Genomic DNA, 72,089 nt, shown 5'->3' on the forward strand with positions numbered 1-72,089 from the left:
TAGGTTTAGAAAGTAATTTTACATATGGAAATGGATTAATTAACCATTAAAATTTAATAAGTAAATGAAGAGATTCATAAATAACTTAAACATCAATATTGAAACTAAACGTAAGTAGAAAGAGGAAAAGAATAACATTAATTGATACAACCTTTAGACGCTAAAGTTGAAGTCCAATTTTAAATTGAATTTTGTCGATTTATATGTTAGGTTAATGAATTTACTTCTTTTTAATTTCTTATATCAAACGTAATAGTTATGCTATATAAATATTAAGGGAAATGTGATTGTGATTATAATTTCTACTAATATAACTCCCTTAAATTCTCCTATTGTTCTTTCGGCAGGCCGATCAATCTGGAACAATAGTTGAAATACTTACGGAAGATGGCAAACCAGTCAGCGTGGACACGGTATCTCTTACTTCTCCTCGCTACTCACTTGCATATGCCCAAGGCTTGCTATTGACTAAAATTGTGTGGGTGTCTTTGTTGCAGCCTCTGTTTGTGATTGAGCCGTAAAAGTTTATGCAAAATCAGCTGCATGCAAGAGTTCTATAGTTACATAAAGCACACAAGTATTTGCATCCATACATATTCTGGTTACTTTATTATTTAATTCAGCAATGAGCCTGCGAGTAACTCACTGATCATGAAGAAATTTGCAGTGTATCCAGAGATTTTGCCTCAGAATAAAAGTGTCAAAAAGGGTATAACTTTAGCTATGCATGTTTTTCTTTTAACTATTTGTAGTATATATAATGTTTGCTTTTTAAACTAGTAAAATCAAATTCTTAACCATGCTAAACTTATTCCAAGTTCATATAACAGTTGCTCCACCGCCTGCAGTGTGGAGAAAACATGTAGTTGCTATTGAACCCAATGTTGGGTAATTGTTAGCTTAAACTTAAATTATTGTAACCAATATCTTAAAATAGAGGTGTCCAATACGTATTGTTGCCTGTAGAATTTTAGGCCTGAATATGATTCAAAGTTGATTTAGTTTGGTGAGCATATGACTTACAATTATTATTGCACTATAATTATTCGATCACAATCATAAATTGTATAGGGTTCATCATATAGCCCACAATTATATATTTTTTTTGAAAAGCAGCCCACACTTATACATGATGGACTCCCCACATAATTTTTTGTTATAATAAAATAATTATAGTATTTGTAGTAAAAAGAATAATTGAAAATGAAATGCTGGCTTTCATTTGACCTAAAAAGTACCAAGTTAACATTCAATTTGATATGAGAGGAGTATAATATTAGCAAATAAATGTTTTGAAATTCTAAATTAGATTTAAAAATATTAATAATATAAAATATTTTTTCAATTTTAGTAAGGAATACCATGAAATGAGTGGGCCAGCACAAGTCGGAGCTTGACTTCTGAAAAGTAGATCCGGTTGCATTCTAATCGAATTTGGTACAGATTGATCCATGAGCATTCCTATTCTAGAAAAAGAGGGAAAGAATAACATGTGATGTGAGTAGTATATATCAAAGATGGGTTACATTTAAATTCTTTCAAAAATCTTACATAGAGAAGACACCAATTTTTTTTTCTACATGAAAGAGACCTAAATTAATTATAAAAAAAAACAAATTCATTTGAAATGTAGAAATAAAATCTACTTGGTTAAAGGCAATTTAGGTTGATAACATACCAACATGATCATGCTAACTTATTTTTCATTTTTTTAATAATGAATGTACTTTTATACTCATCAATAAAGTGGGATTTTTTTTATCATTTATCTACAATATTTGCATTAAAATAAATAATTAAAATATTCTTGTATACTTACACTATGCAATCCTTCTCCCTATTTTGTGTGAGGATTCTAATAATTCAAAAATAAAAACATTTATATATAGATTGTCTCCTTGTTATATGTAGAGAAGAAAATGGAGAAAAAGTTTAATTTGAATCATCATGTGTAGTTTCTCTTCTTTTGTTTTCCCCCTATATCTTCACTTAACCAAAAAATTCAAAAAAAAAAAAAAGTTGCAGTTGGAAATATGTATGAAATGTTTTGATAATTTAAAGAAGGGTGGGCTTATATTTGGAATTTTCTTTTTAAGAAAATGTGTGTAGTTGTCATTGTGGATTTTCTAAGGGAAAAAAAGTATTTGATTTTTATTCCTTTATAGCTTTTATTTTCATGTGAATCATATTGTTTCAATGAAAATGTGTACAATTTACTCTAGTAAAATAAGAATTATATTAATCATGAACCCTAAGACTAATTTCCATTTGTAGTTTTCTAACTAATTAATTTTTTTCCAATTTAAATTTTATGATTTCTTGTTGGCATCTCGGGCAATTTATGGTACAAATTGGATGGTTACAAAATTCAGTATCTAATTGGATGGTCACGCATACATTAAGAGAGGCTAATAGAGAGGCAAATGAGTTAGCCAGACAAGTGTTACTTGTTAAAGTGACCTACTTCAATTGGTTGGTTTGAGGGATTATTAATTCAATTGGGACTAAATAAGCTGATAAGGTAGCTCTTTATAACGTGTGGATGGTGAATCTTAAGGTATAAGAATCCAACTTGGTATCTATTGTCTTCATGGTAAAGATTAGATTTTAAATTCAAAAACGAGTTTGGTGTGAAATGGAAGCTGAGTTTGAATTGGAGTTTTAGTTGGACATCAATGATAGCTACATGATATCCTTGGACAGCTGCAGCTAAGCATATTTGAACTTTAAATGGTCTCTATTACATGGGAACTTTAAATGTCCAAACCCAAATGTATTTGTTTTCTCATGTAATTTCATAAAGTTCAAAGTTATTTTGACTTAACATCATGCAATAAAATTACATATTTAAAAAAAAAAACAATAAGGAATATTGTTGACTTAGAGTAAAAATATAAAATATACCTACTTTAAAAATATATATAGAATATTTATATTTTTAAAAATAAAATAAAAAACAGTATAAAACATATTGTTTGGATTGTACTGGAGATAGAATTTTTACCGGGACGCGAGAAGTCGCAATCTCGAATTAATTTTTTTAGGTGAGGGATTTGATTTAAGGTCCACAGTATGATGGGAGGGTTTTAATCTTAACTCTCAATATTTTAATCCAAACAAATATTTCTTTAAAATATTAATAAGAAAGGATATTAATAAAATGAGAAAACATGAATAGAAACGAAATAAAAAAAGGAAATAATAAAATGATAAATAATAATAATAATGAACATATAGTATAAATAACGATTAATGTTGAAATTTAAAACCCGTCACATACCATCATTGCGTTATTTAAATGTAATAGCATCTCGATAGATTTTGTATGCGAGTCAAGACCTTATTAGTATGATGGGAGGGTTCAAAGAATGTTCTTAATAAAAGCCCTTTACCCATACTAGGGTTTGTATTCATGAAAATATTATTTTTACCCATAAATGATTACCCCGATAATGGGATGTACTTGATAAGTTTGCGAAGACGAGTTTTCTCGAATAGTTTCCTAGGTGAGAGAGTATCTCTAGGTCTCACAAATCTGATGGGCGGATTCAAGAAATACTTTCGATAAAAGGTTTTCATTTAATAGTTATCGAGATTTATACCATGAATTTCATAATTGCATCACACGCATATCATTCAAATAAACCAAATAATGAACTTTAGGTCATAAATAAAACCAAAAATAAAATAATGATTAAGGAAATATAAGAATAAAATTAAAAGTTAAAGTTAAAATATGATAATATATGATTAAATGATAACGTTCGTGGAACGAATGTCATGGGAGTGCTAATCCTTCTCATGTGTAACCGTACTCCCGTACTCAACTCTAAAATTTATAAACCAAGTTTTTGTTCTTTAGATGAATCTAAAATCAATTTACGATCTTGTCAAATAGAACAAATTTAATATATAGCTAATCACACTAAATAAAAAAGATTGGTGGTGACTCCCAAAATTTTCACGTTGAGGCGGATTGGTTCCTAGACCTATACGTAGCAACAGATTAGTGACTCACTAGGACCTCTGAGAGTCAAGCCAGTAATTAATCATAGGTTATCCTAAGTCTTAAATAATTTAATGTTTCCTTTAATTTTGAGCATTATTGTTTTGTTTTTTATTTATTGCTTTTAATAATTATGGGGCATTTAGTATAGAGGGGCATGAGATGAGTGATTAAAGGTTGGTCCATTCCTTCACACACACCACATGTTGCATTCATGATGCATGAGACTTCTAATCGGGCTCTATCTTCATTAGGAGGGGTTAAGTAGCTATGCTCTTGTGAGGTGAAGGAACAATTTGGGAACCTTTAGCTTTGATTAAAACTAAACTCAGCATATAAAAGGTCGTGAAGAGCCATCCTAGAGGTAAGGTTGTATCGAACTTTTCATGAAGAGTACACCCTAATTTAGGACATATGAAGGAACAATTTTGTCCTACCAACCTTCTTTTTGATTAAACAAAAATAACATGTGTCAAAGTGAGCTTTTTTAAAAAACAAAAAAAACCAAAAACAAAAAGTATTTTCTTTTCTTTTTTTTTTCTGTCTTATTTAAAAAGTGAGATGAACAAGATTTTTGACATTCATTTTTTCTGTATTTTTAGACAATTTTTCTCTTTACTTTTACTTTCAAAAATCCAAAAGAATAGTTTTCTCTCTTTTTCTCCTACAAAAGATAAACATGAAAATGAGAGAGGATTCTTTTCTTTCCTATCTAAAAAAAAGGACAAAAATATAAAAAAAGGGAAACAAAAAAAGGAGAAGGCTTTCCTTTGAGTGAGGTTTTTTCACAAAAAGAAAAAGAAAAAAAAAAGAAACTTTAGTTCCTTTTATCCATAAAAATGAGAGAAAAGAAAAAAAGAGAAAAACTTTCTCTCTTACAAAAATAAATGAGGAAGGAAAAAGAGAAAATATTGTTTCTTGCTCTTCTTCCTTTCTTTGAAAAGAATCAAACAGGAAAAAAAGGAAAGGGGTTTTTCATTTAGGCAACAAGAAAAGAGAAAATAAAAAGGTTTCTTCCATTTTCTTCAAAAACAACAAAAAGAGAGACATTTTAGTTTTAAATAAAATTTTCTACTTTCAATTATACATGATTTTCAATAACGTGGTCTTCCTTTTCACTTCACATCATCCATGCATCAAGGCACCATAGCATTTCATGCATACATGCTTATATCATAGTTTCATCTACATGCAATCATCTTTTTGATTCTAATAAAGAAGAGCCTTATAGTGTTGTTAGCTTTGTAAAAAAGGGAAATAAATATATTTTTTTTTAAAAAAAAGAAAGAAAAAATATCTAAATTTTTATTAAGTTTAATTTCTTTTCTTAATTTATTTTTGTTTGGGTCAAAAAGATTGAAAAGATTTAGAACGTCAGTTGGAAGTAAGGATAAGTGGACTAGAAAGCAACTTGAAAGAATTTGGACATGACCTTAGAGATATGAAAAGACAGATTGCCAAATTGATGGAAATGGTTAGGTGTCTTAATGAAGCCAATGGAATATGTCCTCAAGGATCCTCGTCACTTCAAACTAAACCACACCTCAAGTAATCACAGAATGAAAGTCAAGTGATCTTTGAGAGCTCTAACACTTGTCAAGGTCTCACTAATACACTTAGTGCCCTACGTGGGAATCAATGTTTAGAGAAGGTCATAAAAGGGATGGATGAGTTGAATACACAAATGATTGAGTTGAAAAGCTTCATTACCAAGATGGGGTCTCCAAGTCTTACACAATCTCTCGACAGCGGGTCGCAACCAAGCACATGCCTTCAACCTACCACTTTCCAACCCATAAACATCGATTTGTGCCCTCGCCCTAGCACTTTTTGACCATTTTTTCAACAAGGTTTTTAACCCCAACCATGTGCACCATTGTTAACCACCCCTTAAAAATAATTTAAAAAGAAAAAATAGTTTAAGCCCATTCCCTTTACTTACAAAAAACTTTTTTATCAATTAGTGCATGATCATCTCATTGTCTCAGTGCCTCTAGAACCCTTGCAACCTCCATACCCAAAGTGGTACAATTCCAATGCAAGGTGTGATTATCATGGTGGATCTATAAGACATTCCATTGAAGATTGTTACGCCTTCAAGTATCAGGCACAAACATTAATAGATGCCAAGTGGTTTGATCCAACGAAGATGGTCAAGTATGGTAATAGGGAGCGCAATTAGATGTCTAGATACAAAAATGATTGACTTTAGTGGGATTTTCTTTTTTCGATAAAGGCTTTTTGAGATTTAAAGCTCTAGGGCACTTAATGTGTATCCATGACAATCTTTAATTTCTTTTGAATTTTGTGAGATTACTTTTGTGATTAATTATGTGAAAATGAATGTGTTCTAAGATATCTTTTTGAATGTTACAAATTGCTGCCATGGTTAAATTGAGCTTTCAAGAATTGAATCACTAAGTCGTGTTTTGAAACTCTTTCAATCCTTATGATAAGTTATCTTGCAAATTCGTTCTGCACACTTCATCCTTGAATTCACCTATTCATGCATTCTTTCATCCCATGATATCTCATGCATTCATTCATGACCAAGGGCGTATCAATTCTAATAATGGAAAAATTAGTATTGTTGTCAACAATTATTGCTATTTAAGAGTAAAACATTCTTTATAAAAAGGATCATGATGGATAAGATCTTTGATAGGGTTTAAGTTGTCCATCAAATCATCTGTCTTAAGGGCATTCAAATTTCTAGCTCTAGCCTCCTTTATGTTGGTCTTGTTTGAGTGCTAGAAGGGGTGAATAGCATTAAAAATTTTCTAATAAGCTCTTTAGAGCTTAAAGAGCACTTAATCAACTAGATGAAGGAAAGGTCTAGAACTTGTTAAAATTACAAGACACTAAGTAAGGAAGGGTAAAGAGAAGTGGACAATGCAAGAGTATTTATAGTGGTTCCATCCTCTTGAACTACATCCATTACCTTGATCTCCTAATTAAGGATTTTCAAGCCAACTTCACTAAACTAATTGAATTAACAGCTTCCACCAAGCTTTTACAAGGTAAGCTTCTAACTCAAGCTCTAATCCCTTAAAACAAGCTTTAGAGTGCTTCACACACTTTAATTTTTCAAGAAAAAGAAGAAAAAGAAGTACAACTAGTACCTTTATAAGTCTGGACAGATTACAATCAAGCTTAAACATTTTTTCTGGATATAGAATGAAAGACAAGTGTTTTTGGTGAAGAATATTTTACTTTTTTACTCAAAGTAGCTTTTCTTTCTTCAAATCTTCCTTCTTTAACCGTTGAAACTTCCTTTTATACCTAGGGAGTCAAATTTTTCTATTGGAGACAGTTTGTAGCTGTTAGAAATAACTCTGATGCACTTCTAGCCTTATTTTGTCCTTTAGTGTTTAAATTCAAAAAAGAGAGACAAACTTCGGGTAACCAGTTATAGGCAACTCTAATCAATTACAGCTTCTCTGCCTTGCACTGTTTTGCTGCTGTGTTCTCTGCTCTAACTGATTACAGAAGGCTCTAACCAATTAAGAGTTCTTTGTCTTTAAACTTCTCTTCTTCAGCAGACTTCCTCTAACTGGTTATGGCAGGCTCTAACTGATTACAAACTTTTTATTTTCACTTCTCTGCACAGCAGTCTTTCTCTAATTGGTCAGCACTTCCCTTAACTGATTGAAGCTTTACCTTCTTCAACCACAACCAATTAAAATCACCTTTAATCAACTAGAAGATCTTCGAATTTTGAACTTTTCCATTTTGGCTTCCTTTAACGGTCAATAATATTTTCAAATTTGTTTTTAGTGCTTTGAAGATACTAGAACCTTGTGCTCTAACCGATTAACCAGACCTTTTAATCGATTAGCATATTTCTGTTTTGCTTCAACTTATCACACAACCATGCCTTAGCTAATTAAGGTCCTTTAACAATCAATCACTAAGGTTTTGTTTTTGTTCATAAATTACTTTTTCCTTATTAACTGATTAACTCTTCATTAAACTTAGCAAGCTCCTTGACTTGCCTTTAATTAACAACTTTGTTAAGGGTGTAAAATTAAATCATGCACATTTAAATAGTGAAGTTAGATATTAATGAATGAGGAATGTTTTGTTATCATAAAAAACATATGGAGTTAACATTCTCCCCTTTTTTTGATGATGACAAAACACCCTTTGATTAAGAGTGCAATGGTTGTAAATGAAAAGAATATTTTGTGCAGTTTTAAGGATTTCTCCCCCTGAGTTTGTGATCCCCCTAAATATATGCTCTAATAAAATTATCCAACATAAAGCCATTCAAACACATTAGCATATATATATATATGTATATATTCAATATTCAACCATTTAGTATAATTTCAACATAAAAATATAGAAACTCAGCACAACATAAGCCACATAACCCATATAAACATAGTTCAGAACATAACACCATCATAAAACATAAAAACCACACAAACATTGTTCAACATTGTTCATCACAAAATAAACAAAAAAAATGCCAAAGTGAAGGTAATAAAAGCATCACTTAATGACTAAGTTCATCATTCCTATCAGCTCTACTTCCTAATCCTATTTTCTTGTTTTATTATTTTTTCCCCTTTTTTGGCATCATATAAAAAGGTTCTAATTTGAATCAGATGAAGGTGAGGATTCGTCAGTGCCAAATGAACATTGAGAGATTTGGGAGAGGAACAAGATAGAGAGTCTGAGGAAATGGATTGGGGTTCTGCACATTTAAAGGACTGTTGGGTGGAAGTTAATGCCATTCTTGTAGACTTTCTTCTTTTGAAGGTTTTGGTCTTAGTGGCCATAGTTTTCTTACTTTTACCAGTAGTTTTCATTGCTACAAGATTAGTGTTAGTAGCTTTACCCTTGTTTGAATGTGTTTCTTCTACAATTTGTTCTGTTTTTGGTGGAGCTGACTAAGCTTTTTAATGCATCATTGCTTGTTGGTGTGCTTGGGCAACTTTAGCCTTATTGATCAAGAATCTTTTCAGATTTTGCAAGGGAGATCACAACACTCTTTTCAGCATTTGAATGTTCTTTTTCAACTTGGGGGTCTTTCTCTTTTTCTTTTTCTTTTTCTTTCTCATTCTCTTCAATGGGTGGTTGTTTTTCTTCTTTAGCATTCTTCTTTCTAGATTCCTCATTTTCAGCTTGAGTTAAATCTAGATTTTTAGGCATTTCTTTTTCAGTTTCCGTGCCATGACTAGAAGTAGCACTTTCAAATTGTTTTGTAGTACTTTTCTTACTTGACTGACTTGTAGCAGAGACAGGGGCTTCTGGAACTTTGGTTTCATTAGCTGGATTTAACAAAGCTTTAAGCGGTTGAAGTTTTTCTTCAATATTTAGCATATTTTCAGCTTGATCAGTCAACTTCTTATCAATTCTGATAAGGAGATTAAGCATCATGTCACTTTGAAGTGGGGCTTGACTACCTCTGGTGAAAAGTGTTGAATGATTGCCAGTTGGAAGGGGTAGAGGTGTACCTTTCGTGATCTTAATACATTCATTTCTCTCTATCTTGTACCTCATTTTTAGTACACTACTTAAGAATATTCCTCGATTCTTATTCTTCATGAGAGTAGACTGAAATCTTCTACTCCAAATTTCCTTTTTTTTTCACTAAAGCTGTAAAGATATTGCCATATGGCAGATTTGCTTTGTCCCATAGTGTAGTTGTTTTGATTTTTTCCACCTCGTATCTTCCCACATTCAGTGGGATTTCATCGAAGATAGCCTCAATTAGCCACAAATCTTGTGCACTCACATAGCTAAACTTGCTGCTTCTTCCATGGAAAGTAGTTGCTATGAAATAATGAAGAGTTTTGAGCTGAGCATTTTTTATCTCACTAGCATAGCTTCTTAAGGGAAACTTCTCCCTTTTTCCAGTGATAACTTCCCACAGATGGTTCAACTCATATTTCTTTGGCATTTTGTATTCTTTTACTTCAAATTCAGTTTTAAAGAATTCTCCTAGATACTGAGCACTAATTTGAAAATCTTCACCATCTAAAAACACATTTAAGCTATCTTCTGCAAATCCTTTTTGATTTTCCAATTCAATTTTGTCTATAGCTATATTGGAACATAGTTCCTTAATTATAGTTAGACTATACATTCTATCTCTAAATGTACTCATATATGTTAATTTCAGAGATTCAAAATATCCTTTCAAATCTTCTTTTACTTTCGGTGAATCATTAAAGCTATTCCAATAAAAAAAATTTACAGAGGAAACTGTGGCATTCTTGATTCTCTTAAATCTATCAGCATGTATGTCATTTCAAAATTGAGAAGAAGAAGAATTGGTACCTTTCCCTGTTATAGTTCTTGTATCTGTCAATCCTTTCTTTTTCTTTGTCATTTTCCTTTCGCTTCCCTTTTTCTTCTCTGCTGAATGTCCTTTGATTTTTCTTTTCTTTTTGAGGGAATGTGATGAAGAATCATCAATTTTCCTTTTTCCTTTCCGCTTTTCAGCTACCTTGTGTGTCACGACCCGAAACCTCCCTCAGGCCCATGACAACGGTCGCGACGTCTCGATTGATACTCATTACCCGGAATGCCAACCGGAACCCCGCAAGGCTTACATATCAGTTTCTTTCCTTTCTTGTGAGGAATCGTTGTTAAACATTCCATTTAAAACAATTACCGGTCGTTTCCGGCTCAAATAAATCCAAAGAAATTTTTTTAAAAGGATTTATAGACAAATATCACTATTCAAAATATTGATTAAAATATAGCATTTTTATATAAAACAATATTTATAGAAACACGTGTAAGAAATCTTTTGTAATGTGTAAGTAAAATAAATTCATACATACAAAAATTTACTAAGTTATAATGTACAATAATGGTTATAATGACAAGTGGCAAAAAATACACCCAGTGTTGGTGCTAGAAACCTACTGTCTGTGTGGTAGAGATGTCAACTGGAATCCTTGACAAAATAGGGTATCTACAAGCTACCATAGACCTGAAATGTTTGGAAAGGAGGTGGGTGAGATTTTGCAATCCCAATGAGTAAACAGACATTATCATAAATATCTAAAGGCGAGTAACAGGGAGGCAAGTTTAAACAACAAATCACAAACCATTTAACAATGTTTTCAATTTATTTCTTAAACCATAAAATATTTGTAATTTACCAAAATAATTGTTAAGGCTTATGTCTTTTATAAAAGAAAGCAAGGCTCAAGCCAAAACTAATCCTCGGGGATACTTTGGTCGAGGCATTTAACCGAGTCCGCCAAGGTTGTTATAACATTTACATGTGAAACACATTTTTATTTTTAACACAAGCCGTTCCTTGGCGTTGGCCGAGTTACACATTCACGTGGAGATTCGACGTGAAGTGAGCTCTAATACTACCCCGGGAGTTACCCTCATCGCCTCTACAACCGGAGTAACTATATAACCGAGTTTACCATATCCCTCTAATAGGCAGTCCACGGAAACCCGTCACTGTAGTGATTAACCCACCAATTTTAATAAAATTTCGACAGTATAATGTGACTTTTGTTTCTTTATCCAGACTGCATAGTAAAAACAGCTTACATAAATTTTCCAATGCACTTACAAAATATAGCCACATATACTTATATCTCATAAGCCATTCATAGGAAAATATATAATTTTCAAGACAGTTAATAGCCTCAAATTACTCAATTTCATAATCAACACAATATATATTTTTTTGTCACATTTATTTCTAAAACATCAAAAATCTCGTTTTAATCTCGTTTTCATTTCATAAAATACATAAAGAGTATTTTTAAAATAACTCTAGATAATTCACAATAATAATAGGTTTACTCACTGTTTGTACAAACTAATTGCTTTATAGGTGCCCCGATAACTACTCGTCAGGTACGATTTCCTTGCCTTTACCGGAAGGCTCTCCTCTTAGACACATTGCAAAAATTTACTCAATTCATCACATTAATGCTAAATCACTATATATTTGACTTAAATCCTATACTAATGCATGGTATGAAATGCAATAGCCAAAAATGGCTTAAACGTGGTATTAACCTATTTTTGGCACTTTACCCGATAAATTGCTAACGCGCTCCATTTTAGCTTTAAATTGTCCCATTCTCTCTCCAACCTTTCTAACCATTAATTATCAGCCAATATTCCTCTAAAATCACCAAAATCAGCTCACTCTCTTCCTTGGAAAATTCGGTAAAAAATGGGACATTAACTCGGTAAATTTTTTACTTTGTTTTTCTATCACATTTAACCATTTTTTCATCATTTTCTCTTCATTTCTCTTAGAATAAAAATCAGATCATCATCATTGTACATCAATGCATATTCAGCCAATGGTGGGTATTGTGAAAATTTAATGCTTTCTTCCCCAATTTAATTTCTAAACACATTTAACTAACTAAAACTATCAATTTAACGAAAAATCAAAACCTAAAAATTTCAATTTCTCTCCCCTAGAATTTCATCCAGCCCTTGATATCACTTTTTGATCTCTCTCCTCAAGTATGCTAAATGGAAACAAAGGCATAAGAAAGGTAGAAATCAAGCTAAAGTTGAAAAATCTTATCGTTAGACGTGTAAACGGGCGAAAAACTCGAATTTCCCTTTGAATTTTCTTGTTTCTCTTTGGTTTTTCTTTTTTTCTTCCTTTCCTCTCTATTTTCTCTCTTGTTCTCCCTTATGGCCGGCCAGCACTTAAAATGGGATTTAAATGGGCTGACTTTTCATTAAAATAATATTATATCATTAAAAAATGCCATGTGTCACTTTCCCATTGGCCCATTTTTAAAATTTCATCCATTTGTTTCCAAATTTTCACCACACACTTGTCCCACATATCCATAGCTTAGATAAAATTCTCAGACTTATCCAAAGTCTCGGTGGAGTAATTTTTAAAATTTACACTTTTGCCCCCGTAAAAGTGAAAAATTACATTTTTGCCCACAAAACTGTAAAATTGCCCATAGACATATTTTTCATCCCTTATACTCATACCATTCTCCAATTTATCAAATTTGATCTAAATTATCTCAAAATCTCAAATTTTGTCCGCGGGTGGCAAAATTACGATTTTGCCCCTACACTCCAGAAATCACCAGAATTAAACTTTTTCACTTGCTATCATTAAATTATACTCCAAATAGTTAATCTTGGTCAAAACTTTCACTCCATTATCAAATTATTATCTTAGGTGGCAAAATGACGATTTTTCCCCTTAACATTAAAATTTTTAATTTTACCCTTAATGAACCCTTGAACTCTGAACAATCATTTTTAGTCATTCCTAGACTGTAAAATATTAAATTTTATCCTACGATTCCTATTTGAGCTAGTTCGAGGTTAAATCAACTCAAGTGTACCGTTAGGTACAATACCGGGTTTCGTCTATTCTTAGGACTTTTCTAGCGTAATAACATGCTACTTAGTGCATGTATGTCATGACATGTGTTTATAGGGTCGGGTTTTACATTGTGAGTGAAGGAAGCTTTTGCCATGGGATTTTCTTTTCTAGGGTTTCTTGAGTTTTAGAGGAAAATATGGAGAGGAAAATATAAAGGCTTTTGGATATTGATTTTCAATTTAATTGACTCTCTAAGTAGATGAGGGGTTTTTTATGGGGAGTTATAACTGGTTACCCATATTTTAAGTGGGAGCTATCCCATACCACCTGCCCAGTTTTTTTTTTATTTTGAAAAATTCCAGCGCGATAGCTTATCTTTTTCATAGTTATCTTTTAATCAATTATAGGAGGTTTTAATCGATTACTATGTTTATGACTTGGAGGCCTTTTAATTACTAGACTTGCATTAATCAATTAAGGGAGTTGCTAATTGATTATTACCTCACTGACTCAAGTTAACTCCTATAACACAAAATTGTTTTAATTGATTAGGGAAGTTCTTAATTGATTAGAATGAATCCTATCTTCCATGTAAGGTTCTTTAGCTAACCTAGAATATTCACTAATCAATTACACCAAGCAATAAACACACTCATCAAGAAATATATAATCAAGAACATCATCATTTCATCATAATTCAGATCTCAGTAGCATCAACCATCCCTAAATCTCTTCTAATTTTACAAAATTGTTCTTCATTCAATGATTTTGTGAAAATGTCAGCCAATTGATATAAGGTATCTACAAAATCTATTTCAATATCTCCCTTAAGCACATGATCTTTAATGGAATGATGTCTAATTTCAATGTGCTTGGTTCTAGAGTGTTGAACAGGATTTTTGGAGATATTTATGGCACTCATATTATCACAATAAATGGGAACTTTAAGTATAGCCATTCCAAAATCATTTAGTTGCTGCCTAATCCATAAAATTTGTGCACAACAACTACTTAGTGATATATAATCATCTTCAGCAGTTGATAAAGCAACATAGTTTTGTTTCTTGCAAGACTAAGCCACGAGCATGTTTTCAAGGAATTGACAAGTACCATTAGTGCTTTTCCGATTAGTTTTGTTACCAGCAAAATCAATATCAAAATAGCCAAAAAGATTAAAAGATGAAACTTTTGGATACCATAAGCCTAAGCTTTGAGTATTCAAGAAATATCTGAAAATTCTTTTCATTGCAGTCATATGTGATTCCTTGGGACATGATTAGAATCTTGCACAGAAGTATACACTAAATAATATATCAGGTCTACTTGTAGTAAGATAAAGAAGTGAACCATACCTCTATAGAGCTTTTGGTCCACATCTTTTCCTTTATCATCTTTGTCAAGCTTTGTGGAAGGGCTCATAGAAGTTTCAATTGACTTCATATTCATTACACCGAACTTTTTCAGCATTTCGTTGGTATACTTTTCTTGGTTAGTGAATATTCCATCTTCATATTGCTTGATTTGTAGACCAAAGAAGAACTTAATTTTCCCATCATACTCATTTCAAATTCTTCCTGCATTTCTTTAGCAAAATTCTCACACACCCTTTCATTAGTAGCACTAAATACTATATCATGAACATAAATTTGAACAACAATTAAATCAATCTCATTTTTCTTAATAAACAAAGTATTATCAACACTTCCCCTAGAGTATCCTTTTTCAATTAAAAACTTCAAAAGTCTTTCATACCAAGCTCTAGAAGCTTGTTTTAATCCATAGAGAGCTTTATGCAGTTTATATACATGATCAATTTTATCAAACACTTTAAAACCAGGGGACTGTTCAACATATACTTCTTCTAGTATAAAGCCATTAAGAAATGCACTTTTAACATCCATTTGAAACAAGTTAAAGTTCATAAAGCATGCATAGGCAAGTAAGAGTTTAATGGCTTTTAGTCAAGCTACAAAAGCAAAAGTTTTATCATAATTAATACCTTCTTCTTGATTGTATCCTTGAGCTACTAACGTTGCCTTATTTCTTGCCACATTTCCTAACTTATCCATTTTGTTCTTAAATACCCATTTTGTTTGAACAATTGGATGGTTGATTGGCCTTGGAACTAAGGTCCAAACCTTATTCCTTTCAAATTGGCCTAATTCTTCTTGCATTGCAATCATCCAACCCTTTTCCTTTTCAGCTTCCTCAAAGTTCCTTGGTTCCATTTGTGATATGAATGCTAGAGACTCACAAGCTTCTCCTAATCCCTTTCTAGTTTTGACACCTTCAGAGGGATCACCAATGATGAGTTCTTGAGGATGATTACTAACAAATCTCCAACTCCTAGGAAGATTAATGTTTTGTTCCTCATCTCTTTATAAGTCTTCTAATGGTGGTTCATCATCATCTTTTTCCTTTAAGCTCTCTTCATCATCTTCTTTGCTATCCAAGCTCATCTTTTCCATTTTCTTCTCGATGTTATCTGCATCATCATCATCAAGCACTACCTTTCTTTGTGCAGTATTAGTCTCATTAAAAACAATATGAATTGATTCTTCTATAACTAAAGTTCTTTTGTTAAACACTCTATATGCTTTAGAGTTCAATGCATAGCCTAAAAAAATTGTCTCATCAATCTTAGCATCAAATTTTCCTAAGGTGTGTTTTCCATTATTCAAAACAAAACATATGCATCCAAAACTCCTTAGGTAAGAAATATTTGGTTTTCTTCCTTTTTAAAGCTCATAAGGGATTTTAGAAATCATGACTCCAATGGAAACTCTGTTCAAAATGTAAGCTGCAGTATTCACTGCTTCAACTTAAAAGTATTTTTTCAAGTTCTTTTTGCAAAACATTGTCTTTGCCATTTCTTTCAAGGTCTTTTTTTTTTCTTTCAACAACTCCATTTTGTTGTGGAGTTCTAGGAGTAGAAAAATTGTGATCAAAACCATTTTCATTACAAAAAATTTCAAAATTATTACTTCCAAATTCACCACCATGATCACTCTTAACACTAACAATGGTGAGGCCTTTTTCATTTTGAACTCTTCTATAATGTTTAATAAAAATTGTTAATGCATCATCTTTATGAGTAAGAAAATACACCCATGTAAATCTAGAGTACTCATCAACAATAACAAAGCCATATGACTTGCCTCCTAGACTAGCAACAGTGATTAGTCCAAAGAAGTGGATGTGTAGTAATTCAAATGGCCTAGAAGTTGATATGACTTTCTTTGATTTGAAAGAGCTTTTAACTTGTTTTTCAAATTGACATGCATCACAAACTTTATCATTCTCAAATGATATCTTTGGAAGTTCAATGACTAAGTCTTTTTTCAAAATCTTTGAAATGGTATGCACGCTAGTATGTCCTAACCTTCTATGTCACAACCAACTATCACAAACATCATTGGCAATAAAGCATGATTCGCAAGTCTTAATTTCATCAAGTAAAATGACATACATATTGTTAATTCTTTTGCCAATGAATGCTACTTTGTTAGTGTTAACATCAATTACTTGATATGCATGGGAATCAAAACATGGGAATCAAAACATACTCTAAAACCTTTATCACAAAGCTAACTAATGCTTAACAAATTATGTTTTAAACCTTTAACAAATAAGACATGCTTGATTTGTGTTTAAGATGTGTTACCAATGGTTCCAATTCCTTGGATAATACCCTTGGAGTCATCACCAAAGGAAACACTACCATACTTCTTCCTATCAAGTTTAGCAATTAAGTTTTCATTGTTGGTCCTGTGTCTCAAGCAGCCACTGTCCAAGTACCAAGGCTGCCTTTTCTTTGGTTGAGTTTCAAAACATTGATCCTTTTGTCCTTGCTCAATTTACAAAACAGATTTTTAGTTTTTCTTTAAAGGTACCCATATTTTGATGGGTTTTTAGGGTTTAGCAATCACATGGGATCCTTTTGGAACCCAAACCAATTTTGTTCTAGGAAAGATTCTATTAGAATAAAAACATTCATAAGACAAATGACCTTTCTTACTACACACATAAAAGTGACATAAGACAGCATTAATTTTCTTTCTAAGGCTTGTTTTTCTTTTAAACTCTTCTTTATCTTTAGATTTTAATTTTTGTCTTTCTTTTCTATCAACTTTAAAGGCAGCATTTTCATCAATAACTCTTTGTAATTCTAAACTTTGCTTTCCAATTCAAGCTTTAAGAATTCAAAGTCAGTTTTGGATTGTTCTAGTTCAATTTGAAGCATGTTCCTTTGATCAAAAACAGAGTTGTACTCATGTTTGATTTTTTAAAATCTTCATTCAATGCAATAGCCTTTTTCTTCATAGTTTATGTTTTAGAGCAAGTTTTTAAAATTCAGCATATAGATAGTCATATTCATCTTGCAAATCATCATAGGAAATATCACATGAATTAGAAGTTTCCTCAATTTCTTCTTCCTTTGCCATCAGGCAAAAATTGGCTTTTTCTTTCAATTTTTCTTTTTCCTCTTTTGAACTTGATGAATCACTATCAGACCATGTTGCTGCCATCATTGCTCTTTTTGGTTTCTTCATTTTTTTTTAAGGTTTCTTCTTTGAGTAATGGGCATTTTGATATGAAGTGTCTTGGTTTTTGCATTCAAAACACACGATCTCATTTTTCTTGCTGAAATCACCCTTGTACTTGTTTTTTCAAGAAGGACCTTGATCCTTCTTGTAATTTTTTCTTTCAAACTTTATGGCCTTTTGTCCCATTAACTTTCTAAATCGTCTGGCTATCATGGCTTGCTCTTCATCATCATCACTGGATAGCTCTTTTAATTCCTCCTCAAGTAAGCTAATCTTGAGTGCCAAATTTTTCTTATTCTTTTTGGCTTCTTTCGTTTTCTCCTTTTCTTTTTCTTTCATTTTAAGTTCATGTGTGAGGAGTGAGCCATAAATTTCATCAAGTGTGACCACATTGAGATCTTTGGCCTCTCAAATAGTTGTGACTTTGGGTTTCCAACTCTTAAGAAGACATTTAAGTAATCTTTCTACTAACTTATGTTCAAGAATGGTTTTACCAAGTTGATTAATCTTGTTTGTAATATTGGTAAACCTATCAAACATGGTAGTGACATCTTCACAAGTTGTATTTTAAACATTTCATAATTGTGGGTGAGTAAGGCAATTTTAGACTTCTTTACTTATGATGTCCCCTCATGAATGACTTTAAAATTTTTCCAAATCTCTTTAACTGTTGTATAGCTAAAGATTTTATTAAATTCCAAAGGAGTAAGTGAACAATGAAGGGTGTTGATGGCTTTAAAATTTGTTGGGACCTTTTTGACTTTAGCCTTAGTCCACTCAGCTCTAGGCTTGGGCAATTTCTCACTAGTGACAAAACTATGTGAGATGGGAATGTAAGATCCTTTCGTAATAACATCCTATATTTTATAGTCATGAGCTCTAATGTATATGGACATCCTAGTGTTCCAATATGCATAATTTGATCCATCAAATAGAGGAGGCTTGTTTGTGGATTGACCCTCAACAACAATTGACTTTTGCAAAGCCATGTGAATTTTTTGTAAAGATGTTAAGCCTTGAAATTGAGGGTTTGGTTCTGATACCACTTGTTGGTCTCATTTGAGTGCTAAATGGGGGTGAATAGAAATAAAATTTTCTAGTAAGCCCTTTAGAGCTTGAAAAGCACTTAATCAACTGGATGAAAGGAAGGACTAGAACTTGTTAAAATTATAAAACACCAAGTAAAAAAGGATAAAGAGAAGTGGACAATGCAAGAGTATTTATAGTAGTTTGGTCCCCTTGACCTACATCTACTACCTTGATCTCCCAATCAAGGATTTTTAACCCAACTTCACTAAACAAGTGGAATTAATAGCTTCCACCAAGCTTTGACAAGGTGAGTTTCTAACCAAAGCTTTAATTCCTTATAACAAGCTTTAGAGTGCTTCCCACACTCTAATTTTCTAAGAAAAAAAAGAAAAAGAAGTACAACTAAGTACCTTTACAAGTCTGGACAAATTATAATCAAGCTCAAGCACTTTTTCTAGATATAGAATGAAAGACAAGTGTTTTTGATGAAGAATTTTTTGCTTTGTTTTGCTCAAAGTAGCCTTCCTCTCTTCAAATCTTCTTTCTTTGACTGTTAGAGCTTCTTTTTATACTTGGGGAGTTAGATTTTTCTGTTGGAGACAGTTTCAAGCTGTTAGAAACAACTTTGATGCACTTCTAGCCGTTATTTTGTCCTTTAGTGTTTAAATTCTAAAAAAAGAGATAAAGTTCTAGCAACTGGTTACAAGCAGCTCTAATCAATTATAGCTTCTTTGCCTTGCACTGTCCTATTGTTGTGTTCTTTACTCTAATCGATTACAGGAGGCTCTGACCGATTAAGAGTTCTTTGTCTTTAAACATCTCTTCTTTAGCAGACTTCCTTTAATTGGTTATGGTAAGCTTTAATTAATTACAAACTTTATGTTTTCACTTCTCTCCACAACAGTCTTCCTCTAATTGGTCAAAACTTCCCTTAATTAATTGAAGCTTTACCTCTTTCAACCACAATTGATTAAAATCACCGTTAATCAACAATAAGATCTTCAAATTTTGAATTTTTCCTTTTTGGCTCCCTTCAACGGTCAACAATATTTTCAAACTTTTTGTGGTGCTTTGAAGATACTAAGACCTTGTGCTCTAACCGATTAACCAGACCTCTTAATTGATTAACATATTTATATTTTTCTTTAACTTATCACACAGCCATGCCTTAGCTGATTAAGGTCCTTTGATAATCAGTTACTAAGGTTTTGTTTTTGTTCATTACTTGCTTTTTCCCTCTTAACTGATTAACTCTTCATTAAACTTAGCAAGCTCCTTGACTTGCCTTTAATTAACAACTTTGTTAAGAGTGTAAAATTAAATCTTGCACACTTAAATAGTGAAGTTAGACATTAATGAATGAGGAATGTTTTGTTATCATAAAAACATATGGAGTCAACATTCCATGTTCTTTACTTTTGGCCTCCAAGATTTGGGCAAACTATAGAGTAGCTTTTTTACTAATTGAGCATTTGGGAAGTGTTTCCCTAATGGTTTCAAGCCTACTATGATATTGGTAACCCCATTATATATTTGGGTAATGGTCTGTCTGTAATACCCCGCACCCTTGTTGGACACAAATAAGACCTTATTGATCAAACGAATGATCATTTGATGTGAATTGGCATGCTAAAGAGCGACAAAGGATGAAAGGAGCGTTCAAGAATAAAATGCTTCGTGCTTGCAGAAACAATAATTAAATAATAATATTTTTGTTAGAGAGGAATTAGTAAGCCAAAGGATGATTCAGAAGTAAACCGAGATGTAATGATGTGTTTCGGGACCAAAGAATGCAAGTGAAAAATTTTGAAATAAAATAATATTTTATTTAATAAAATAATATTTTATTTAATAAAATAATATTAAAATATTAATATTTTATATATTGTCGGAATTAGTCATGAAAAATGGAATATGACTAATTTAAGTGGGGGAGAAGAAGTAAAGAAGAATTTTGAAGGAAAATGACGATAATTGTGTCAGCGTGATTTTTTTAAATCGAGCTAATGCGGGTAAGTAAATATTTAAATATTATGGTGACACCGCGTTGAAATGCGATCTCGATATTTTGATTATACACGTATAAGAAAAGGAAGATAGAAGGAAATTGGAATTTTTACACGTGTCGAAAGAATTAATTTTAAAATATGAAAATTTGAGGGAGGTGTATTAAATAAAATGAAGTTAAGGCATAATATGTAAATTTTATTATTTTGAAGAAATAAAAATATTATGAAAATAAAATAGATGATAAAATAATGAAGAAAAGATGTTGAAAAGTCAAACTAAAGAATTCTAAGGTGAATGGTCGGCCATACAAAAATCAAAGGAAGAAAAGAATGAAAAAAACAAAGAAAACAAAAGAGAAGAATGTAGAAATGATGGTGGGGCCGACCATGTGAGATGAAAGAAATGACAAAAGAGAAAAAGGAAAGGAAGTCGGTTGAGAGTGGGAGAAGAAAAATAAAGGAAAGAAAAATCGTGGGAGATGAAGAAAGAAATGAAGAGAAAAAGGGAGAGAAAGAACCGTGGGAGAGGAAAAGAAAAGAGAACGGTTTTGCTGCACTTTGAGGAAGGAAAAAGAGAGCTTTTGCTGCAATTTTTGAAGGAAGAAGAAAGCTGAAAATTTGTGAGGTAAGAAGCTGATTTTTGCTGCACTTTGAGAGAGAAAATACGGTGCTTTTTAGAGGGATTTTGGTGCTGAAAATTCAAGGTTTTTTATGTTGAATTTTGAGGTTATGTTGCTAGAAATTTTTGGAGGTTTTTACTGCCATTGAAGGACAACTTTGGTTGCTGAAAATTTGAGTTGTTTGCTGCCAATTTGTGCAGAAAAATTAGAGTTGTTTGCTGGTAGTTTGTGTAGAAAAATTGGACAGCTTTGTGCTGCCAAAATCGAGAAGTTTTGCTACTGAAAATTTGAGCTGTTTGCTACCAATTTGTGCAAAAAAATTGGAGCTGTTTGCTAGTAGTTTGTGCAGAAAAATTAGACAGCTTTGTGCTGCCAAAATTGAGAAGTTTTGTTGCTGAAAATTTGAACTGAAAATCTGCTGATTTTAGATTAGAAAATGGTAGCAAAAAGGGTGAGAAAATGAGGCTTTTGGTTACCGATTTTAAGAGGAAAGGAAGAGAGGAAGCCACGGTGGTGAAGGAAGTGACGGGCTGGAAAGAAAAAAAAAAGAAAAAAAAGAAGAAACGTGGAAGAGAGAAAAAGAAATAAAAAGAAAAGAAAATAAATGGGCATGACCTAATAGAAAATAAGTGGGCATGACCCAATAGGAAATAAAAATAAATGGGCTTAGCCTAAATAGGAAAAATGGAGAAGCCCATGGAGAGGGCCCAAAGGTCATAAAGAAATGAAAAAGGCCCAATGGTAAGTTAATGTTATATTTTAACATTTATGGGTAGTTTAATATTGTGCATATTTTGGATGAAAAATATACAAGTTGCTTAAGGAATTTTTAATTAAGTTGCTACCCATACAAATGTGTGATTAAGTATACTGAGTTTAAATTGTTGCTAGGAAAGTTTGTCGTGGAGGCGTGCCGAACGAAGTATGTAATCGACAAATAGAAATAATTATATACGCGTACGAATCAATAATGAAGTAATATCCCACTATTATGAGGTGAGTAAGGGGCATCAATTTTAAAAATTTCGTGTATATATATATATGTACGTATATTTTACGTGAAGTGCAAAATTTATGAAAAGCATGCGTTGATAGAATTTTAAGGAATTGTGGGTGTAAGTTATTTTTAGAAATCATTTGAAATATATATATATATATATATATATATATATATATATATATATATATATTAGACGTAAAGTGTTTTAAATCGGGAAACAAGCTTTTCGAAAAGATTTACATCAAAGGAAATTGTGCCTTATTGTTTATGTGGTGTGCATTCATGAACTTTATTACATATTCACCATGCTATTTTGATACAAAATATCATGCAAATATTTACAATGAATATTTTACAAAAAAAGAGTTTTAACGTGATGTGGGGACCGATATTTTGAGAAAGATATAAAATATCCCCTTGAAGATCAAATTTGAATTCTTTTAAAAGGTGATTTCATTTTAACCAAGAAATTCAAGAGTAATTGGAGACTGCTACTTGTTGTGTTATAAATTATATTTTGAATTGAATGGCTTATGATAATGTAGGCATGATTGGCTGGATTGGTTAACGTGTTGAAAATGTATAAACTGTTGTTTGCCTTGATAGGCTAGGTTGTAAAATAATTGCCATGTCATGCTATTGCAAATTTTATTGTTTGGTGGGTTTAGCTTGCTGCAGTGGGTGGGTTCCGTGGATCAGCCTATTAGAAGGGTACAGTAACTCCGTTATATTCTTACCTCGGTTGGAGAGGTGTGCAGGGTAACTCCTGAGGTACAACTTTAGAGTTCACTTCACTCCAAACCACCACGTGAGGGTGAACTCAGCCAGCGCCAAGGAACAACTATGTTTTCAAAATAAAAATATGATTTATGCGTACATGACTTTTTAACAGCCTTGGAGGACTCGGTTGGGATAACCCCAGGCCAAGGTATCCCTGACAACCGAGTATGAGAATGATTTTGGCACAAGCCTGGTTTCTAAGAAAGTCATAAGCCATGTTGTTCATTTTTGATAAAATTGTAATGGTTTTATATGAGTTGAAATAAGTTTTGATATTATGAATTATATTTCTCTGCATGGTGAAAATGGAATTAAACGGTTTTTCACAGCTCCCCTATATGTTTATCTGTGAAATGAATCTATAATTCATCGCATATGGGGCGAGTTATGATTTGAGCATGATTTTAAATATTATTTGGTTTCGCGGGAGCTTGCTAAATTTTATTGAATTGATTCGAAAATGATTATTTGTATATTTTGATGCGAAAAATTTTGTTACATCGATTGTTTATACTTTATAAGAAATTCTCGATTTCTATATAAGGCACAAACCCTCGTTTGAAACGAATTGTTTTTATAATCTTGGATTTTTATATTCAACTGATCTGCCGTTTGCTTGTTTCCCATCTACGTCCTACTCGCTGAGTCAATGATTATCACTGAGTCTATGAGACTCACACCCCTTTATTTTCCCTTTTATAGATAGAGATCAGCCTAGCGTGTAGTCAGTGACGCGTTCGGTCCACCGTGAATAGGTAAAGGCATATCCTAGCAATATATTTCGAGTTGCTTCGCTGTTAGAGGTCAAGTCGTAGCATTTTATTTATTAAGTTGTAAACGAATTCTAAATTTTTATATAAGCATTAATTTGGAGATTATAGATTTTAATGCATATACTTACGAATAAAAGGAAAAATTTTGTATTGATTTTTATATTTATGATTCAATTTAGTATATGAAAGTATCAATATTATATGGTGATTGAATGTAGTGGATTAACGAGCAAATTCTAGACAGGCTTGTTTGAGACTTGGCGGGTCTTTTTCGAAAGTCTTGGACATCGACAGCGACCGGGGAGAGGTCGTTGCACTGTCCATCTTTCATCCTAAGTTTACTCCTTAACTTGCTTGGTACCCTTATGGAAGGTTTTTAAGGTATCCCATACTTCTTTAGCATTCTCACACATAGACACTTTGTTGAACTTTTCAAGTCTTAAGGCACAATAGAAGGTATTGATAGCTTTGTCATTAAGTTGAACTAGCTTCTTGTTTTTGTGATCCTATTCTCTCATAGCCTTAACAAATACCATTCCTTCTATGGTTTTGCTAGGGACATAGGGACCTTCTAATATAATGCTCCATACATATATATGATTAGCTTAGATTAACATTTCCATCCTCCTCTTCCAATAAGGAAATTTTTACCATTAAATAAAGGGGGTTTTACCATAGATTGTCTCTCACTTAGTGGAGTGGTTGCGGTTTGCATTGTCATGGCTTTTGAGCTTCAATGGATCTACTCAAAGGTGTTTAAACCTACAAATGTGAGAATTTGCTCTAATACCAATTGTTAGAATGTTAGCTTAAAAAATATAACTTCAAGAGGGGGTGAATCGAAAGTTGTCAAAAATTCTTGCAAACTTTGAAGATTATAGTGCTTTTAAACCAAGTAAGAATAAAAGATCTTCTCTAGAAACAATGAACTAAAGTTGTAGAAATTATTTTTCAAGTTTTTCAAAAACAATTTAAAAGGCCAAAAGCAATAAAAGTAATTTTAAGAAGTAAGGAAAAAATGCAAGGATTTTATAGACGTTTAGTCTTTTTGCTTACGTTCTTTCCCTTTGATCACCAAGTAGTTTAGAATCCACTATCTCAAAATGCTTTTCTAGGAAAAAGCATAACCCTTACAAATCAGTTTAAGGCTTAGATTTAGACTTCACAAAGTTTTTTCAAGGCTTAAACTTAACCCCTTTTCTTTTTCACTTGGTTAAGGTATAACCATTCACAAATAATTTGTTTTAAAGGTTAAGGGAGAACCTTTACAATGGAATACAAGGATGATGAACAATAAGCTCAAATGCTTCTAGAAGGTTGAATAATACAAAAAGTACAAAGAAGGAATAAAGACTCTTAAGAAAGTAAAGAAGATCAAAGCTTAAGTAGCTCAATGGAAGGACATTTTGATTTTTGAGAGTGATTGTTGAGGAATTTTGAGTTGGAGGCTTCACTCTTGCTTGAAGATCTTGCTCTTGGTGTTGCCTCTCCTAGAAAACGTGCCATAGACCTCTATTTATAGGTAAGTGTCTTAAAATAGCCATTTGGGGATGTGTGCTTGAAAAAATACTGGTTAATCATGCCTTTTCTAGCTTGTTTGACTTGAGGTCTTGATATCTTCGAAGCATATCTCGATACTTTAATGCCTGAATTAATTAAAGTCTCGATACCTTTATTGCATGTCTCAATACCTAGTTTATCCTTGACATTCTTATATTGAAAGATGTCTTGATACATTTTGGCAGGTCTCAATATGTGTAATGTTGCTCTCTAGAATTTGAAGTCTGGAAAGGATGTTTCAAAAATTTGACAAGTAGGTCTTCACACATTGACACTTGCTCTCTGGAAATTGAAGTTTTGAAGGCGATGTCTTGGTACTTTGAAGGTAAGTCTCGATACATTGGCACATACTCTTTGAAAATTGAAGTCTAGAGGTGAAGTCTCGATATCTTAAAGCTAGGTCCTGATACATGGACACTTGCCCTCTGGAATTTTGGATTTTTGAGGTGATGTCTCGATACTTCAAGTCCAAGTTTCGATACATCAGCACTTGTCTTTTGGAATTTAAGGCTCCATAGGTGATGTCTTTTTACCTGCAAGAAATGTCTCGATACTTCTACTTCTTGAGGCTGTTTTTGAGGTGGATTTGTCTCAAATCATAATATTTATATGGTTTGAACATATATGCATCATGGGTTTAGATTTTCAAAAGTAGATTGCATGGTATCAAAATGAAATAGCATTTTTATTAACTCTTCCACTGTTCATTGCTCGTTCCCTTCCATTATCTGTCAAATCCTGCTTTGTAAAATAATTATAATGTCATTCGCATGCTTGATAGAATGTTTGTATATTTAGGAAGTTCGAAAAATCGTTAAAAGACGATATTGCCCCTAATGGTACCATTGAGTCAATTAAGCCTCGAACTAGCTTAAATAGGAATTTTAAGGTGAAATTAAAAGTTTCACAGTTCAGGGATGACTCAAAATGGTAATTCGGAGTTCGAGGATCAATTCGGAGTGAAACTGGATTTTTCACTATCTAGGGGCAAAATCGTAATTTTTTCACTCGCGGACAAAATTTGAGATTTTGAGAGAATTTAGATCACATTTGACAAATTGGAGAATGGTATGAGTATAAGGGATGAAAAATGTGTCTATGTGCAATTTTTCAGTTTTTGAGGTAAAAATGTAATTTTTCACTTTACGGGGGTAAAAGTGTAATTATTAAAAATTTACTCCACCAAAACTTTGAAAAAGTCTAGAAATTTCATAGAAGACATGGATAAGTGAAGAAGATTGAGTGGTAGAAAAAGAAAGTCAAAAAGATGGCTAGAAAAAAATAAAATAATAAAATATTTAAAAGGTAAATAAAATAATAATATTTTATTAAGCCTATTAAAAGGCTTGAAAATTCCGGAATTCTTCATTGGGAAGGTCAGCCAAAATCAGCAGGAGAGAGAGAGAGAAATAAGAACAAACCCTAGAGTGAGAAAATTCAAAGAAAAAGTGTGATTTTTCAAGGAATCAAGTGTTTAAAGGTATGATTTTTCAAGCTTAGCTTAAGATTTATCATTTTCATGCATTTCTCCTTATTTTCCATGGTTAAATTATGTGTTTTGATGATGGATTCAAATCTGATCATATGGGCTTAGAGAGAGAAAGTTGTTAGATTAATTTGATTTTGAACTATGTTAGTGTTTAGTGTTAGTTTAACATGTTTATGAGTAAAACAATAAGAAAAATATTCATTTTCTCCATGAATTTCTCTAGGTCGAATCTAGCCAATGGTGTGTGAGGATGAGGTTGACTTTATTTTAAGAGAATTAGATGGAAAAATGATGAATTATGAGGTTGGAAATTTAATGAGAATTTTTGGTGCAAAAAATTAAAATTTTTACCCATTAGGGGTAAAAGCTTAATTTGTGATCCGAACTGATAAATTGGACCATATTCACAGTCATTGAGGTATTGTGGATATAATTGGATAATTGAAATTGAAATGGATGGAATTGGAGTTGAATTGGAGATTTTAGAAATTTACACCGTGTATAGGCGAGTTAGGTCGAACACTGTGATTAGGCGATTGTCCTAACATTTCACACCCTATCTAGTGCATACACATGGATAAGAGCCTGAAATAATATAGATTGATTTGACACAAATTATTGAATTTTTGTGTCATGTATTATGGATAGGTGGTGAGCTATCTGATACGGGTAAAAGACTACACCCGAGGATCGAGAATAGAAGTACATCTACTCCTAGTACAGTGAGTAAGCTTACTATCGTCTTAATTATCTAGAGTAGATTTATTTAATTGTGTGATTTTATGGAAAAATGGTTTAATTGGAAAATTATTGTGTTTTATGGGAAAATGAGATGTTATAAAATAATTTTATAAAATTTTTGAAAATTTAATAATGATTTCAAAAATAGAGTAATTGGAGACCTATACTATGATTGTGTTGTTTATCCATGATTTTACATTAAATGGCTTATGATAAATGTGGGTATGACTAGATATTTTTATGATTTAAAGAATATGTGAACTGCTTTGATTTGCCTTGAATGTGTTAAGTGAGTCACCTCAAACTATTGTGATTTTATTGGTTAGTGGATTATAAAGTGGGCATTGCAATGACAAGGGTTCCGTGGACCAGCCTAATTAGAGGGGCACAGTTCCCAATTATTGAGCTTACCTCGATTGGAAAGGCGTGTAGGATAACTCCCGAGGTAGGATTTGAGTACACTTCACGCTGGCCACCACGTGAAATTGGGACTCAACCAACGCCGAGGAACGGTTGTGTTGTCAGAGGTGAAATGTGTTTGTGTGTGTGACAATAAACAGCCTTGGCGGTCTCGGTAAGATGCCTTCGCGGGGTATCCCTGAGAATGGATTTTTGGCAAGGGTCAAGTTTTTGAAAAGTACATAAACCATGTTGAGTAATTAGATGAAATCCAATTATTTATATGAGTTGGGATGAATTATTTTAATTGTCTCCTATTACTCGACTTTAGATTATTTTGATGATGTCTGTCTACTCACTGGAATTTTATAATCTCACCCCTTCTTCCTATACGTTTTTCAGACTCAGAATAGGCAGTAGACTATCAATTGCATCGAGAAGTATATTTTGGAGTTGCATCCTAGAAAGCAAGGTTATAGACTTAAACCTTCTCAATTATTTGGGGGTCCACATGTCATTGTAGTTTAAATTGCATACTCCAGTTTTCTATATTACAGTATGTATAAATTTATTTTGTTTTTATGTGCAGAAAATTAATTTTTGATGTTTCAAAAAATATATATATATATATTGTTTTACATTAAAATAGATTATTTTAATTAATATTTTTATTTTATTTTATTATTCAAAAAAAAAAGAGAGAGAAATGAAAAAACTGGTACAAAAGCCTTGCGAGGTCTCGAAAGGCATTCGGGGGAAGAATGTCTGTCGAGGCTTCGCGACGATTGTCACGGGCTCGATGGGAGTTTCGGGTCATGACATTATCCCTCACTAAGTTGTACTTACCTTTTTAAGTTTGCATGTTTTGGTTTTAGATTCGAAGGGAGTTGGGTCGTAGATTGTGAGGAAGATCCTTATTCACCACTTTTTTGGTAGGTTGTATGTATGGCATCGGTAGATGTTACCACACCGGTCTTGACTCTATTGAATAGCTGCGAACACTGTTACTTTGGTTATTGTATGGGTGTCACCACACAATTTAATGTAGCCATGGGTTGGCAACCTAAGTTATAATTTTGTAAGGTGTAAGGGTATACCTATGAAGGAATGAGTTATATGAATTGGTTGCTAATACATGTAATAAAATGCTTTTGATATGAAATTATAAAAATGAACTGGTTTGTATATTTGAGTATGAAATGAATGGTTCCTATCAGATTGATACATGTTATTCAATAATATGAGGCTTGCATAGGCTTTGCGGTTTATGCCCATGGGCTCTTGCACCAATCATGGCTCAAGATTGGATTATGACACACAATGTGGTAACAACTAGCTATTAGCAAGTGTTCCATTGGAAACCTCAATGATTTAGTCAACGATCAATGTGCCAAAGGAATTAAATGCACTCTAAACTAAAACAGGAGCTAATTTTAAGATTATCTTAATTTACCGACCTATGTTCTTATCAAATTTTGCGTACAATTACATACCGATATTTCAAAGTTATCAGATGTCTTCACATGTTTCAAGGAAGACAAAGGAATATGAATAGAATTCTTCTAAATCATCGTATCCCATTCCTCACCTCATCCTCACATTAACACTATGATCTTGTCTCATACTCATGTCATTTATCGAGTCATTAATGTAACAGAATTAACATTGCAATTTCATTGATAGGGAAAGGAAATGGCAAGATCCGAATGAAGATTTTTATTCGAAATAAATATTAGTAAATCAATAATTTAACAAAGTGGGAATCGCCTTTGACAAAATAAGTCTGCCACATTGACAGAAAAGCACCAAATCTATTGAACTTTTCAAAAGAAGTTAAAAGGTACCAGGCTGCTAGCCAATATTCCATGTTTTTTCTACAGCAATTTCTTCACTTTACTTGAATCATTCAAAAATTAAGGGTTAGTTAAGCTTTCGTATGTGGTACGACACCGTCATTTTTTCTCTTATCTACTTCGAAATCGAAGCCAATGACATAGAATGCTAAACAGTTTTAATTCTTCAAAGGATTTCGATTTAGGATCTAAAAAATTTATTTTTAGTAAACAAAGCAGAAAAGAGAAAATGACTAAAACAAAAAAGAAATCCAAAGACAAAAGCATCAAAAACTTACTCATGTCGATTCTCAAGTAACATGAGAGTCTGGGTCGGGGGCGAGGAGGCTAGGTTGACGACAAGGTTGGCTGGGGTGGTTGGTTTAGGGCAAAAGTGGTGTTGGGAGGCGGGTGGGGAGAGAGAAAAAGAGAGAGAACCGGCTAGGGCTTTTAAGGGACGTAAATTTACAAAAATCTAAAATAAAGTTACTGTGGGAAATTCTGTCTGTAACACCATCGATAATGTAAATGCTTTATCGACGGATAACTTCATCGAAAAACCAGTTGGTAAGTTCCATCTCACTGACGGACATGATTGGTTGGCAATCTGCACATCTTTTCTTGTTCATTGCGCGGCTTTTCGACGAAATACATTCAGTCGATAATCCGTCACAGTTGGTCGACATAAAAAGATCTTGCCTCTGTCGCTGCATAGATAGGGACATCACTCGAGCTTAACTGACGAGCTATTTTTGTGATTAGCGCTTCTGCTCAGTAGCTAGATCGGACTGTCTGTACCTTTCCTAACTCCGCCTGTAAGGAAGTTAGTCCATAGCACTCATCGGGCCAAAGCATTTAGAAATCGTCCGTTGATTAAGAGTGAAATCAAACGTACAATGGGAAGTGGGAGATAGCATTGTAGACAAATGGTACTTGCTTCAAGAGGAAACCCGGGAGTCCATCATACGAAAACTTTGCAGTAACCCTACTGATCAGCACCAATAAGCGAGAATTCCTTAACGAGGGAGTATTCAGCGGGAAATCTCTCTCCCCTTGTTCTCTCCTTGGGTCTTTAAAACCAGCCCACAAAATTCCTTGTCTCTCCTCCCACACGGCCGGCATTCTTGAGTTTCATGGACCTTGCTTGGACTGTTTTTTCGACAGCAAAGTACAGTTTATTCAACTGCGCATGGGAAATGTAGCATTTGAGTATTTTCTAAAGAGAAAAGAATACATTCCTTAGCTTGGGAGAGTTCAAAGCCTCTTGGGAGTTTTATCTACATACGAGGTTGAGATATTTAGGGATGTTAAAATGATGACTATAAATATCTGATAGTCCCCTGTTTAACAGTTAAAATAAGTATTCTAAAAAAGAGGAGCATTTGAGCACTTAGCACCTTTATTTATTGTTTGATTCGGATTGTATCGTTTCTTTCTTTAATTTATAACCAAGAAGTCATTGTATTTTTTATTACCTCAAAAACATCAATATTATTTAATCTTATCGAGACATATTTACCAAATCTAAAAAGGCTTAATTTGCTTTCCCAACTCCACGACAGCCACGCAAGGAAACTAGAATAAGAAGGCAATCCACAACCAGGAAAAACTCTATTCTGTTTTATTCTGTAAACGAATCAAAGTTCTAATAGGATTCCACAATTATCAGCAGCGACACTCCTTGCGTTTTCAAAGGGTCACTTCCGTTTAGGTTTGTCATTTTTTTTCCCTATAAGACCATGTAACTTGTACGCTTGTCCATCTCTGTCAGCTTCCTTCTTCAATATTTACCATATTAATTGTTAGATGTACGTCTACACTCTCTTTTCTTTGCCTTCTATTTCAATGATGGAAGGCCATGAGGAATATTTTGATGATCAATTCCCAATTGGGTATAGGTTTATGCCAACGGATGAAGAGTTGGTGACTCATTATTTGACTAACAAGGTTTGTCGCAACCCTGTTCCACCTTCAGCTTTTCAAGAAATTCGTTCTACCGAGCTTTACAGAAAGCCTCCAAAGAGTTCAGGTAGGTTACAATGATATTTTTTTTTTATAGATATTGTACACTATGCTTTCATAAACCCACCATTTCGTTTTCTTTCTATTGTCTGATTTTCTTCTTCATAACTCACCATTTTTTTTTCATCACCCTCCATTCATTATTTTTTCCTCACCCCATTTTTATTTTTCAAGAAGCTGGAATTTTCTTTGTTGTTTTATGAGACCCATACATACTCATTCATACTTTCTTCCTATATATATTCTTTATTGTAAAAATTTTCCAATGCTTTTTTTTTCTAACTTGTTTTAATTTATTTTTTTTCCCACTCTCAAGTGCAATACTCTAGTGGAGAAAGAGAGTGGTTCTTCTTTATTCATCAGGATGGGAACTTTGAGGAGCAAAATAAGGCAATTCGAATAGTTGAAGATGGACGAGGGTTTTGGCGAACAAATGGAGAAAAGCCCTTATTCGACACGAAAGGGAATGTGTTAGCCTTCAAGACTCATTTGATGTATTTTTCGGGATGCCTCTCAAATGCAAAGAAAACACATTGGAGAATGGATGAATATCGACTGCCAATTCAATTCTACGCTCAACACAATTCCAAGGTAACACAAATGAATTTATAAGCACTCGCAAACCATACCTATCTAAACAATGAACTTTGGTTAGACTCTCTTTTTTTCCTTTCTTTTTTTTTTTTTTCTTGGATGACGAGGGATCGCTCGCATGCACCTCCACCATCGGTTGAATTCAAGTCCATCAACGTAATCAAACCCAAGGGGTGCAGGCTTATATATGCGTGTTTTTTTTTGAAGTAGAATTTAATTGATGATAGGGACAATATAACTTTTACTGAAAATAGAGAAGGGTTTAAGCTTTTATCGACTAGAAGACGATATGTATCTATTGCTGTATATCAAAGTCGTATCTGATATAATGGATACATTTTTTATAAACTTAATTCAAATTAATTATTAAAAATTTTATATTTATTAGTTTTTGAGTTAAAACATGAAAAATTATATTTTATGAGTTTGAATATTTAGATGTTAAACAAAAAAAATTAAAAAAATTAATTTCCTTTTAATTTTAACATGATAAAAGTTTTTTAATTTTTAATTAATAAATTAATAAGAAAAAATGTATATTTTATTTAAAAATCTATATTATTAAGAAATATGTAAAGTTTAAATTAAAAAAATAATTATCTTTTCAATTTACATATTATAATCTTTAATTTTGTTAAAAAATACAATTTTTTTAATTTTGTTCTTTATTTTATATGCATAAATTTTATTTGTAATTAATTTTAAATAATTAATCTTATGGATGATCTACAAGCTTTGACGCCGTTAATATGACGAATAATGCTGGAAAATTTTTCATCAACTTCAGTGATATGGTTGTATATATAAAGATTAAATTATCCGCCCCACATATTTATTACTAACCATCTACTCTGATTCTCTCTTTTCTTTTTTTTTTTTGTCATTGTGTGACATATCAATACTTCCCATTAAAGTTGAACTAAGTAACTAATTCTTATTTTTTTTTTAAAAAGTAACTAGTTATTCTCTAATATTGTTTGCAGGAGCAATGGGCTGTGGGGAGACTTAGAAGAGGAAGAGAGTACAATCTTGGTTTTTAAACCTATTACTTACAGATGAAGCGATTAAATGTCCTAGCAAATACCTCACTATTAGCATCTGGCATATTATCTCTTCATTTCTAGAAATTTCTTTGTTTATTCATACTTCACAAAATTTGGTTGAAGAAAAAAAATAATTTCCTTTGACCTCCAATGCCATGCCAGATTGACCTCAAATAACAAAATGTTTTCCGCTTCAATCACATATGAACTATCAAAAGTAAAAGTATGTATCTTTGTTTTGTCAGCCTTTTTTTTAATATTATCATTATTAACAAATTCAATTTTGACCATGTATGACATGTTTGGTTCGTGAAATAAAATGGAATGGAATAAAATAAGTATTTTATAGAAATAGTATTGGATAGGAATAAAATGGAAATGTTATTATATAGTTTGATTAACGGAATGGAATAAGGTAAGAATTACTATCGTGACTTATTATAATGTTTGGTTGGTAAAAATAATTTTAAAATAACAAAGGAATAAGAGATAAAAAACAAAAATACCTTTTATTATAATATATAATTTTTAATTTAATTTAATTTAATTTTTAATTAATAATAATTTATATTTATTTAAAATATTAATAATTGAAATTTTGAAATTAATATTTTCTTTATAATTTAATCATCAATATTTCAAAATATTAATATTTTATTTATAATTTAAATATTATTATGATTAAAGAATTAATAATTTTAATTAATTTTTTAAATTTAATATATTATTTTTTTAAAAATATAATTAAAAACTTAAAATTTTTATTTTAAATTTTCTTTTCATTTTCCTTTCTTCTCCTTCGATTGGCCAGTAGAGATGTGGCCGGTGTAACGGTGTATCGATCTAGCGCTCTTTGTGGTCAAATCTGACCATTAGCGCACTAGATTGGCACTTCTTGCAATTGGATTTGCCCATGAGATCTAGCTGGGAAGTTCTGGATTTGAGATAGATGCCATATCTAGTGCTTTCTCGATTGGATCTGGATGAAAAGCTTTAGATTCGGCCCTAAAACCACCTCTGCCACTTCTGTCGTTGCCGTTGCCCTTTTTTGGTAATGGGTGGAAGATTAAAGTGAGAAGGAGAAAGGTAGAAGCTAGAATGGAGGCAAAAGAGGAAGAGAGAGAATAGAAAGAATGTATTTAGATAGATATGATTGTAATTTTTCAAACTTATAAGAGGCATATGGGTCTTATCATTTTAAAGGCTATTCCTTAGCCAGGGAATAGAAAAAACCATGGGAGTTGGTATTAGCTATTACTTGATATTAGGTGATTTTAAGGAAAGAACAAATGTTCCTTAGGAAAAGCCATTTCTCCAACCAAACATGTTGTTATAGTATTAGCATATGTAGTAGAGCTTGGGTAATGATAGTAATAGGTTTGTTATGGTTTTGTAGACACACCATTTTGTTTGGGGTGTCTCACCAAAATAAAAAAAAAAATAAATAATTAAAAAAAGAGAAAAGATAATAATAAAGATAAAGGCAATTTAAAAAAGGAAATAAAAAAAATAATGAACAAAACAAAAAAAATTAAAAATAATAAAATTAAGATTATAATCCAGCAAGTTTTGAAATTTGATTTTTTAAAGAGGAAGAAAATCCTAATCTAAGATCAACATAAAAATGGATGGGTATAAATACCCCCATTCATTAGCCTAGAGGGGGACACAAAGAGAAACAAAAAAAAAAAAAAAAGGAAAGCAAGGTTTATTTTGGGTTTTGGAATTTGGGGGTAAGATCTAGGAGAATTGGGGTGGTTTTTGGGAAAACTACTCCAATTAAAGGAAAAATGGGGTCAAGAGGATTTAGAAGGAGTACTTTGGGAGAATTTTTGGCATTGATGAGTGGTGATCGATTGTAGAGCTAACAACGGTCAAAGGTATGGTGACGATGGACCAACATTGGATTTTAGGCAAAAAGAGAGAGGAGTTTTTTAAAGAGAGAAAGATTTTTAGGGACAAAGAGCAAAAAGAAAAAATAAGAAAAAAAGAAGAAGTTTAGCCTATTTATATTGGAATCAAAATGTGTCAAGCCCAGCTCTATCATATACTTGCCATGTCATTCAGGTACTTGATAGCATGTCTACATACTTGGATGCCTCGAAAAATTTTTAAAAGTCGGTATCGTACCTAGTGGTACAATTAAGTTGATTAAAGCCACGAACTAGTCCAAATAGAGATTTTAGGATGTATTTGAGAGTTATTGAACCTTAGAATGTCTTAATATGGTGATTTGGAGTTCGAGGACTGATTTGGATTCCAATCGGGAATTTGTATAACGTAGGGGCAAAATGGTCATTTTACCACTCGAGGCCAAAATTGGAATGTTGGACGAGATTTTTGACTAAGTTTGACTAATTGGAGCATAATTTGAATTTGAGAAGTGAAAATAAAAATTTCAATTCTGACATTTTTCGAACATGAGGGCAAAACAGTCATTTCATGTGTCCATGAGGATGTAATTGAATTTTTGAAATTTTACACCACCATGACATTTGTCAAGCCCATGAATTTCACCTATTATCATTTTATACTTTGGATAATTATGAAATTATATGTGGTGGTAAGAAAATGCTTAATAGTTAAGTTTTAACCATGAACCAATCACACGTTGACACGTGTTGAGTTTTAATTCTTTTATAATTTTCTTTATAAACCAACATAAACCTCTCCCAAATCACTCTTCATTGCCGCGGAAGCCAAAGAACACAGGAGGAAAGAATAGAAAAACTCTAAAGAGAAAAATTCAAGAGAAATTCATTGAATTTTCAAAAAACGAAGCGATGGGAGGTAAGATTTCGCTATTTAGCTTAAGGTCTACCTTACCCATGCTTTCTTTTTCATTTTCTGTGGTTGAAACTCAAGTTTTCATGATGGAAGCATGCTGGCCGAATGAAGGGGGGGAGGATTTAAGGATGGATTTTGCTAGATTTCATGTTATCTAGGTGTTTTTAGTGTTTTTGTGATATTCAGTATGAAAAACAAGTAAGAAAACATGTTCTTCATCAAACCCTAATTTGACCGAATTCTATAGGGAATATTTTGAAGATGAATTTTGTCATATTTCATGTTATCTAGCTCGTATTTGATGATTCGTGATGTCGGATATCGAAAATGGTTATCGAAAAGTATAGTCCTTTAGTAAACGACTTGAACGATAATGAGAAAATTATGGTAAATGGATTTAGAATTGATTTCTAATGAGGTATACGGACTTATTGGAGTACCGAAAGTGCAATGAATCTATTTGGAGTTGAATTGGATGTTTTGGCTGATTAAACAGTGTATAGTGTGAGTTAGATCGAACACCATTTCAGTCCAACAACAATTGAACCTACGTAAAACACCATCTTTAAGTGATTATTCAAATACTTCGTATTCAATTTCATGCATTCATAAAGAGCCTGAAATAGTCATATAACAGTTTGGCACAAGTGTATTGAATTACTTATTGTGCATTATGTATAGGTGGTGAGCCCTCTGGTAAGGGTAAGGATATCATACCCGAGGACTAGGAGTAGGAGTACTCCCGTTATTGTGAGTAATCAGACAATCATCTTAACTATCTAAAGTAGTTTATACTCATTTTTTTTGATTTTAAAGAATAATGGGTTTAAATTGTAAATTATTATGTTTTAAAATTGAAGTGTTGGTTAAACGAAATGAGATTTTTAACTTGTTTTGAAATTGAATACTGGTTTTGGAAATTGAGTAAGTGGAGTGTCACGACCCGGAACTCCCCATCGAGCCCGTGACAACCGCCGCGAAGCCTCGACAAACATTCTTCACCCCGAATGTCGATCGAAACCTCGCAAGGCTCTCGTATCAGCTTTCGCACTTCCCCGGTGAGCAATAGTTATCAAATAATCAAAATACGAAGGATTACAAATCATTTCCAAATTATAACATAACATATTGTTTTTTTTTTTTGCTCACAGGGGCATTTTCGTAATTTTTATCGAAAACCTCGAAACTTGCTAAAAATGTAGTAGGTAAGCCGAAAATATATATTTAATGATTAAAAAAAATTAAGTATCTAAAACGTTCATTTGAAGTGAAAATTTGACCATTTGAATATGATAAAAATATTCAATAAAATAAACTATTTTCTTGTAAAATAATTTTCATAAAACTATCGGTACATAATTCTTATAGCGTAAAAGATAATTATATTCATATATGCTATAAAGCAAATAACCAAAGCATAAAATTTCTTTTACAGTGACACGTGGGCCCATATCTATCCAAAATGCATCGGAAGCTGGAAACCTACAGCTTTTACCGATTCGAGTCCAAATGAAGGTCCTTGTTCAAGTCAGCTAACTACGAAATTCCCTGAGCCTAAAATGTGAGGAAATGAGGGTGGTGAGATTATAAAATCCCAGTGAGTAAACAGATACCATCAAAAGTATCTAAAGTCGAGTAAATGGAGACAATTAAAACAAGTCATCATACTGTAATTTCATTACCTTTCAGTTCATTTCAACCAAATAAAATCAATCCATATAAATCGAGTAATCAACTTGGCTTATGAATTTCTTAAAACTTTGGCTCGTGCCAAAACTCATACTCAGTGATACCTTGCGCAGGGCATCTAACCGAGTCTGCCAAGGCTGTTAAAATTTTGTGTACACTTAAAATATATTTTTGTTTGAAAAAAAATACAGCCGTTCCTTGGCGTTGGCTGAGTTCCCCTTCACGTGGTGGTTTGGCGTGAAGTGAACCCTAAGCTATACCCCAGGAGATACCCTACGCGCCTCTCCGTTCGAGGTAATAATATAATGGAGTTTACCGTGCCCCTCTAATAGGCTGGTCCACAGAACCCCCTCTGCAGTAAATAATTAATATATAATCCACCAATCAATAAAATTCATTCTAGCATGTCATGGCAATTTATCACAACCTAGCCTCTCAAGGCTGAATACACAATATAAATAATTGTAACACCAAAATCAGTTTAGCCATTCATGCTCATTTATTGTCATAAGCCATTCAATTCAGAACCATAAATTTGCAACACAAACTAGCAGTCTCCAATTACTCTATTTTCAAAACCAGTATTCGATTTTTCAGAAAATTTATAAAATCATTTTATAAAATCACAATTTCCCTTAAAACATAACAATTTACCATTTAAACCAATTTTTCATAAAATCACATAGTTGTATAAAACTCTAGATAATTAAGACGATAATAAGTTTACTCACTATGTCTAGAATGCAGACTTTCGAAGCACTCTGTCTACTGGTCCTCGGATGCAATTTCCTTGCCTTTATTGGAGGACTCACCACCTTGACACAGTACAAAATCGAGAATTTCACTAAGTTGGTACTAAATCAAAATTAAACTAATTTGGACTACCAATGTATGATATGGAATGCAAAAATGCACTGGTAACTATCTAAATCCGGTATTAGCCTAATTCGTCTTATCATCCGATTAAATTCCTAACGGGTTCGTTTAAACTCCAATTTAATTCTTTTCAGTTTCTATACCTCAATTGCACCCAAATTAACTTAATGTCACTCAGTGTGATGCAAATTATCAGTCCCAATAGTAAATTACGAAAATACCCCTAGTGGGTAAAAATTCGTATTTTTGCTCCGAAAATTCCCCTTATTTTTCTAGGCTCATAATTCATTATTCCTTAACCAATTCTCCTAGAATAAAATCAAACTCATCCTCACTCACTACATGGTAAATTCAGCCATTAATGGTTGGGGGAGAAAATAAATTCTTTTCTTGTTGTTTTATTTCTAAATATGCTAAACTAACTAAAAACACTAACATAAATTAAAATCAAATAAATCCAACAACTTTCTCTCTCCTAACCCATTTTTTCAGAATTGAATTCATCATGAAAACATGTAATTTAATCATGGAAAATAAAGAGAAATGCTTGGGAATAAGAAAACTCAAGCTTAATAGAAAAAATCTCACCTTTTTCACTTAATTTCCTTGAAAATTCACACTTTTTCTTTGATTTTCTCTCTCTAGGGTTTTGTTTTCTCCTTTCTCTCTCTTGTTTCTTGCTTGGCCGAATGTTGAAGAAGAAGAATGGGTGGGCTGATTTTTTTATGCCTTTTTTATTGTTTAATGAAATAATATTATTTTATTCATATTTTAAATATTTTATTAATTCATTTGTTTTTTCTAGCCATCCATTTGTCCTAATTTTTCCGCCGTGCATTCCCTTTGACTTATCCAAGCCTTAAGTGAAATTTCCAGATTTTTCCAAAGTTTTGGTGGAGCAAATTCTTCAAAATTACACTTTTGCCCCCGAACTTTTCAAAAATTACATTTTTGCCCCAAAAATTGAAAATTTGCCATAATGCATAATTTGCACTCCTCATACTCATTTCACACTCCAAATAATTAAATTTGATCAAAATCCTTTCAAAAAATTAAATTTTCAATTTCGAATGGTAAAATTACCATTTTACCCTTTTACTCTAAATTATACCGAAATTAAGATTTTTCACTTCTAAACCTCAAATCTTACTCCAATAAGTCAAATGAGGCCAAAAATCTTTTCTAAAAATTTTCATTTTGTCCCTAGGTGGCAAATGACCATTTTACCCCTAGATAGCGAAAATTTCGGTTTGACTCCAAATTGATCCTCGAACTCCGACTCACCATATTAAACCATTATGGGACTTTAAAATTCTTAATTTCATCGTGAATTTTATATTTGATCTAGTTCGAGGCTTAAATAAACTTTGTTGTATGTCTAGGTACAATATCGACTTTTGTAATTTTTTTTTTCGGGACTCTCTTAGCATGCAGACATGCTATCCATCACATGTATGTCATGACAATTATTTTTATAGAGTCGGGCTTGTCATCTTCTCCCCCACTTGAATCAACCATATGATCTTTCTTCTTGACTGATTTCGACATCAGGCTAAATATTAATATTTTAAAAATTTTATCTTGTCTCCTTGGTACCTGAAATACCTTATTATGCCTCACTTGACTTCTGAATTGCCTTTTATCTTACAAATTCTCCTTTGATAAAATTATTATTATTTTATTATTATTTTCTCACTTGCGAAACATTTTATCCTAAACTACTCCTTTCGTCTTTTATCACTTCTAAACATTTTAATTGACCTCAATTTGCATTCAATCAACTTTATTTATCACCATATCAAAGTATGGGGTATTTCATGGAGACTATATACTCGTGTTTGATATATGGTTTGAATTGATGGCTTATGACAATGTGATGGCATGAATGGCTGGATTTATGTTTGTGTGGAATATATGAACTATTTTGTTTTATCTTGACAGACTAGGTAATATCATATTAGCCATGTCATACTGCCGAAATTTTTATTGATTTGGTGGGGAAATTGATTAGCTTACTGCAGTGGGCCGGTTTCCGTGGACCGACCTATTTGAGAGGCATGGTAAACCCCGTTATATTTTACCTCAGTAAGAGAGGCGCGGAGGGTATCTCCTAAGGTAGTTTAGAGTTCACTTCACGTCGAACCACCACGTGAGGGTGAAACTCAGCCAACGCCAAGGAACGACTATGTTTTTAAATGTAAAAATATGTTTTATGTGTATATGTTATTTTAACAGCCTTGACAGACTCGGTTTGATGGCCTACGCAAGGTGTCACCGAGCACAAGTTTTGGCACGAGCCAAGTTTTTAAAAGAATCATAAGCCTTGTTGATTTTTTATAAAATGTAACTGTTTTATATGGGTTGAAATGAGTTTTAATGTTATGAATCATATTATGAAGAGATGCTTTAACTGTTTTATATAGATGAACTTTGCTTACTCACTGGATTTATAAAAACTCACCCCCTTCTTTTCACTGATTTTAGGTTCAAAGCAGTCTGTAGACAGTCGATTTTGACGAGGGTTTGCTTTTGGATTTGCACCCTTAGAAATCGTAAGTCTACAGTCCTGTTTACTTTTGTTATTTTGGGGTTCACATGTCATTGTAAAATATTTTTGTATACCCTGGTGCTGTGTGCTATTATATATATGAATTTATTTTGTTATTACGCTACAGAAATTGTTTACGTAGAAATTTATAAATATTGTTTTATATGAAAATGGAATATTTTATCCAATATTTTTATTTAGTTCTATTAGTTATAAATTCAATTTAAAAGATGATTTAGACACCTAGATTTATTTTTTTTATATGAAATGTATATTTTTCATTCATATACTATATTTTTAGTAGGTTTTGAAATTTTTGGGTAAGATGACCAAAATACCCCTGTGTTGTAAAAATTACTTTTTGATTGTCTTTGATTTGAAAATCGTCTATATTCCTTTAAAACATGATATTTAGTAACTGTTACTCATAGGGGAGGCAGAAAACTGATGCTAAAGCCTTGCAAGGTTTCGGTTGACATTTCGGGTAAAGTTTGTCTATTAGCACATTGTGGCGGTTGTCACGGGCTTGAAGAGAGTATCGGGTCGTGACAAAATGACACTGTTTTAAGAGAACCTTGGAAGTGCAAAACTATACCGTTTTGTAATCAAAGAAAAAAAGCTGTAGTCCGAATCTCAAAGATTCAACCCATGCCTACTTTTCAAGGCTTATGTATGATCCAAAGTTTAGTAGTTTAAGTTCTTTGCTTTTGGGTTTCCAAGCCCACTAGGGTAAGCTTCATTTTGGTTTCTTTTTAATTATTTTTATATCTTTCTTTCATTTTCTTGATATTTTATTTACTTAGGATTAGATCTCAATTAAGGAAATAAATAATAAATTTTAATTAAGGAATCATAAGTATAGAATTAAGTCATAATTATGTAAAAATCATAAAAATAATTATAAATATATAGTTAAAATAGGATAAAATAAGGTCAATCAAAAAAATTTAAAACAAACATAATTAAAATTTATAATTATTTATAAATAAAATCTTTTAAATGAAATTTTTCAAGAAGATTACAAGTAATAATTTTCTAAAATTTTTCAAAGTAAGAATAATTATAAGACCTTGCCATAAGTAATGGGAGGTGATCTTGTAATTTATTTTCTAAAGTGATTCATTTATAAATAATTATTATAAATATAGAAAATAATAACAAATAAATAATAAAATTTATAAATTACAAAAATAAATATGTAAAGTTTCATGAAAATATGAGATGTAATAAATGTTCAAAATCTTGTAAATCAAAATATAATATCATAAATAAATAAATAAATAAAAATCTTCTGATGATGAAATGTCCAAAAAGCTATAAGTAATAATTTCGAGAGAACTTCTAGGTGAGAAAATCTTGTAAAATTTTTCCAAAAGTATTGGAAAATCTTAGAAAGTTTTCAATACAAGGATTTGCTTGACAATAACAATAAAAAAAATAATAAAAATAATAAAAGTGAAATAAAAGAACTTATAAATAAAAAACATAAATAAATAAAAGTTATCCTATGATGAAATTTTGAGAAGGATGTAAGCAATAACTTCGAGAAATTTCTAAGTGAGAAACTCTTCTTGAATTTTACCATAAGTATTGGAGTATTCAAAGGACTTTTTGATCTCAAAGGACTTTTATTTGTTTTAAAACAATAAAATAAAATAAATAAGGACAATAAGATTTGATATCAAATGTAAAGATTATTTATTAAGGCTAAAAGGATAGCACATAATTAAGTAGATATCATGTAGTGGGCCTTGTGAGGGTGCCAATACCTTCCTCACATGTAGTTATACTTCAGAATCTAGTTTGTTTTGTAGATCGGAGACTATTCTTTTAAATGAACTTAAGTCAAGCTTAGAACTTCATTAAAAGGTATAGATTCACCTAGGTGGCCAATCACACCTAAATAAAAAAGATTGGTGGTAACTTTTCTTTCATATCGAATGGTTGAGTTTACGAACTCATACGTTATGACAGCTTGGCAACTCCTCTGGGGACTTCGTGAGTCAAGCATATTATTATTTATGTCATATCTTAAAGCCTTAATTAGTATGATATTTTGTTTTATTTTCCTTATTTTGAATTTTGTCATTGTGTTTATATTTGTTAGTGTAGAAGACTCAAAAGGCAAGATACTAAGGGGGGGGGGGGGGGGGAATTGGTATTTAAAAAATTTCTTTGAAAATCTAAGTATAAGAACTAAAACTTTCACCCAAAAATATTTTCTAGTATCAAAAAATTTTTTTTAAACAATAAACTACTAAGCATAAAAAAATATACCAAGGTAAAATATTTTCCTAAGTTAAATACTAGCTATGAATGATAAAGTGAAAATATTTTCTTAAGTGTAAAACAATAAAGCAATATAAAATTATTTTCCTAAGGCAAATGCAAATTATGAATAATAATGTGATAAATTAAAAAGAGACACAAAGATTTTATAGTGGTTCAGTTTTTTCAATGCCTACATCCACTCCCTTGGTAGTTAAGGAATTTCCAATCCACTAAAAGAATTCTTTCTTTTTAATGGGATCAAGCGATAATCTTTATACTAATTTTTTCACCGGATCAAACAATAACCCTTAAACCATCTACAAAGAGATTTTTTCTTTTTAACGGGATTAAGTGATAATCCACCAACAATGGTTTTTACAGGCTTAACCACAAACCACTACAAATAGCTTTTCAAGTTTAAACTAGAACCTTTACAATGGAGTACAAATTTTAGCTAGAAAATGCCTCTGCGAAGGCTGGATGCTAAGACTTTAAGCTTGAATGTAGTGATAAAAGAAATTTAAGCTTGAATGAAGCAAGTATACGGCTTTTTAAATCTTGGTTGAAGACTAAAATGGTTCTAAAGAGTGAAGATGAGCTTTTGGAGGCATCTTTAGGGTTTGAAGTTTTGGTTTAGGTCTTTTCTTACTACCAAATAGCTTAAATACGATTATTTATAGTTGGTGTGGAGTTTAGAGCAGTTAGACACAAGTTTGAATCAAATCTGACTATTCTTGAAGCTTGAGGGTCGACTACAATGTTCTTAGGGTCGACTATATCCTTTAAAATTTTCAAATTAGGGCTTCATAATTGAGTATAACCTTTCTCAACTCAATCCTTTTTCAAAGAGCATGCATTTTGGAAATCTAAGCTTTTATAGCAGATTATGCCTCCTCTATAGTTGACTATATCTGTGTAATGTCAACCGTTCCTCGCTTTTATCTTGTAAACGTCAACTATGCTTAGTCCAAGGACGACTATGTTTGTTCAAAATTTGATTTTCTTAAGCTTTTTGGAATAGAGTTGACTATGGCTTTACAAATCTTCAAGTTTTGCACTCTTTCTGCCTTTGGATCAACTTGAGCTTCCCTAAGATTGACTCTTAACTTGTGTCTCAAAGTTTCTTTATCTTTTTGGCTTTTTTCTCTACCTACTTCCTCATTGCCTTGTTCTTACATTCAAATCACATTTCAAGACATTTTTGCTTATGCATTCTTAGCTGAATATGCATTGCTTGAAAGCTTATAAGATGTTTTCTTATCATGCATGGCTTTTCAAACAACTATGTAACCTCAGGGGATTAAAAATGTATTTGAGACAATTTTAAACGCTTGACATTAAGTTCAAGATAACATACGATTTTTGTTAAATCAAAACATGATGTAACTTAAGGTTGACAGTATATATGTTCATTATTTGAGATTTGTTGTCAAGCTCGGCTCTACAATATGTTTATTATGCCATTCTTACATAAGAATGCATGTTTGCTTACTTGGGTACCTTAAAAATCGTTAAAAGACGACAATATACTAAATGGTACAATTAAGCTGAATTAAGCCCAGAACTAGTCCAAATAGAGATTTTAAGATGAAATTGAGAATTTTAAAACCCCATAATGACTTAAAATGGTGATTCAGAGTTCGAGGACCGATTTTGAGTCAAATTAGAATTTTCATGATCTAGGGGTAAAATGGCCATTTTGCCACCCGAGGTTAAAAAGTGGAATGATGGAAGAAGTTTTTGATCAAGATTGACTATTTAGAACATAATTTGAGTTTGAGAAGTGAAAAATTTTAATTCTGACATTTTCTCAAGTATAGGGGTAAAATAGTCATTTTGCCACCCTAGGGGCAAAATTGTAATTTTACACCACCCAACACTTGTCCAGCTCATGGATTTACCCAATATTATCATGGATAATTGAGAAAATTTAAGTGGTGGAGAGAGATTGCTTAATGGGTAAGTATGACACATGGATTAATCGAATGGTGACATGTGTCAAATTCTCATCCATTTATTATTTTCCTTATAAATTAGCACAAAATCAGCCCATTTCTCTTCATATGGCCGGCCAAAGGAAGAACAAAGGAAGAAAAGAAGAACAAAAACTCTAGGTGGAAAAATTCAAGGGAAAAGTGTGAAAATTCAAGGAAACAAGTGACAAAAGGTAAGATTTTTCAATTCTAGCTTGTAATCTACCTTTCCTATGCATTCTTTTTCATTTTCCATGGTTGAGAATCAAGTTTGCATGAGGATACCCTTGCTGGCCGGACATGGGGGGAGGAGTTTTGATGCTTGATTTGGTTAGATTTTAAGATATTTTAGTGTTTTTAGTTAGTTAGTGATGTGTAGCATGAAAAGCCAATAAAAAAAATTCATTTTCTGTAAAACCCGACCCTATAAATACATGTCATGACATACATGCTCTGAGTAGTATGTTATTATGCTAGGAAAAGCACTTAAGAATAGACGAAACTCGGTATTGTACCTAATGGTACACTTGAGTTGATTTAACCTCGAACTAGTTCAAATAGGAATTGTAGGATGAAATTTAATATTTTATAGTCTAGGAATGACTAAAAATGATTGTTCGGAGTTCGAGGGTTCATTTGGGGTAAAATAAGAAATTTTGATATTCAAGGGCAAAATCGTCATTTTGCCACCTAAGATAATAATTTGATCATAGAGTGAAATTTTTGACCAAGATTAACTATTTGGAGTATAATTTAATGATAGGAAGTGAAAAAGTTTAATTCTGGTGATTTTTGGAGTGTAGGGGCAAAATCGTAATGTTACCACCCACTGACAAAATTTGAGATTTTGAGAGAATTTAGATCAAATTTGACAAATTGGAGAATGGTATGAGTATAAGGGATGAAAAATATGTCTATGGGCAATTTTTCAGTTTTTTGGGCAAAAATGTAATTTTTCACTTTTACGGGGATAAAAGTGTAAATTTCAAAAATTACTCCACCGAGACTTTGGATGAGTCTGAGAATTTTATCTAAGCTATGAATATATGAGACAAGTGTATGGTGAAAATTTGGAAACAAATGGATGAAATTTTAAAAATAGGCCAATGGGAAAGTGACACGTGGCATTTTTAAAATGAAATAATATTATTTTAATGAAAAGTCAGCCATTTAAACCCAAATTTTGAGTGCTGGCCGGCCATAAAGAAGAAAAAGAGAGGAAATAGAGAGGAAAGGAAGAAAAAAAGAAAAACCAAAGAGAAACAAGAAAATTCAAAGAGAAATTCGCGGTTTTCGACCGTTTACGCGTCTAACGGTAAGATTTTTCGATTTTAGCTTGATTTCTACCTTTCCTATGCCTTTATTTCCATTTAGCATGCTTGGGGAGAGAGATCAAAAAGTGATATCAAGGGCTGGACGAAATTCTAGGGGAGAGAAATTGAAATTTTTAGGTTTTGATTTTTAGTTAAATTGATAGTTTTAGTTAGTTAAATGTGTTTAGAAATTAAATTGGGCAAGAAATCATTAAATTTTCACAATACCCACTCTTGGCTGGATGCTCAATGCTGTACAATGATGATGAATTGATTTTATTCTAAGGTAAATGAAGAGAAAATGATGAAAAACGATTAAACGTGATAGAAAAACAAAGTAGAAAATTAACCAAGTTAATGTCCCATTTTTGGCCGAATTTTCCAAGGAAGGGAGTGAGCTGATTTTTTTGTTTTTAGAAGGTTATTGGCTGATATTTAATGGTTAGAAATGTTGGAGAGAGAATGGGATGATTTAGAGCTAAAATGGAGCGCGTTAGCAATTTATCGAGCAAAGTGCCAAAAATAGGTTAATACCGCATTTAAGCCGTTTTAGGCTATTGCATTTCATACAATGCATTAGTATAGGATTTAAGTTAATTATATAGTGATTTAGCATCAATGTGATGAATTGTGTAAATTTTTGTAATGTGTCTAGGAGGAAAGCCTTCCGGAAAAGGCAAAGAAGTCGTACCCGACGAGTAGTGATCGGGGCGCTTAGAAAGCTTTTAGTTTGTACAAACGGTGAGTAAACTTATTATTATTGTAAATTATCTAGAGTTTAATTTAAATGCCCTTTATGTATTTTATGAAATGAGAACGAGATTAAAACGAGATTTTTGATGTTTTAGGAATAAATGTGACAAATAAAAATATATTGTATTGATTATGAAATTGAGTAATTGGAGGCTACAAATTGACTTGAAAAATATATATTTTCCTAGGAATGGCTTATGAGAAATGAGTATATGTGGCTATATTTTGTGAATGCATTGGGAAATTTATGTAAGCTGTTTTACTATGCAGGCTGGATAAATAAATAAAAGCCACGTTATACTGTCAAAATTTTATTAAAATTGGTGGGTTAGTCACTGCAGTGACGGGTTTTCGTGGACTGCCTATTAGAAGGGCACGGTAAACCCAGTTATATAGTTACTCCGGTTGTAGAGGCGAGGAGGGTAACTCCCGAGGTAGTATTAGAGCTCACTTCACGTCGAACCCCCACGTGAATGTGTAACTTGGCCAACGCCAAGGAACGGCTGGTTTTAAAAATAAAAATGTGTTTACGTGTGAATATTTTAACACCCTTGACGGACTCGGTTAGATGCCTCGGCCAAGGTATCCCCGAGGATTAGTTTTGGCTTGAGCCTTGTTTTAATAAAAGACATAAGCCTTAACAACTGTTTTGGTAAATTACAAATATTTTATGGTTTAAGAAACAAATTGAAAACATTATGAAATGGGTTGAAATTTGTTGTTTAAACTTGCCTCCATTTTACTCGCCTTTAGATATTTATGATAATGTCTGTTTACTCATTGGGATTGCAAAATCTCACCCAACTCCTTTCCACCAATTTCAGGTTCAGTATAGACTGTAGATAGCTGATCTCATCGAGGACTACCATTGGATCTGCATTTTCCAAACTGTAGGTTCACAGTCCTCTTTACTTTTGTTTATTCGGGGGCCCTCTTGTTATTGTAAATTAAACTAAATATTTTGGCTTACTGTATTTCAGTATGTATAAATTTATTTAGCTTTTACACTATAAAAATTATTCACGTATAACTCTGTAAATATTGTTTTATAAGAAAATAGAATATTTCCCTTAATATTTCTTTTATTTTCTTATTATATTCAAATAACCGTAATTTCGTTTTAAATGAAGATTTTAGACTTTTAAACTCATTTTGAATATGAATTATGTTTTTTGTACTTGTATATTACGTTTTAGCCAGTTTCGAAATTTTTGAGAAAAAAATGACCAAAATACCCCTGTGTGGTGAAAATTTTATTTTGATTGTTTTTAATCTAAAATAGTGTATATTCTCTAAAAACTTGATATTTAACAATGATTGCTCACAGGAAAGGAAAGAAACTGATATGTAAGCCTTGCGGGGTCCCGGTTGGCATTCCGGATAATGAATGTCAATCTGGGACGTCGCAGCGATTGTCATGGGCTTGAGGGAGGTTCCGGGTCGTGACATTTTCTCCCATCACCTATCATTGGCTGAATTCTCCATGTGGAATATTGATGATGATTTTGATTTTATTTCAAGTGATTTGGTTAGGAATTAGTGATTTATGGTGTGAGAATCAAGTAGGAAAAATCATAGTATTAATGCACCCACCATGGTCGAATTTTCCAAGAGAAAATGTGAGGATGATTTTGCCATATTTCAAGTTATTTAATTTGTGTTTCATGATTTGAAGAATTGGAAGAAAAATGGAATTATTTGGAGTTAAATTGGACATATTGGCCAATTAATCGAGTGATAGATCGAATTAGGCCAATACCGTTTTATTTAGGTACATAATTGAATTTGTGTAGAGCATCGTGTTTAGACGATAATCCGAACAATTTGCATCCCATTTCATACATTAGTATAAAGCCTGAATTGGTTTTATAACAATTTAGCACAAAGGTAGTAAATGGCTTATTGTGCATTATGTCTAGGTGGTGAGCATTCTGGCAAAAGTAAAGAGATAGCACCCGAGGATCAAGAATCGGAGTACTTGGAATTCGACTCCTGAAATAGTGAGTAACCTTACTATCGTCTTAATTATCTGAAGTGGTTTTATCCGATTTTGTGATTTTATGGAAAATGAGTTTAAATGGTAAATCTTTATGTTTTATAAGCAAAATGAGATTAAATGAAAATGATTTTATAAAATTGTCTTGAGATTGAATGATGGTTTTGAAAATAGAGTAATTGGAGACTGTTTTCATGTGTTGTAAATTCATGGTTTGAATTGAATGGCTTATGACAATATTTGCATGAATAGCTGAATTGGTATTTGTGTTGAAATATATGAACTGTGTATTTAGCCTTGAGAGGCTGGATTGTGATATAATTGCCATGTCATGCGGTTGAGATTTTATTGAATTGGTGGGTTTAGCTTGTTATAGTGGGCGGGTTCCGTGGACCAGCCTATTAGAGGGGCACGGTAACCTTGTTATATTCTTTACCTCGGTCAGAGAGGCGTGTAGGGTAACTCCCAAGGTACACTTTTAGAGTTCACTTCATGCCAAACGACCACGTGAGGGTGAACTCAGCCAACGCCAAGGAACGACTATGTTTTCAAAATAAAAATATGTTTATGTGTATACGAAATTTTTAACAGCCTTGGCGGACTCGGTTGGGATAGGCCCAGGCCAAGGTATCCCTGATAACTGAGTATGAAAATGATTTTGGCACGAGCCAAAGTTTTAAGAAATTCATAAGCCATGTTGATTACTCGATTTATATGAATTGATTTTATTTGGTTGAAATGAATTGAAAGGTGATAAATTATAGTATGATGATCTATTTTAATCTGTCTCTATTTACTCAGCTTTAGATATTTTAGATGGTATTTGTTTACTCACTGAGATTATATAATCCCACCACCCTCATTTCCACCCATTTCAGGCTTAGAATAGGCTGTAGATAGCGGATTTCATCGAGGCTACCATTGGATTTGCATCCTTTAAACTGTAGATTCACAGTCTTCCTTACTTTTGGTTATTCGGGGGCCCATTAGTTATTGTAAATTAAATTAAATACTCTGACTTACTGTATTACAGTATGTATGAATTTATTTTGCTTTTACGCTGCAAAAATTATTTACGTATAACTCTAAAAATATTATTTTATAAGAAAATAGAATATTTTATTGAATATTTCTTTTATTTTTTTTATTATATCCAAATAATCATAATTTCATTTTAAATGAAGGTTTTAGATGTTTAAACTTATTTTTGATTATGAATTATGTGTTTTGTACTCGCATACTACATTTTTTGCGGATTTCAAGATTTTTGAGGAAAAATAACCAAAATGCCCCTGTGAGAAAAAAAATTATTTTCTATTGTTTTGATTTGGAAATAGTTTATAATATCTCAAAATATGATTTTAGTAACTAATACTCACAGGGGAAGCGAGCAAAATTGATGTTAAGCCTTGCAAGGTTTCAATTGATATTTCGGGTAATGAATGTCTATCGGGACGTCGCGGCGGTTGTCACGGGCTCGATGAGAGTTCCGGGTCGTGACATTTGTACGTCCCTTTGCACACACTACATTTTTGGCATACATACATGAGCCTCATACCCAAGCTCTATCCTATTTAGGAGGAGGTAGAGTACCTTGTTCTTGTGAGGTGATAACCTCCGTGTGTGCACATGAAATACTTCCACTAAGAGAGAACCCTTTCCATTAGCAACATGTAATGGGTGAGGATCAAGGTGCCTTACTAGTTAAAAGTGGATGACAGTAAGGAACAATTTGGGAACCGTTAGCTTTGTGTGAAACCTTGTCCAGCATATAGAAAACATAAAAAGCCAAACTCAGGTACAACCTTACCAAACCCATCATTTAAAAAAGAAACCAAAAATTAAGTACACAAAAAGGGACATTTTTTTATTTTAAAGATTTATTTTTTATATGGTTGTTTATTTAATTCTTTGTGTTTCAATATCATTTTTATGTAAAGGTATATTAGAAACGTTAGCTCAATGAATAACTAACAATAAACTTTAAAAATTTTGGAGAATGAAGTGTGAACTGCTATAGTTGACTATGGAAAAACTCTAGTCAACTATGGTTGTATTTCTCTTTAGTTAAACCTTTTCTAAAGCAATTTAAACAAATATATAGTCGACTATGAAGACTTGATAATCGATCCTAGATGAGAAACTCATTTTAAAAGCTTGTAGGAAAAGTTCCAAAGAAAACCATGATGAATATGCAAATTTTAATCAAGTTTACTAAATCAAACATGGGCACATAATCACTTTTAAATGCTTAAAACATTTTTCAAGTTGAAATCAAATAAAAGCAACTTAAGAAGAATATTTCAAGAAATAAATAAGTAATGATGGTAGAGAAGGATTTAACAACCAATAATATGAAATCAAACCACAAGCACTATATGAAATTGGTTTTCTTGAAATGAAATGTGGTAAAACAAAAATATGATAAAATGAAGACAATAGGTAAAATTGAACTTTCTTCAAAATAGATTTTCTACTTGTATCAAAATCAAAATAGATGATTTTTCTAAAGTAGGATTTCAACAATAGATCACAAAGCATAACAGTAAATCAAGACATAAGGATTTTATAGTGGTTAAATTTTCTCAAATACCTACATCCACTCCCTTAGCAACCAAAGAATTTTCAATCCACTAAAAGGATTCTTACTTTTAACAGGATGAAGCAGTAACCCTCACAATGGTTTTTTCACAGGATCAAGTGATAACCCATGGTTTTAACAAGCTTAACCATAAACCCAAACAATGGCTTTTTTCGGGGATCAACCATAGCCCTTACACTAACTTTTACAAGATCAAGCAATAACCCATGGTTTTAATAGGCTCAACCACAAACCCATACAATGGCTTTTTCCAAGATCAAGTATAACCTTTATACTAACTTTTCAAGGCTAAGTTAAAACCTTTACAAAAATAGCAAAAATGCCTCTAAAAGGTAGATTTTGCTAAGTGAGTACAATAGAGGAAGGATGCCTAACATTAGGTATAAAGATAGGATATAAAGATTGGAGTGAAAGCACAAAGAAGGTTTAAGCTCAAGTAGGCTTGGTTTTCTCTTCTCTTTTCAAGACCATGATCTTCAAGAGTTTGGCCCTTCTTCTTCCTTCTTCCTCAACTTGAAATGCTTTCAAATGGTCTTTTTTATAGTTGAAAGAGTCTTATAACCATTGGGGGTGATCAAAGCAAGAAATTAACTATTGTTCTTTTGAATTTTGTGTTTTTCTATCATCTGTAGTTAAGTATAGAAGTTCTCTACTAGATCCATTTCTAGAAAGCTTCTATTTTTGAAGTCTGGCTTGGTGTAGTCGACTATGGTTTCATCAGGCTTGACTATGGCTTGTTAATTCTTCAAATTTTGCAAATGTTCAACCTCAAGGTCGACTATAACTATCTTTTATCAAGTTTCTTTGTCCGTTCTTACCCGTTCTTCCATAAGATCGACTTGCTTTACTCTAAGGTTGATTTAGGCATTGTTTCTTCAAAATTCCTTGACATTATGGCACTTAGCTTCAGCTATTTCTTCCTTGCGATCAAGTGTTGAGTGATGATTGAGTTTCTTGACTTGAAGCAAGCTCAGTGTGATGTAGATTGATGATCTTTGAGTGCTTTGAGATAAACACCATCACTTGTGAACCTATCTTGCAACTTTAACACCTTAAAGATAAATGTTAGAGGGATCATAAATAGAACTCATTCAAGTTAGTTTATTAATCATAAATTTAGTCATTCAAGCTTGTAGACATTTGCAAAGCAAGTGTTTGAAAGTTAGATAGCTTCAAAAATCCACACAAGTAAAAGAATCAAGCTTGTAATCATGTAAGAACAAATGTGCGAAAGTTAAATCATTTCAAAAACTTGTCAAGAATCAATCAAATAATATTAATTGAAATTTGATTATTTTGTCATAATCCAAACTATAATAATTTTAAAGCTAACAATCTTGCCTTTTTTGATATGACAAAACCGTGAGCATAATTTGCATTTGAAATGATTTTAAATTCTCCCTCTTAACATATGCATCAAATCCTCAACATATGCATCAAATTTGTTCATAAATCTTCTCCCTTTTTTTGTTATATCAAAAAGGTTAAGAAGTGTAAGCGTTAAATACTTAAGCTCAAGAATTAATGGTTAACTAAAATATAAGCATTAAGACTAAGAATATGTAACCATTAAGCCATCAAGTTATGCATAAAGCCATTTACTACTCAACTACTACCAAGTATTGAGACATTAAAAGCAAGTATGTCACACACACATATTAGTGTGTGAAGTCAAGTTGTGAGCATATTACTCATGAAGTTTAAGGAAGGTATGATAAAGATGTTCAATAAGCCCATAGACCATAATATCATCAATATTTAGCTCCAATATCAAGTGTCAAAGATCTATATATGGCTCAAAATACCCATTGAAAGATATAAGTAAAATCTCCTCATTTGTAAAAGCAAATAAGCACAAAATTAATTTCAAGGGATGAATCATTTTAAAGATCATTGTATCAATTTGTGAAACTCTAGTAAAACTCCCCGTATTTAAAAGACATAAAGCATATCAAGCAAATCAATTTTGCAAAGCTCAAACTTATTCAAGAAAATGATCAATTTAAATCTCAAGTGAGAAGAAACTATTCTAAAGCTTGATGCTGATTGAGAAAGCTTAAGGCTAAATACCAATTATACATTTCAACATTCAAGTTCAGGTGAGAAATAATATGAAGCACAATATCAATTCGGTGTTTAGAAATATGTTATCGATAGTGAAGACCAAATGTTGAAATCTCACCAAACCTCGTTGTTGAAGATCTCAATAGCTTAGGATACCAATCAATCATGGGACACTGGCAACGAATAACTCCCTTTTAAGAATTCATAAGCTCAACACAAATTGTTAGAGATTCATAATAGATCAAATATTAGGAGAGAAATCATGAGCTTAGAATAAACGAGCATTCAAATAGAAATTCAATATATTTTTTTAACACTTAACTATTCATGGAACTAGATAAGTATGTGTATTTAAAAGATTTTCAACATATATGTCAAATACTCATATTTTTCAAGATATTTGCAAAGTACTTCTTAAGCATATCCAAGATATCATTAGTTATCAAGTATAATTCCTAATCATTATCAAGCAACAATAAGCATTCTTCAATTTTAATCAAGCATAATAATTAAGCATCACCAAGCAATATTAATCATTTCATAAGAATTCTCCAATTTATATAAGAATAACAATTCAAGGAGAATTTCCACAATGAGTGTATATCATCAAATATTAAGAGAATATCATCATTAAACACTTTCAGCAAGCATTCTTCCAAAATATTTTCAGCAAGTATTTCAAGAAATATTCTCTAAATAATGTATAAAACTATCAAGTTAAGGAAGATATTCACATCAAGAGAAATATCATTATCAATGAAGTATTATTAAAGCATTTAGCACATGTTGCAATCATATAAAGGAATCCTATGATCAAGAGAGAGCGAGCATGATTACAAGAAAAATTTGGCTATCGTCACTAATCATGATTCCAATTTAATCCATGAAATCCAAGCATGAATTCATTTTTCAAAGAATGTATAGACATATGCCGATTTTAAAAAGATGCAAACATTTGAAGTTCAAAGTATGTGCCATTTCTCAATAATCTTCATAATTCATGAGTGATACCAAATGTTATAGAATCATGAAAATCAAGCATTCAACTCATGAATATGTTTAAAGTAAGAGTCCAAGTATCAATGAATACTAATTGTCAAGCGTCCAAGTATCAATGAATACTAATTGTCAAAATTCAAAAGATGAGCATTCAATTGATAGCCTATTAGCTCAAGTTGGATGCACACAAAATCTTTAGATCATGCAAACATTTAAGCTCAAGGAAGACATATTTAATATTTAAATGCATGTTTAAAAATAGTTCAACTATATCATCACAATATATGCCATGATCAACTTTGGCAGTCATATTCATATTCAAATGCATAACTCAAGTCAAGTTTTAGACTTTAAACATTAAGGTCAAGGAAGACTGGATATCATGTAAGCATGTGACTTGATCGAAACTACAAGATGAACTAAATATTCTTCATGAAACTCAATGAGTTCATCACAACCAATTCCATGTGCATAATCAAGGAATCAATTTTGAAATAATCAATTAAGCACAATCATAAAGCATATTCCAAGAATTGATTCTAGACCAAGCATTTTAACATTTCAATTTCTCAAGAAATGATTTAATCAATATGATCATATAAACATTCATTCTCAAGAAATAATGTTATCTGTGCAAGCACATGAGTAATAATAATGTCATCAAATTCAAACATTTACTCATGCGTTCATTTTCATTAAGAACAAGTCATGATAACATTTTCAACACAAGTCACACTTGTTCAAGTTTTACATGCACCAATGTCAAATCATAACACTTAAGATCATGCTTAAGAAAATACTTTCAATCAATTTCACAAGTATGAGAAAATCATCAATGAATAAGGAATTTATATGCATGTATCAAAAACAATTTGTTCAACCAAGCTATGTCCTCAAAATCAAGGATAAATTGAATTCAATCAAATGAAATCAATAAGATTTTGCAAAAAAAAAAAGGGTATAATTAATCATATTTAAGCATATTAAAGGTCATTTTCATATATCTCTCAATCATGTACCAAACATGCCCTTATGACCATTCAAGCTTACATGCAATCATGCACATCCAATAAGAACAAGTTAAAAATTATTTTCATCATAATGCAAACTTGTTCAAATCATAAATTATAATAGGCTTTAGGATGGCAAGCATTTTTCATATCAATTCAAGTAGTCAATTTATGTGAAACTCATCATTAATCAAGTTGAACTATTCAAGTAAGTTCTAAATTTCAAGTCAAAATTGTTCAAAAGGTTAATTTATCATAGACACAAGGAAATAAAGAAATCAACTTTGAAAGCTTACTTTTCCTTGTTTAGACTACTAGAATGAATGGCAATGTAACTCATCAATTGTGCTCATATGTTATCACATTATGAAATTTTTCATGCTCAAGATTATGATCAAAAACCACTTTTCTTCAAAAATAATTATATGAAATCAATTTCACAAAACATAAGGAAATTTTATCAAAACAATTACATAAGCAAAATAAATAAGGAAAATGATGATGTATTCAAGTTCAAATATAAGTGCATAGTTTTAGTCTCATAGGTTCATGCTTTCTTAAAGATCATGCAATTTGTAACATTTATCACATTTAAATCAATTTTGTGTAATCAAGATTTGTTAATAGGGCTCAAAGAAGAATTATGCACTCTTACTCAAAGAAGAATAAGCGGTCAAGATTTTCAATCAATGAATCAAACAACTTTTAGAAATCATGCCAAACTAATCAATTCCAAGAAACCAAGCAAAATTCTTAAATTTTAAAAGCATAAAAAGATCTTTGTAAAAGAAGTCACCCATTTTCATTTTATTATGTCTAAAGAGCATATAATCTCCGAGCTATTTTCCCTTGCTCTAGCACATTTGATTCTTCATTCTATTTTACCTCTTGGAGAAAACAAGGATATTTTCTCAAGGTATTTAAACCTACAAATTGAGACTAAAGCTTTGATACCAATTGTTAGAAACATTAGCTCAATGAATAGCTAACAATAATGTCTAAAAAGGGGTGGATTGGATTGTAAAAATTTTCGAGAATGAAGTGTGAACTATTATTTTTGACCATGGAGAAACTCTAGTCGACTATGGTTATATTTCTTTTTAGTTAAACTTTTTCAAAAACTATTTAAACAAATATGTAGTCGACTATGAAGACTTGATAGTCGATTCTAGATGAGAAACTCATTTTGAAAGCTTGTAAGAAAAGTTCCAAGGAAAACTAGGATGAATATATAAATTTTAATCAAGTTTATTTAATCAAACATGGACACATAATCACTCTAAAATGCTTAAAATGTTTTTCAAGTTGAAATCAAATAAAAATAACTTCAGAAGAGTATTTCAAGAAATAAATAAGTAATAATGGTAGAGAAGGATTTAACAACCAAGAATATGAAATCAAACCACAAGCACTTTATTAAATGTGGCAAAACAAAAATATGATAAAATGAAGACACTAGGTAAAATTGAACCTTTTTCAAAATGGATTTTATACTTGTGTCAAAATTAAAGTAGATGATTTTTCTAAAATAGGATTTCAACGGTAAATCACAAAGCAAAAAAGTAAATCAAGACACAAGAATTTTATAGTGGTTCAGCTTTCTCAAATGCCTACATCTACTCCTTTAGATACCAATGAATTTCCAATCCACTAAAAGGATTCTTACTTTTTAACGGGATGAAACGACAACCCTCATAATGGTTTTGTCACAGGATCAAGTGAGAACCTATGGTTTGTAATGGGCATAATCACAAACCCATACAATGGCTTTTTACGAGATCATCCATAACCCTTACATCGACTTTTTACAATATCAAACAATAACCCATGGTTGTTAACGGGCTTACCACAAACTCATACAATGACTTTTTTTTTAGATTAACCATAACCATTACACTAACTTTTCAAGGCTAAGTTAGAACCTTTACAAAAATAGCAAGAGTGCCTATAAAAGGTAGACTTTTTTAAGTGGGTACATGGAAGAAGAAAGCCTAACATTAGGTATAAAGATAGGATATAAAGATTGGAGGGAAAGCACAAAGAAGGTTTAAGCTTAAGTAGGCTCGGTTTTGCTTGGTTTTCTCTTTCCTTTTCAAGACCATGATCTTCAAGAGTTTGGTCCTTCTTCTTTCCTCTTCCTCAGCTTGAAATGCTTCCAAATGGTCCGTTTTATAGTTGAAAGAGTCTTATAGCCATTGGCGGTGATCAGAGCAAGAAACTAACCATTTTTCTTTTGAATTTTGTGTCTAATGGTCATCTATAGTCTAGTATTGAAGGTTTTTAGTAGATCCACTTTTAGAAAGCTAATATTTTGAAGTCTGGCTTGGTGTAGTCGACTATGGCTTATTAATTTCAAATTTTGCAAGTGTTCAACCTCAGGGTCGATTATAAAACTTATAGGGTCTATTATGGCTGTCTCTTTTCTAGTTTCTTTGTTCGTTCTTGCCTATTCTTCCATATGATCAACTTGTTTTGCTTTAGGGCCGATTTGAGCTTTGTTTCTTCAAAATTCCTTGACATTTTGTCACTTAACTTCTGCTATTTCTTCTTTGCTTCTTCCTTGTGATCAAGTGTTGAGTGATGATTGAGTTTCTTAACTTGAAGTAAGCTTGGTGTGATGTAGATTGATGATATTTCAGTGCTTTGAGATAAACTCCATCACTTCTGAACCTATCTTGCAACTTTAATACCTCAAAGATAAATATTAGAGGAATAATAAATAGAACTCATTCAAGTAAGTTTATCACTCATACAATTTAGTCATTTAGACAATTGCATAGCAAGTATGTGATAGTTCAATAGCTTTAAGAATCCACACAACTAAAAAACAATGAAGTTTGTAATCATGTAAGAACAAATGTATAAAAGTTAAATCATTTCAAAAACTTGTTAAGAATCAATCAAATAATATTCATGCAAATTTGATCATTTTTTCATAATCAAACTATAGTCTTTTGAAAGCTACCAAGGTATTTGTTACATAATAGAGTATGGAAGAAAAAACCTTAATTACATCCACGACATGCTTACTTCGTTCAAAATTTACCCTTATTCTATGTGAAAAAGAATTTGATGTGAAGGGTCAATAAGAGCAAATGTAGTTTGTACAGGGCGATTGTTTGAAAAAGGGCGATGTCTCTAACCTCCCTAAGAAAGTTCATATTGATATCCAACAAAACAACTTCACAAGTTTGATAAGCATTTGGGATAATTGAGGAATATCCAAAGAACAAGAATTTCAATAGAAATATGGATATATTACATCACTCTTTCACAAACCTATCGATTACCAAATAATTAGAGCCACAACTCAATTTTGGGAGCTTTCGTATAAATGTTTTGTTTTTAATGAGGTAGACATGACACCAACCATTGACGAGTACTCAACTTATCTCTGTATATGCCTTCTAAGTGTAGACAAGATTTGTTAAAAGAAACCAAAGACATGTTTTCAAAGAAAGATGGAAAAAGTCATTTGAATCAATGTAGAAGAAGTCGAAATGTGTGTTAAAAAAAAGGGAAAAGGTGTTTGCATCCCATGGGAATTTCTTTAAAGCTTTATTTTGAAACATCTAGAAGACAGACGAAGCATGAGTGTTATGGCATTGGTAATTTATGGGATGGTTGTATTTCTAAAGGTTTTGGGGCATATCGAGGTATCAATGGTCGACTTCTTTGAGCAAGTTGAAAACAAGTTCAACCCATCACAGGTAATTTTAGTAGAAACCTTTAGATCACTAAGCTATTGTCGATGAACAAAAAAAGACGTTTGACTGGATTCACACAACTATTGAATATATGGATTAAAAGCCACTTTAAGTGTGAAAATAGTAAATTTCAAGCATATTCTTTTGTACTAGTGTTTCCATTAAAGAGTTTTGTGAAAATGAATGGCAAACATAGATCTCAAGACTACGAAGCCTCACGAGACAACAAGTAGTATTTAAAGCACCATGGACGACACTTCAACCGATGTTGTATAGTTATGGAAATGAGATGTCAGTTCTTCTCTTAAGATTATGAAGGCAATTAGTTATGCTCCACTTATGGTATGTAGATAGGTTGGATTTGAACAATTTGTTTCGATGACTTATAAGCTTGATTGAATTGATTTTTCTTATGGTGAACCAAGGACATGGAAGAAAGTTGAAAATATTACTAAGGCATGGAAGCAAGCTCATAAAATAAGTCTAGGAAGATTCACTAATAATATTACACCAAAAATATTCAATACGACAGACACGAAAAATTAAAAACATTGTGTTTCTTTCCGAATGTGGCTCTAACAACCCAACAAATGTGGATTTCAAAATGTCCCTATCATAAATTACAACTTGAGGTTGAGGGAAACAAATTAAAGTAGGAAAATGAAGAACTCAGGAGAAAAGTGGAGAAGCTAATGGGTGAAGTTGAAGAACGAGAAAAAAGATCTGAAAATTACATATGGAGAAAAAGGTTTGGAAAGACATGTAAAATGACCTATAAGTCACTTTTGAATCAGTAACTAATAAACTTAATGTGTTGCAAAAAGGGTTGAGTAGTTGCAAGCAAAATACTAGACGATTGAAGAACAAAAAGAGGCTCTTCAAACTTCTACCAATAGTTTAAGCCATAACCTATACATCTAATAAAGAGCCAACTCGGTATTTGAAGGATAATGTGGTCAATTTGAATGGATTGTACACAAGCTTTAGAATGAGTATGATTTGGTCAAACAAGAACTTTTGAAGAAACAAGCCCTAATGGAGTATCTTGCAAAACAAATCACCAAGGTTGTTTTCATAAAATGAAAAATGGAAGATAAGGTAGAAATCCTCATAAGGGAAATCGTTCCAACAAAAACATATGGGCATCGTATTCTTAACTTCTTAGATAAGGCATATGATCAATATCGTAAAGTTGGTCGTTTCATTTAGATTGTACAAAATAGATGTAATAAACAAATCTTTCAAGATTAATTGAGGAGTTTTCTTGCCAATATTTGTTATGTGATAAATACCTTGAAACATATTCATTAATACATTAATCAAAGTTCATAAACATGCATACATATTTGTTTGATAATTATAAAAACCCAATTACCAAATTTTCATTTCATGGCACAAACACATGCTAATTCATTTTTATGGTGATAAAAGGTTAAAGAATAGTTCAACTGTCAAAAATCATGAGGCAACCTTTTTATCATTCATACAATACTCGATCGTAAGATAAGGTTAGAATCATGAAAGATGAATAATCAAGCCAAATAAATAAATTCAAGAAAACTCAAGAGAAGATGATGGAAAAGTTGACAAGATTAATGGAAATGATAGCTTCCATTAAAGGAAAAGGGGTTGTTGAAGGATCTTCTTTTCAAAATGGTTCTTAATTCCTAGATAAAGATAGAAAGGAGCCTTTATATCCATCAGGATTCACTCCACCCTAGGTGCATGTTGTTTAGCAAATGTACTAGATGCCAAAATCACATATAGGAAATTATCCATTCCCTAAAATAGAACCACATGGGGGAGAAATGCCAACCCAAAGGAACGTTATGCCAACTCCAAGTACAAATCCTCATAAACCAATTTCTGTGCTTGATTTAGATGACCCCAAAGAACAAGAAAAATTGAAGGTAGCTTCGGAGGCAATACGAAAATATGACCACTTGGAAGAGCATCAGAGAGTTGTTGAGGGATTGGATTTTTATACCACCATTAATGTAACAGAATTGTGTTCAGTACTTAATGTGGTAATACCTCCTAAACTTAAAGTCCTAAATTTTGAAAAGTATGATGGGATGAAATGTCCAATGGCTCACTTCACTATGTATTATCGATGAATGGCTGCCTATACACAAAATGATAAACTTTTGGTTCATTACTTTCAAGATAGCTTAACAAAGTTAGCAGTAAGGTGGTATGTCAAATTGGATAGAAATCGAATCCAATCTTGGAAGGACCTTGCGAGAGCTTTATAGCTTAATACAAGTTTATTACAAACATGGCTCCAAACAAACTATCTTCGCTAAAAATGGAAAAGAAAGCCATGGAGACTTTTAGAGAATACGCTTAAAGATGGAGAGGTATAGCTACACAAGTTCAACCACCTCTCACCAAGAAGGAAACAACAGTGTTGTTTATTAACACTTTGTGAGCTCTATATTATGAAAGACTAATCGGTAATGCCACTAAGAATTTTTTTGATATGGTAATTTCAAGAGAAATTATTAAAAGTGCCATCAAACAAGGAAAAATTGCTGTTAGTGATGCCATTTAGAAGAGTGGTTCGTTAAAGAAAAAGGAAAGAGATTCATGAGTTGTTATTTCTTAGAGATAGCAATTTAAGGGTTTCAATCAATAGTACCCTTATCCCTTAAATTATCCATTTCACCTTTTAATTAACAACTTGTCTCAAGGATCATACCCCTATCAACCAATTTCACCATCAGTCTTTTTAACAAACATTAATCACCAAACTCCCATGCATACACTTGCACCAACACCAATTCGGTAACTCAACCCGTTTTTCAAACAAACAGTTCTGGTTATATTCAAAAGGGATCATGGAATAACCAAGAGAAAATGCAATTTGACCTTATACCGATGACCTACATTGCTTTGCTTCCCTAATCACACGAGAGCTTCTGTAAATGTTGTGAATAGTGAAAAGGCTTGTTACATCAAGAAGAGTGTAGAAGAGGTTAAAACTCCGATGATTAAGGTATTCGAAGCAATAATTAAAGTTGGTATGCTTCATCAAACACCAAAAGAAGTAAACATAAAGCAATCAGGATGCAACTCTAAATCCATTTTTAAATACCACATGGGAATAGTGGGATGTGCTATTTAAAATTGTGTTGAATTCTATCACGTGGTGCAAAAGATGATGGACGCATTCTTGGTCAAATTTTATGAAGACTATGATTAGGAATCTATGGATGCAATAATCAAGGAATCACCAGGAAGTGCATCTTCTCAAAATATGCTTATGCTGGTGACTATTTTCTATGAAGAAAAAGTTCAATCAATAAATAATAAGCCTTTTTAAGGAATCACGATCGAGGTTCCAAGCTTCTTCCCATATGAAAATAACAAGACGGTCTTGTGGATATATGATTGTAATATTATATCTCCAAGTTTGAATTATGATATGTCTTCACTTACTTCACAGTTCGAAAACAATGCAAACATAACAAATGTTAAGGGCATGACTCATAGTGGACGTTGTTATACTCCAAAAATGTTGTTGGACAGAGCTCAAAAAGAGAAGTTGGAAGAGAAGCAAAAAAGTTTGATTGGAGAAGAGAATTCACTAAAGGGTCAAGAAATAGAGCTTGAAATTGCTTCGAATGTTAAGTATAAGAAGCTTGTGTTAGAAAAGAAAGCTTGTGAATTTTTGAAGTTCATTAAGCATAATGAGTACAACGTAGTGGAACAATTGAATAGAATGATAGCTCGTATCTTGTTGTTATCATTACTTTTAAATTTTGAATCCCACCGAAACTCCTTGTTGAAAGTGTTAAACGAAATGTATGTGACTCACAATATATTTGTAGAAATTTTGATCATATTGTGGGAAACATCATTGTAGGAAATTCCATCATGTCCAATGATGAAGAAATTCCACTTAGCAGTTGAGGAAACAGCAAAGTCCTTCATATATCCATTAAATGTAAGAACCATTCTATAGCCAAGGTATTGATTGATAATGGTTCATCCTTAAATGTCATGCCTATGACCACATTGACTAAGTTGCCTATTTATATATCTTACATGAAAAAAACCATATGATCATAAAGTTTTTTAATGGATCTAGACAAGAAGTGATTGTTGATATTGAGATACTAATACAAATTGAGCCTTGTACTTTTACTGTTGAATTTCTAGTCATGATCACACCGTTATGTAGTTATTTATTAAGGTATTCATGGATTCACATGGCAAGAGCTGTACCATCATTTCTCCATAAGAAAGTTAAGTCCATAGTGGATAAAAAGTTAGTATTTGTTTCTAGATAGGACGATTTGCTTGTTACTTAACCTTCAACCACTTCATATGTGGAAGTTACAGAAGAAGCAATTGAATGCTCTTTTAGATCTTTCGAGTTTGTCAATGCTATTTATGTGAGTGAAGGATCAATAGTACCCACTTTGCACCTATTTAAGGCTACCAAAATGATAATCAAGCAAACTATTGGAAAGGGATGTCGAGTTGGGTTTCGTTTAAGAAAAAAGTTGCAAGGAATTAGAAGAACTTTATCGGTGATTAAGAATAAAGAAAGATTTGGCCTTGGATATAAACCTACAAAGAAGAAGGAATTCAAGATGATGTTTGAGAAAAAGAAAAAGAGAATGGTTTGCTTTAAAGGAATTGAACCAGAATAAAAGAGGATGTATTTTCCATATTTTTACGAAACCTTTCATTTAGGAAGGTTTGTTCATCCAAGCCTATCAAAAGGGAGGGATTCTGACTATGAAGCTTTGGTATGTGCCATAGATGAGGAACAGTTGGAAAAAACACTAATAGTATACTTAAGGCTCCTTAGTTTAAAGTTGAGTAACTAGATAGTCATGGAGCTACCTATCATCCTCAAACCTATAAGTAATAAATTGAACTCCTTAAATTCCTATGAACTATTTAATGCTTATGCCTAAAAACTTATGGAAAATCTTGAATGTACAATGGGCTTTTATTCTATTATCATTTAAATAAAAATGACGAATGATGCATTTTCATAATTCTTCCTTTATACATCAATTGTCATTTCTTCATATCTCTTCAATTTATATTGTTATTCCTTTGTTTGCATATCCCTATATCTTTTCAATTTTACTATGTCTAGGTTTCCAAGTAATGAATATGATGATAGTAATGACAATGATTCTAGATTTGATTTAAAAAGAAATATATACATTGGTGAGCTTGATGACGAAGAGAATGTTGATGATTGCTCCTTGCCTCTTGACTTACTAAGGTTTTTTTTTTTTTTTTTTTATAATTGGGGGAGAGGGGATTCGAACCCTACTCTTTAGGCAGGGGGATTATGCACCAACTAATGAGACAAATACTCGGGTGCTCTTGACTTACTAAGGTTGGTCAAGCAGGAAGAATGACAAATAGAACCTCATCATGATTCTACAGAAACAGTTAATTTGGGAGATTTAGAGAATAAAAAAAGGTGAAAATTGCCTTTGAAAGCAAAATGCAAATTGGTCAAATAAAAATTAAGACGAATGAAACCCGAAATGTTGTTGAAGATTAAAGAACATGTCAAAAAACAGTTTGTTGCAAGATTCTTAAAAAAAAACAAATATCCTGAATGGGTTGCCAATATAGTCCCTATTCTTAAGAAAAATGAAAAGTTTGAATGTGTATGGATTATCGGGATTTGAATAGGGCAAGCCCAAAATACAATTTCCCTTTGACTCATATCGACGCCTTTATTGATAACACATCCATGCATTCAATGTTTTCATTTATGGATGGTTTTTCAAGATACAACCAAATCAAAATGGAGCCAAAGACATGGAAAAGACTACGTTTATAACAATTTTGGGCATAGACTAAAGTGATGCCTTTTGGCTTAAAGAATGCTAGAGCTACTTATCAAAAAGTTATGGTAACTTGTTTTCATGAAATGATGCACAAGGGAATCAAGGTGTATATGGATGACATGATTGCCCAAGCTTGTAGACTAAAAGATCAGGCGTCCTATCTCAAAAAGCTAATTGAAAGATTAAGAAAATTGCAACTAAAGCTAAATCTAGTTAAGTGCACTTTTGGTGTTACTTCAGGAAAATTGTTAGGGTTCATTGTTAGTAAGAGAGGGTTTGAAGTGGACCTAGATAAGATATAAACAATTCAAGATTTGCTACCCTCTAGAACACAAAAGGAAGTAAGGGGTTTCTTAGGATGTTTGAATTATATTGCTTGTTTCATATCTCAATTTATTTCTAAATGCGATCTTATCCTAAAACTTCTTTGAAAACATGATATAGGCAAATGGAATGAAGAGTGCCAAATTGCATTTGAGAAGATTTAAGAATATCTCTCAAGTCTTCTAATATTGGTACCTCAAATTCTAGGAAAACCACTCATCGTATATGATGGTATTCGAGAAATCCATGGGTTGTGTATTATGACAACATGATGAAATAGGGAAAAAGGAACATGCCATTTACTATTTGAGCAAGAAATTCACAGATTATGAATCCAAGTATTCATTAATAGAAAAAAAAATGTGTTGTGCACTAGCTTGGATAGCTTATAGACTTAAGCAATATATGTTGTATCATACCACTTGGGTTGTGGCAAAACTAGATCCAATTAAGTATTTTTTCAAGAAACCTTCATTGGCAGGAAGGATAACAAGATGGCAAGTCTTACTTTCTAAATACTGCATTGTATACATATTTCAAAAAGCAATTAAAGGAAGTGTGATTGTTGAATTTCTTGCTGATTAAGCTATTGATGATTATGAAGCCATGAAATTCGAGTTTCCTAATGAAGATTTAATGGCTATATTCCAAATTGACAAAGAAGAATAGACAGAAAATAAAGTTTGGAAAATTTTCTTCGATAGAGCTTCAAATTCCTTAGGGCATGGCATTAGAGCCATTTTGCTTTCACTAGAGGGCGATTATTACCCTACCACTACAAGTTTAGGTTTCCACTACACTAATAATGTCACGGAATACGAGGCATGTGTTATGGGCTTTCGAGTAGCAAATGAAAGAAAAATTAACAAACTCAAAGTGTTTGAGGAGTTTGCTTTTGTGAGACCCTATCAAGCTCGATTAAAAGACGGTATTATACCGAGTGGTACAACTAAGTTAAATCGAGCCTTGAACTAGTTCAAATAGAAATTCTAAGAGGAATTTGAAAATTCTAAAACCCATATAATGGCTTAGAATAGTGATTTGGAGTTCAAGGTCCAGTTTGGAGTCCATCAGGAAAATTGACCGATTAGGGATAAAACGGTCATTTTATAATTTGATGATAAAATGGAGATTTTTAGCTAAGATTTGATCACATTTGACCAAGAATAATTATATGAAATATAATTATGATTGGAGTATAAAAAGATGTTTAGCAGTGAAAAATTGTGATTCTTGGTATTTTTGGAGCATAAGGGCAAAATGATAATTTTACCACTAGAGGCCTAAACGGGAATTTTTATAAAATGATTTTTGCCCCATTTGGTTAATATTGATCAATATTAGTGTTATTTGAGGTTGAAAAGTAGAAATAATGTGATTCCGGTACATTTCAGAGTATAGGGGCAAAATCGTAATTTTTTCGTCTCGAGGGCAAATTGGTAAATTTTTCACCCCAACACTTGTCAAGACCAAGGGATTTTAATTGTGGTAGGATTGGATAAATACCAGAATATTTGTGGTGGAAAATTAAGAAGAAAAAGTCAAAAAGTTAAAAAATTGTGCCAATAAGCATGTGACACGTGACATGCTTGATTATTTTATTATTTTCTATAGAAATCAGCCCATTAAATCCCCAATTCTCTCACCATATTCGGCCTAGGCAACCAACAACAAGAACAAAGGAAGAACAAAGGGAAAAACAAGAAAACCTAGGTGAAAATTCAAAGAAAAAGTGAAGAAATCAAGGAAACAAGCTAGGTAAGTTAGAATTTCTTTAATTCTCCTTGATACCTAGCTTACCCATGCTTTTTTTCTTGATTTTCATGGTTGAATATTGAGTTATCATGATGAATTCAATTCTGAAAAATGGGTATGGAAGAGGAATTATTGTTGGAATAATTTGATTTTAGACTATGTTAGTGTTTAGAGATAGTTAAGCATGGTTATGAACAAAAACACAAAAGAAATATTCAATTTCTCTAGGGTTCCTTGTTGGTCGAACCATGAGGGCTGAATATCAATGGGGGATTATTTTTATTTCAAGGAAAATGGCTTGGAAAATGATGAATTAAGGTGAAACGGTTATGTAGAAAAAAATTTCGGTGCTAGTGCACCAAATGACCGAATTTTTCTATAAGGAACTGTGAGGGTTCTAATGCTGAATTTGGCTTTATTTAAATTGTATGTGGTAAATTAAGGTATTAGAGGAGAAATGGATTAATTTGGAGGTGATTTGGACATAATCGCCAATTAATCGGGTGATCAGTCGAATTTAATCGATACCGCGATTAAGCGGTAATCGGACGTAATTTGCATTTACATATCAAGCATTAGTATTTTAAATTAGTTTATATCGATTTAGGGACAATATAGTAAATTCCTCGACTTTGTTATTTGTCAAGGTAGTGAGACGTCTGAAAAAGGCAAAGGAATTGCGCTTGAGGACTATTAGTCTGAGTGCACCCGAAATCTGGATTTTCGACACCTGTGAGTGGACTGCCTTCAAAACTTGTTTTGGAAAATATAATGTAATTGCCAGCCATTTGAATGAATTATCAAGTTTTTCATGAAAACAAGTGCCTTGGGAATAAGCTTTTGAAAAATGGTTTTATGTTGTAATATGTGATTGCTATGCATTCATGCACTATTGTATTATGATGATATATATATATATATGTGTGTGTGTGTGTGTTGTGCATGATGAATGATATTGTATATAATGATGGTAACCGTGTGTGTGCACGATGTGGAGAATGCACATGCCGGTGATGATGGTGGCGTGAGAGATAGATGATGATAGTGCTCGTGTGCACGATGTGGGGGGATGTATACGATAGCACTGATTGTGCACGATGTGGGGGGATGCACGTGATGGTGCCGGCTATGTGCACGATGTGGGGGGATGTACATGAGCCGGGAGTGATTATGATGATATTGATGTTTGTCTATGTAATTATGCATATCTAGATTTATGAAATGAAAGCTCATGAATGTGATATATGGTTGACATATATGTGAAATTTGACACAATGTACTTTGAGAATTTTCATGAGTTTTATGTTGATTTTGTTAGTTTAGTAGGATGGCTTTTTGTTGAGTGAGGGAAAATGTTTCTCTTGTTGCTCTATTTTCGCTGTAGTGAAATTCATGCTCGCTACAGCGAAAAACTTTATGTTTTGTCTCCTATATTGTCCAATTCTGCCCTATTTTTCACTTATTGCTACCATATCTGAGCATGGACTTTCAACATTTAGGACTAAATGAGTTAAGTTTAAAATGAGGGATTTTTAATAGGAATGGAACTAAATTGCATTGTTTTGAAACAAGTGCATCATGATTTTAAATTCTCCCTTGTTATTGTTGCTTGTTCCTTTCCTTGTTCACTCACTGGGTTTATACTCACCATTTTCAAATTCATGTTTTTAGATCACGAGGCAGCCGGTAACTAGGACGAGGTGTCCTTGTAGACCTGTGTCTATCTTTTGGTAGGTGTCTCGGCATTTGGTAGCTGTATATTCATCCGAGTCACTTCGTTGGAAGTCAAGTGTTATTTTGTTTTGTATAGACGAACTTAATGTAAATTATTAGAATACATGTTGTAGAAATTGTATGTAAATTTTTAAGGAGTAATGCCAGTACGAGTTGGCAATGTATATCACTATTTTGATTCAAAATTATGAAATATGACTTAGTGATATTAGATGGAATTATAAGTAAGATAAATAATAGGCTTGCTTGGGTTTAGTGAATTACGTCCATTAGACCTTTGCGCCGGTCATGGCCCGAAATTTGGGTCGTGATAGCTTTAGTCATTTATCAGTTACAAGGGGAATGAGAAACGAGAGACTCAAAGTTTGTCTTATACTAGAAACATATAGTAGGATTGATTAAAAGATTCGATAAGATACACTTTAATCACTTACTTCATGATGAAAATCAAATTGCTGATGCTTTAGCAACATTGGCGACAAGGTTCAAGGTAAGAATAGAAGCTGAAGTCTAACCCATCAAGATAAGTCTGCAAAAGTACCCTGCACATTGTTCTAGTGTAGAGGATGAGATTGTTGGAAAACCATGGTATCATGACATATTACAATATGTCAAATGCCAACAATAACCTGAAAGGCTTCTAAGAATGACAAAAGGATCATTAAAAGATTGGCGATGAGTTTTTTTTTTTCGGATGGAGAAATCTTGTACAAAAGGAGTTGAGATTAAACATTTTATGATTTGTGAACTAAAGCTAAAAGAATCATTGAAGAAGTTCATGAAGGGGATTGTGGAACACACGCAAATAGGCACATGATGGCTAGACAAATCATGAGGGTAGGCTATTATTGGTTGACAATGGAAAATAATTGCATTAATTTCGTTAGAAAGTGACAAAAATGTCGATCTATGCATATAAGATTCATACCCTTTCGTCTCTTTTACATGTCTTAGCACCTTCATGGCCCTTTTCCATGTAGGGAATTGATTTAATTAGGCTTATTACTCCTAAAGCTTCGAATGGACATCGATTTATCTTGGTAGTTATCAATTACTTTACAAAATGGGTAGAAGCAATCTTCTATGCTAATGTGACACCGATTGTTGTGTGCAAGTTCCTCAAGAAAGAGGTAATTTTTCGATATGGACTCCCGAAGAGGATTATCTCAGACAAAGCATGTAACCTTAATAACAAAATGATAAGTGAAGCTTGTGCTCAGTTCCAAATCAAGCATCACAATTCTGCACCAATCGCCCTAAATGAATGGAATAGTGCAGGTAGCCAATAAGGATATCAAGATGATTGTAGCAAAAATGACTAATGTTGTCAAGCCCTGCTCTATGATATACTTATCATGTCATTCATGTGCTCGATAGAATGTATGCATATATAAATGTATCGAAAAATCGTTAAAAGTCGGTATTGTACCTAGTGGTACAATTAAGTTGATTAAAGCCTCGAATTAGTCCAAATAGAGATTTTAAGATGCATTTGAGAGTTATTGAATCTTAGAATGTCTTAATATGGTGATTCAGAGTTCGAGGATTGATTTGGAGTTAATTCACGAATTTTCATAACGTAGGGGGTAAAATGGTCATTTTGCTTCCCGAGGGTAAAATTGGAATGTTGGATGAGAGTTTTGATCAAGTTTGACTATTTGGAGCATAATTTGAAATTGTGGAGTGAAAAATTTCAATTTCGACATTTTCCAAGTATAAGGGCAAAACGGTCATTTCATGTGTCCATGAGTACGTAATTGAAATGTTACACCACCATGACACTTGTCAAGCCCATGAATTTCACCTATTATCACTTTATACTTTGGATATTTATGGGATTACATGTGGTGGTGAGAAATTGTTTAATGGTTAAGTTTTTAATCATGGACCAATCAAGTGGTGACATGTGTCAAGCTTTAATATTTTTATGATTTTCCTTTATAAACCGACTTAAGCTTCTCCCATTTCACTCTTATGGCCGGCCAAGCAAGGGAACAAAGAGAAAAAGAGAAGAACAAACCCTAGGAAGGAAAAATTCAAGAGAGATTGTTGGATTTCAAGGAATCAAGCAAGTAAAGGTAAGATTTTTTAATTTTAGCTTGT

At 32.3% G+C, this 72,089-nt stretch overlaps 2 protein-coding genes and 3 long non-coding RNA genes across 5 annotated transcripts in view; 4 read left to right on the forward strand and 1 right to left on the reverse strand.

Moving 5' to 3' along the window:
- The window catches only part of LOC108660431 (biotin carboxyl carrier protein of acetyl-CoA carboxylase, chloroplastic-like), a 2,538-nt gene extending 2,017 nt beyond the window's left edge, over positions 1 to 521 (forward strand). The window contains exons 7-8 of the mRNA XM_018117075.2: positions 348 to 413; positions 498 to 521. Coding sequence (XP_017972564.2) covers positions 348 to 413; positions 498 to 521 — 90 coding nt within the window. The remainder of the gene's footprint in view (positions 1 to 347; positions 414 to 497) is intronic.
- Positions 522 to 21,265: 20,744 nt separating this feature from the next.
- LOC148763726 (uncharacterized) lies at positions 21,266 to 26,285 on the forward strand. The gene is made up of 3 exons (XR_016025399.1): positions 21,266 to 22,262; positions 22,413 to 22,517; positions 25,820 to 26,285. It is a non-coding gene; the product is annotated as an uncharacterized LOC148763726 (long non-coding RNA).
- Positions 26,286 to 28,665: 2,380 nt separating this feature from the next.
- LOC148763727 (uncharacterized) lies at positions 28,666 to 29,455 on the forward strand. Its single transcript, XR_016025504.1, has 2 exons — positions 28,666 to 28,735; positions 29,139 to 29,455. It is a non-coding gene; the product is annotated as an uncharacterized LOC148763727 (long non-coding RNA).
- A 2,488-nt stretch (positions 29,456 to 31,943) lies between these two features.
- LOC18604800 (protein FEZ-like) lies at positions 31,944 to 33,869 on the forward strand. Its single transcript, XM_018117076.2, has 3 exons — positions 31,944 to 32,124; positions 32,434 to 32,708; positions 33,695 to 33,869. Exons 1-3 carry the CDS (start codon positions 31,944 to 31,946, stop codon positions 33,749 to 33,751), a joined length of 513 nt encoding a protein of 170 aa, XP_017972565.2. The 3' UTR covers positions 33,752 to 33,869.
- A 4,086-nt stretch (positions 33,870 to 37,955) lies between these two features.
- LOC148763728 (uncharacterized) lies at positions 37,956 to 39,911 on the reverse strand. The gene is made up of 3 exons (XR_016025536.1): positions 39,695 to 39,911; positions 38,962 to 39,045; positions 37,956 to 38,095 (listed from the first exon to the last, which is right to left on the reverse strand). It is a non-coding gene; the product is annotated as an uncharacterized LOC148763728 (long non-coding RNA).
- Between the last annotated feature and the right edge of the window lie 32,178 nt (positions 39,912 to 72,089).

This window comes from Theobroma cacao, chromosome 3 (genome assembly GCF_053813885.1).
Source record: "Theobroma cacao isolate CCN51 chromosome 3, ASM5381388v1, whole genome shotgun sequence".
Classification (NCBI taxonomy): Eukaryota; Viridiplantae; Streptophyta; class Magnoliopsida; order Malvales; family Malvaceae; genus Theobroma; species Theobroma cacao.

What these genes read in the sequence shown, in the direction of transcription:
- LOC18604800 (XM_018117076.2), top strand. Translation starts at nt 31,944, where the DNA reads ATGGAAGGCCATGAGGAATATTTTGATGATCAATTCCCAATTGGGTAT. An exon ending in AAAGCCTCCAAAGAGTTCAG is followed by an intron (nt 32,125 to 32,433) that starts GTAGGTTACAAT and finishes CCCACTCTCAAG; the next exon opens with TGCAATACTCTAGTGGAGAA. An exon ending in ACGCTCAACACAATTCCAAG is followed by an intron (nt 32,709 to 33,694) that starts GTAACACAAATG and finishes TATTGTTTGCAG; the next exon opens with GAGCAATGGGCTGTGGGGAG.